The sequence below is a fragment of the Nicotiana sylvestris genome, chromosome 5 (assembly GCF_000393655.2).
Source record: "Nicotiana sylvestris chromosome 5, ASM39365v2, whole genome shotgun sequence".
NCBI lineage: Eukaryota > Viridiplantae > Streptophyta > Magnoliopsida > Solanales > Solanaceae > Nicotiana > Nicotiana sylvestris.
The window spans coordinates 168,306,252-168,378,340 of record NC_091061.1 but is presented as its reverse complement, the minus strand read 5'-3'; the positions used below and the strand labels follow the sequence as shown (position 1 = coordinate 168,378,340).

The following is a 72,089-nucleotide window of genomic DNA, read 5'->3' as shown; positions in this document are numbered from 1 at the left end:
CCCATGGCACATTTGCGGGGATTCTGTAGCAAAATGAGAGGGGCAGGCGGCAAAGATGAGCTGCTGATAGCTTATTTCGGCCAAAGTCTGAGCGGATCTGCACTAGAATGGTATACCAGGCAGGATTCCAGTAGATGGTACACTTGGGACCGGGAAGAAGCCCGAGGAAAGTTTTCGCGAGTACGGGTTCTGTTGGAGAGAGCAAGCAGCCAGAGTCGATCCTCCCATGAGAGAGGGAGAGATGGTGGACTACTTCTGCAAACATTGGATCCAACCTACTTTGGTCACTTGGTGACGACAGTTGGAAAATCCTTCAACGAGGTAGTGAAGATAGAGGTCATGATAGAAGAAGGTCTGAGGTCTGACAAAATCTTGAATTATTTGGCACTCAAGGCCACGACCCAGGCTATTCAGAGCGGCACGGGAGGTGCGCTGGGAAGAAGAAAGAAAGAAGAAATTGTTACGATCGAGGCAGGCAGTTGGTCCAGGGCTGGCAAGCCACACTACAACCAACCCTGACCTCACAGGCCAAACTACCCATACAACCCACCATAACATTGCTATCCGCCTCGAGAACCACATTGCTCCGTACACCAGGCCCAGACATACACTCAGCCTCTGGTTCGCCCGCAATGGCGCGCGCCGGCTCCCCAGAACACATATGCACCACCACAAAACACATATCCTCCACCAAGGGCGAATAGAAACCCGCCAGGGGTAGGCTTTCGGGGAAATCCAGATGCTAGGAATGACAGGCTGCGGAAACACAGAACTTTCACGGAGTTGGGAGAAACCTACACCGCTTTGTTCCACAAATTGAGGCAACTGGGTTTGGTTAGTCCTGTCCAGACTCGGGAACCAAATCCCCCACCCCAGAATTTGGATCGATCAATAAGTTGTGAATACTGCTCAGGGATGCTGGGGCATGATACCGAAAAGTGTTGGAAATTGAGGCATGCCATACAGGATCTTATTGACACCAATAAGATCGAGGTCCAGACACCGGAGGCTCCTAACATCAACCAGAACCCACTGCCAGCGCACCATGAGGCTCACATGATCGAGTTGGTGTATGAGGGAGGAGAGTTGAGAAAACCCTCACAAACAATGATGATGATGATCCAGGCCGCTCCGAAAGAAGGACCAACCAGTGGAGGAACGGGGGTACAGTCCCAGGGAGAAGGCATCAAGCCGGTAGTGATATTGGGAAAGGGCCCATCCGCCATAACAAGCAAACCCGAGCCAAACAAGTTGGTAATATCAGGGGCTCCGCCCATACCTGCAGTTGTGTTGAAAGGGGTATACAGGGAACTGGTCACCATAAAGCCTGTAGTTCAGTTGCCGATGATTGATAGCAAGGTTGTGCCTTGGAAATACGAGAAGGCAGTGGTGATGTACAAAGGAAAACAAGTGGAGGAAGTTAGTTGTGAAGTGCAAGGGCTGACTCGATCAGGACGGTGTTTCGCTCCGGTAGAGCTGAGAAGAACCAACCCAACTGCAACCAAGAAACCTGTATCCGAAGAAGAGGCTGAGGAGTTCCTGAGAAAGATGAAAGTGCAGGACTACTCCGTGGTCGAACAGCTGAGGAAAACACCGGCCCAGATCTCGCTGCTGTCATTACTAATCCATTCTGAGGAGCATCGTCGGGCCTTGATGAAGATATTGAACGAAGCTCACGTGCCCAATGAGATTTCTGTAAACCACCTGGAAACCATTGCCAATAAGATTTTTGAGGTGAACAGGGTAACATTCTCAGATGATGACCTGCCGATGGAAGGTACGGAGCATAATAAAGCTCTTTACCTAACTGTTAAATGTGAAAACTCGGTAGTTACTCGGGTATTGGTGGATAACGGTTCAAGTGCCAATATTTGTCCATTATCCACTCTGAACCAGTTAGATATCGACCACGAAAGAATCCGCAAGAATAGCATCTGTGTCCGAGGATTCGACGGAAATGGAACAGCCACTGTAGGGGATGTGGTACTTGAATTGACCATCGGTCCAGTCCTGTTCACCATGGAGTTCCAGGTGTTAGATGCCACAGTATCTTATAACCTTCTGTTAGGACGACCATGGATTCATGCAGCCAAAGCAGTGCCCTCCACCCTACATCAGATGGTGAAGTTCGAGTGGGATAGGCAGGAGGTCGTACTACACGGCGAGGACACGACGTGCACCATGGGTGGCGCCATTGTACCTTTCATAGAGACCGATGATGACAAAGGTCCTTGGGTCTACCAGATTTTCGATACAGGGTCGGCAAACAAAATTGCTGAAGGAGAAATCATCCTGCACCCTAGGGTAGCTGTCGCGACAGTCATGATGGTCTCGGAAATGCTGGGTAATGGATTTGTGCCGGGAAAGGGCCTGGGAGTCGAGCTTCAGGGGATTGTCCAACCTGTCTCCCTGCCTAAAAATCTGGAAACTTTTGGATTAGGGTTCAAACCAACCGCAGCAGATGTAAAGCAAGCGCGGAAAATGAAGAAGAAAGTCTGGTATCTTCCCAAACCCGTGCCACGTCTTTCAAGATCTTTTGTTAGAGCAAGCGCCAAAAGGGCACCAGTCCCAAAGATTCTAGGACCATTGATTGATATGGATGGGGACCTGAATCGGAGTTTCGAGAGGCTATTCGCTGATGTCAGTATGGTAGAAGCTGGAGAAGGTTCCAGCAGAGCAGAGATACAGTTTGTGGGGCCTGAGGCCAAAACCAACAATTGGACAGTTACTCCTCTTCCTGTCCGAGGGGAGTCTTGGTAGTAGGCTTTGATTTATGTTTTGTTTGTTTTGTTTTGTTCGGATTATTCCAGGGTGTAATCCAAATTTTACTTTTGTTTTGTAAAAGTGTGAACCCTTTTATCCCGCAAGTTTAATAAAGTTCTCTTCTTTTGTCCCATTTTAATTTTTGTTTTGTTCTTTTTCTTTCTGAACAATTCTCTTTTTAATGGTTCTAATGACATGGCATGTACAGCGGATCTTCGACCTAGTCTAATAAGTCAATCTGAATCCGACTCAATGATACAAGAGGTCGTTTGTGACGATGAATCTGAATATGACGAAGACAAAGCCTTCGAAGAGATAAACCGAGAACTGTGCCAATTTGAAGAAAAACCCAAACCTAACCTAAATGACACTGAGGCTGTAAATCTAGGAGACGCTGATAATGTCCGAGAAACCAAAATTAGCATCCATATTGAGTCGAATGTCAGGGAAGAATTGATCAAAACCCTCGTGGAATTCAAAGATGTTTTTGCATGGTCATATGATGATATGCCGGGATTAAGCACCAATTTAGTGGTTCACAAACTGCCCACTGACCCGGCATACCCTCTGGTCAAGCAAAAGCTAAGGAAATTTAAAACAGAAATGAGTGTAAAGATCAAAGAAGAGGTGATTAAGCAGTTGCAGGCGAAGGTCATTCGGGTCACTCGATATCCCGAGTTGGTTGGCCAATATGGTACCAGTTCCAAAGAAGGATGGGAAAATCAGGGTGTGCGTCGACTACCGCAACCTCAACAAAGCAAGTCCCAAGGACAATTTTCCATTGCCCAACATCCATATCTTGATCAATAATTGCGCTGGGCGCGAGATCGGATCCTTTGTGGATTGCTATGTGGGTTATCATCAGATCCTAATGGACGAGGAAGATGCGGAAAAGATAGCGTTTATCACACCATGGGGAACTTACTGCTATCGGGTAATGCCGTTCGGATTGAAGAACGTCGGGGCAACGTACATGCGAGCAATGACTACTGTGTTTCACGACATAATACACAAAGAAATTGAGGTGTACGTAGATGATGTAATCATAAAGTCTTGGCGTCAAGAAGACCATGTAGCAGACCTAAGGAGATTTTTTCAAAGACTCCGAAGATATGATATCAAGCTCAATCCGGCCAAATGCGCATTCGGGGTTCCATCAGGGAAGCTGTTAGGATTCATCGTCAGTCAGCGGGGGATTGTGTTAGACCCATCCAAGATCGAATCCATTCGAGATTCGCCACCGCCAAAGAACAAAACAGAGGTAATGAGTCTGTTGGGTAGACTCAATTACATCAGCAGGTTCATCGCTCAATTCACAGCCACTTGTGAGCCCATATTTCGGCTGCTGAAAAAGGATGCTGCGATAAGTTGGACGGCAGAGTGTCAAGAGGCTTTCGACCGAATCAAAGGGTATCTGTCTAATCCACCCGTGTTGGTCCCTCCTAAGCCAGGGAAGCCCTTAATTCTTTATCTGACGGTCCTAGAAAATTCATTTGGTTGTGTACTGGGGCAACACGATGACACAGGAAGGAAGGAGCAGGCCATCTACTATCTTAGCAAGAAATTCACAGTATATGAGGTCAAGTACACTCAACTCGAGAAAACATGTTGCGCCCTAACTTGGGTAGCTCAGAAGTTGAAGCACTACCTATCCTCATATACTACTTATCTCATATCCCGTCTGGACCCATTGAAATATATCTTTCAGAAACCTATGCCCACATGGAGGTTGGCAAAATGGCAAATTCTGCTCACAGAGTTCGATATCGTCTATGTGACAAGGACAGCCATGAAAGCCCAAGCGTTGGCCGACCATTTGGCAGAGAATCCCGTTGACGAAAAATACGAGCCTTGAAGAACGTATTTTCCCGACGAAGAAGTGATGCATACAAGTGAGCTGGCATTACCCGAGGAACCGGGTTGGAAGCTTTTCTTCGATGGGGCTGCAAACGCGAAAGGGGTTGGAATAGGAGCAGTACTCATTTCTGAAACAGGACGCCATTATCCTGTTACGGCTCAACTACGCTTCTACTGCACCAATAATATGGCCGAGTATGAAGCTTGCATTTTGGGTCTGCGATTGGCTGCGGACATGGATGTCCGAGACGTTTTGGTCTTGGGAGACTCGGACCTCTTGGTACATCAGATTCAGGGCGAATGGGAAACACGGGACTTGAAACTCATACCTTATCGACAATGCTTGCACGATCTGAGCAAGCAATTTCGATCGGTGAAGTTCAAACATATCCCGAGAGTTCATAACGAGGTTGCAGATGCATTGGCCACCTTAGCATCAATGTTGCACCACCCTGACAAAATGTATGTTGACCCTCTGCACATCCAGGTTCGTGATCAGCACGCTTATTGCAACGCAGCGGAAGAGGAAGTAGATGGCAAGCCCTGGTTTCATGATATCAAGGAGTACCTCAGAATGGGGATATATCCGGAACAGGTCACTGGAGACCAAAAAAGAGTCCTTCGGCGTTTGTCGAATGGTTTCTTCCTCAGCGGAGGAGTTTTGTACAAAAGAACCCCGGATTTGGGATTGTTAAGATGTATAGACGCCGGTCAAGCCACGACGGTCATGGCAGAGGTACATGCTGGAGTTTGCGGGCCGCATATGAGCGGATATGTATTGGCAAGGAAGATCCTTCGAGCAGGGTATTATTGGCTTACCATGGAGCATGACTGTATCTCTTTCGTGAGAAAATGCCATCAATGTCAGATACATGGAGATCTGATTCATTCTCCGCCAACAGAGTTATATACGATGTCAGCACCCTGGTCGTTTGTGGCATGGGGCATGGATGTCATTGGACCTATCGAGCCGGCAGCATCCAACGGTCATAGGTTCATTCTAGTAACCATTGACTACTTCACCAAATGGGTTGAGGCTAAAACCTTCAAGTCGGTAACTAAAAAGGCAGTGGTGGATTTTGTGCACTCCCATATCATCTGCAGATTTGGGATCCCAAAAGTGATCATTACGGACAACGGTGCGAACCTTAACATCAGTCTGATGAGAGAGGTATGCCAACAATTCAAGATTACACACCGCAATTCCACCCCATATCGCCCCAAGGCGAATGGAGCGGTCGAAGCAGCCAATAAAAACATCAAGAAGATACTGCGAAAGATGGTGGAAGGATCTAGACAATGGCACGAGAGATTACCCTTTGCTTTGTTGGGTTATCGCACTACCGTCCGGACTTCCATAGGTGCGACTCCCTATTTGTTGGTATACAGAACTGAGGCCGTAATACCAGCGAAGGTCGAAATTCCGTCCCTCCGGATTGTCGCTGAAGCCGAGACTGATGATAATGAATGGGTCAAAGCTCGATTGGAATAGTTGAGCTTGATAGACGAGAAAAGATTGGCAGCAGTGTGCCATGGTCAGCTGTATCAGAAGAGAATGGCAAGAACATATAATAAGAAGGTACGCCCCAGGAAGTTTGAAGTAGGGCAGCAGGAATTAAAGAGGATCCTCTCGCATCAGGTCGAAGCAAAAGGCAAGTTCGCCCCAAATTGGCAAGGGCCTTATATCGTGACCAGAGTGTTGTCCAACGGTGCTTTGTGTTTGACGGATATCGAGGGGAGATGTGTTGACATGGCTATCAATTCGGATGCAGTCAAGAGATATTATGCGTAATTTCTTTGATTATAGCAATTATTGGTTCGTTTGTTTGTACTTGGCACTTATTGGATAATGAAATGACGGAGGCAGTTCCTTCTTCTATCCAAACACTTTTTACCCGTGTTTCCCCCTTTTGAGCCTTAAGTTATTCTTTCATACCCCTCTTTTGGAATCACTAATGGGAAAGATATGAAAAAGAGAAAGAAAAGAAAAGAAATTTTTTTTAAGAGAAAATGAAAAAAAAAAGAAAAAAAAAAGAGAGATAAAAATCACAAGAAATACAAAACTGTGGGAACTACGTTTGACCTGATTCCTCAAAGAGGATATGTAGGCGCCTCACGGCTCGGTCATAGTGTGCATAATGTCCATAAGTGTGCATAATAGGCACAGTGTGCGTAATGCACATAGCTCAACATAGAGTAAAAAATAAAATCCCCCAAGCAAGAAAACTGGGGCAGAGGTTATGTTTTTTAAATTTCAACAAAGATTTTATTTCAAAAGTTGTAGCGGACCACCCATCAAAGTTAATTCATTTTTTTATTTATTTTTTTTATTTTATTTTTAGCCTTTCTTTTAGCTCCACACCAAAACCCACATCGACATCCCAAAAGACCTCCCGATCAATATCCAAGATGTGCCAAGTCAGGCAAATAAAGCTGAGAATAATACACTGATCCCCGGCAAAGAAGAGGATCATAAAACTGGAAATGAATTGATAGTGCAAAGGAATCTCCAAAATAGAGGGACATATCGACAGCACTCCAATTCTCCGTTGAAGAAATAAATTGAGAAAGTCTTGGCGGTGAAAACCTTCGCAGGCACCGCAAGGCGACGAAAGATGAGAGATATAAAACGAGAGAGTCTTATCGGTGAAAACCTTCACAGGCACCATAAGGCACCGGGAGCTGAGAGAAAAGAGAGAGTCTCATTAGTGAAAACCCCTCAAGGGCACTATGAGGCGACAAGACAAATCAGCAAAAGGACCCACGTTCGCAAAGAAATGGACATCCCTTTATCCCCAGCAAGTAAGACCATCAGGCAAGATGATTGATACAAATAGACTGGGTCGGGAATCTATGGTGCACGTCATGTCATAAGGACCAATCATGTCATCCAGATAAGTTTTTGGTTCAGAAAGATTTTTCTCCTTTTCTACCTTTTTCGTTTTCTTTCTAAAAAAATTTGTTTTGAAAAGGATCTTTCAAAGTTTATTACCCAAGACTGAAGGGGTCCAAAAGCAAAATACGAAAGGGATAGGCCAAAAACCGAGAATAAGACAAAAGGCGTCGGTCGCAAGACGAATTGCATCAAAAGAAGGGTGACGTAAAGAGAGCGGAAAATGACGAGTGAAGGACTCGTGGACCAAGTTCCGAGAAGGTCTCCCCGCAGAATGTCGATAAATCACGGACCCAAGTCCAAAGTGGTCGGACTCCACAGGAAAGGGAAATTGATCTGATGCAAGATAACCTTAACAGTCCCAAAGGTTATCCCCAGGCAATAAAGTTCTATGTCTTGCAATTCCGGGAGGAAATAAACTCTTAAGGGAGTGGTTTCGGGAGGGAAGCAGACTCCCACAGTTGGTTCTGTAAAGAGAAAAGCAAAAAGGGGGATAAATAGAAGACCATCCCCATCAGACGGGTCACCCCCAGCAAGCAACTTTGTCCACCAGCCAGTGGTGGGGGCACAAGGCCAGAAAAGAGAAAGAGAGAAAAAGTCATCTTTCAGCGGAAAGACACTGATGCCCACCATGATTAAAACTAACTAAATCCTTTTGTCTGCTGCAGGAAAATAAAGGTCGATGATGGTAGCAAGACGCGAAGCCAGGGAAATCACCAAAACCGGGGCAGAAAATTTTCTACCGTTGTCAAAAAAAAATTCTCGGAAGAACGAGGAAACAAATTCAATATTTTCTGTTCTAGGTCGCCCACCAGTAAAATGCGGGAATATTTTTTGTTCTAGGTCGCCCACCAGTAAAATGCGGGAATACTTTCTGTTCTAGGTCGCCCACCAGTAAAATGCGGGAATACTTTCTAGGTCACCCACTAGTAAAATGCGGGAATACTTTCTGTTCTAGGTCGCCCACCAGTAAAATGCGGGAATACTTTCTGTTCTAGGTCGCCCACCAGTAAAATGCGGGAATACTTTCTGTTCTAGGTCGCCCACCAGTAAAATGCGGGAATACTTTCTGTTCTAGGTCGCCCACCAGTAAAATGCGGGAATACTTTCTGTTCTAGGTCGCCCACCAGTAAAATGCGGGAATACTTTCTGTTCTAGGTCGCCCACCAGTAAAATGCGGGAATACTTTCTGTTCTAGGTCGCCCACCAGTAAAATGCGGGAATACTTTCTGTTCTAGGTCGCCCACCAGTAAAATGCGGGAATACTTTCTGTTCTAGGTCGCCCACCAGTAAAATGCGGGAATACTTTCTGTTCTAGGTCGCCCACCAGTAAAATGCGGGAATACTTTCTGTTCTAGGTCGCCCACCAGTAAAATGCGGGAATACTTTCTGTTCTAGGTCGCCCACCAGTAAAATGCGGGAATACTTTCTGTTCTAGGTCGCCCACCAGTAAAATGCGGGAATACTTTCTGTTCTAGGTCGCCCACCAGTAAAATGCGGGAATACTTTCTGTTCTAGGTCGCCCACCAGTAAAATGCGGGAATACTTTCTGTTCTAGGTCGCCCACCAGTAAAATGCGGGAATACTTTCTGTTCTAGGTCGCCCACCAGTAAAATGCGGGAATACTTTCTGTTCTAGGTCGCCCACCAGTAAAATGCGGGAATACTTTCTGTTCTAGGTCGCCCACCAGTAAAATGCGGGAATACTTTCTGTTCTAGGTCGCCCACCAGTAAAATGCGGGAATACTTTCTGTTCTAGGTCGCCCACCAGTAAAATGCGGGAATACTTTCTGTTCTAGGTCGCCCACCAGTAAAATGCGGGAATACTTTCTGTTCTAGGTCGCCCACCAGTAAAATGCGGGAATACTTTCTGTTCTAGGTCGCCCACCAGTAAAATGCGGGAATACTTTCTGTTCTAGGTCGCCCACCAGTAAAATGCGGGAATACTTTCTGTTCTAGGTCGCCCACCAGTAAAATGCGGGAATACTTTCTGTTCTAGGTCGCCCACCAGTAAAATGCGGGAATACTTTCTGTTCTAGGTCGCCCACCAGTAAAATGCGGGAATACTTTCTGTTCTAGGTCGCCCACCAGTAAAACGTGATTTTTGCTTCACGAGAATTACTCCAAAAAAGGAAAAGAAAATCAAAAATATATGTCTTGTCATTGAGTGGTTTGTATTTAATTTTAAAATTGTGTGTTAATTGTTATAAGTGCTAACCAATATGTGTGTGATTTCAGCTTTAATTTTTACAAAATTTTTATTTTAGGAATTTTAGTTTAATCTTGTTAATTGGGTTGTAAAGAAAAGGTTGTAGGAAAATCGGATTGGGCCCCAAAGTGAGGCCCAAAACCAGCACAAGGACCCAGTCCAAACCAGGCCTACCCAGGCATGGACCCAAAACGACGCCGCATAGGGCGTCTAATTGGAGTCGTCCGTTCAAACTCATCCAACGGTCCACATCTGCACCCATAACCCGACTTGTTTAACCGGTTCAACCCAACCCCTCACTTAAACCAAAACGACCCCGTCCGGTCACTCACCAGTAGATCCAAGCCGTTGAGATCACTTGATCTAACGGCCCTGATCTATCCTCCCCTTCCATATATAAACCCTCCATCACACCCCACGCCCCCTATCCGAAACCCCCCCGGCTTCATCGTCTCCAGAGCCTAACCCTAATATCCCAAACCCTAGCCGCCCCCCTTCACCTTCACTGAAAAGCCGGCGGCAAGGATGCCGGTGACTGCCAAAACAACACCCCCGATACATCCAACCACCCTGAACACGAATCCACCAACCATGTACCTCGAATCACACTCCATCGTCTCGAATCTTGATTTGAAGATTCGAGACCAAACCCCGATCTACACCAAACCAACCCAAACTCACACTGGACAACCCCCTGACCTCCTCATGACCAAACCAAGCTTGGTTTGGTCCGAATCTACCCATAAATCCTAAAATCCCAAATCTGAAGGTTCAAACTCTGGAATACAAGAACCTGGGGAATCCGGTCAGTTTCATGGGGATTTTGGGACCTAATAGGCTTTAATCAAGGTGTTCTCGGTCGAGAACACCCCGATTAAGGTTTGTTCGGCCTCAAATGGTCAAAACTGGTTCAGGTCTGGTCCGTTCTTGGTTAAGCTTCCAGTAAGTTTTCCTTTTTCTTTTCTATTTTATTTGAGTACTGATTAAGTTTGTTAGCATGTTTTGGTATTTCTGGTATTTTCATTCCAATTTCTTCCGTTTTTGTAAGGCCTTTTTATTTGGTCGATTATTTTCTGTGCATGTTTGAATATATTCTGTGATATACATGTTCGATTATTTTAGTCGTCGCATAAGTAATTCATATGGCCTCCCAGTATTGTGCAATGTTGTCTGAAGTTATTCAGGACCCCGTACGTATTGTTTATTCAATCGACTGATTATGCCTTGTTATAATTAGCGTGGTCAACCTGATAAACGTCGTCGATTAGTTTCCTATAACTGAAGTTTCAAATATTCTAATTCATACAACTTCACATGAGTGAACGAACCTATTGTTGTTAATTGATTGCTTGACATTGTTTGAAAGTAGTTTGTAACTGCATTATAAACAACTAAAAAACTCAGGCTAGGGCAGTTTTGAATTTGAACTTTCAGAAGTTCAAAATGCCCTGATGCTGCAATGGTTTAGGACAGTAATAATCAGGGTTTAACAAGGGTAGTTTGGGTGTAAAAAAGAACAGAAATGATTAGTTTAAATGAGCTGACAAATAGGGTACTGGATTAGGATTAAAATAATGTAATAGTGGGGAGCCAAACTTGTTAGCATGGGGCTGATTGAATAAAAAAGGGTTGCCCATGCTTTTGGGCAGAAAATACAGGCTAAAGGCCTGTCGAATGGATGGGCATGGGGAATATTTTGATTAGTTTAAAAAAAAGTTAGGGGCAGGAAAGAGGGGAAAGGTTCAAGGCAGCTTAGTGCTTGCTATTTCTGCCTATAAATAGGACTGTTTCAGAACATAAAAGGGGTGGACATTTTTTAGTCTTGAGAGAGGTTTTGTGAGTTAGAAAAACTGAAAAGAAAGAATAACAGAAGAAATTTCAGGATATTGAACCAACTATTGTCTGAAAACTGCATAAAAGTTTAAGTTGGTCAAGCTGTCTTTGCCAATTGTTGTTGGTTATTTGCCGAGCTGTTTGTGACTACTGTATTGTTGTGGCTATTTGCATTGAACATTCTGGGTTTTCTGCTGTTTTACTACTCTGTGTCTGGGATTGTCTGCTTGGTGCTCGACCACCTGTTGGGTTTCTTTGTTGTGGAAATTGCTGCGGTTTGTCTGTGGACTATTGGTGACATTGTTGTTGAGTGTTGTTGCTGTGTTGTTGCTGTTTATATGCTGCTGCTGTTGTTTGTTGCATACTACTCAGCTGATCATTCTCCTTCTTCTTTTGTTTTCTACACCAGGTACACGACTATACTGTCGATATAACTTAAAAGTTGAGCATGAATACAAAAGAGAAGATCTGAAGATGTTTATTTCATACATAGACTGATATATTGAACATCATGTAATGTATAATAGTTTACATTTTGCTTGGATACTGTAGTTAGCTCTCATACATAGCAAATATCGATTGTATGGCAATTTAATATCCTATTGTGTGTGTAGGTTGGTAGATAAAAGATTTGACATGTAGTAGGTTGTAGCTCAGGAATCAGCTATGTTTGTGATTAAGCATGTCCAGTAATGCATGATAACTATCCGTCATTAGTTAATTCCCTTCCCTTTTGATAGATTACCGTGTTATAACTGGTAAATCACACCTTTAGAACAAAGAACAAAAGCTCACGGTTCCAACTTCGCGAAGGTCAAGCCCAAGTCGAAAGGGACTAGGCAGGCTCTCATCGGTGAAGCAGTGGCCCAGGCCCAGCCGACATTAGGTGGGTTGGGTTAGGGCCCATAATATTCAATAAGCTGCTCGTAGGCGCGGCCATGTTTCTGATTCGGTAAAGGCATTCGAAATCCTGCTATAAATAACCTGCAAGCATGTAATTAACTAGGGTTATTTCTGTTTTCGATTAGTAGAGACAAACGCGATAAGAAACGTAGCTGCTATAGGATATACTTCTAAAAATGAAAGAGATGAGCCTCGCCAAATAAAACGCACAGATTGCGGGGCCCTCACAAAATGTATGGTTTAATTAGAATTCGGAAGGACCGTTTAGCGAATTTCACGGTCTTCCCAAAAATAATAACGCGATAGTCTCTTTAGGTGTGTTTAATATTTCACTTTCTTAAGCCTGGGTGTGCATTTCATGCGACCCGTATCCAAATCCCAAAACATCAAATAAAACGTGTTCCGGATTGTGGGTGCATTTCATGTGACGCAGTCTAAAGACATGTTTTAAGCGATGTTCACATTTCTTTTAAAAAAACAATAATAATAAAGCGGTTAAAAGATAAAATTTGCACATAAGTTCATATTTGTATAAAATCAGATAATCAAGCCGAATATAACAGTTGAGCAACCGTGCTAGAACCACGGAACTCGGGAATGCCTAACACCTTCTCCCGGGTTAACAGAATTCCTTATCCGGATTTCTGGTACGCAGACTGTAATATGGAGTCATTCTTTTCCTCGATTCGGGATTAAAATTGGTGACTTGGGACACCCTAAATCTCCCAAGTGGCGACTCTGAAATAAATAAACCAATCCCGTTTCGATTGTCCTTTAATTGGAAAAAGGACAATTAAAGGGCTCCTCCCATGGCAGCCCTTCCCCCTCACGTTACACACACATATACGCACATAACACAGCATATACGCACACACACAACACATATATGCACACATACACAACGCATACACACACAGCTCGTCGACCTCCCTCTCTTGTCCGCCATGGCTGCGTCTTCAAGATCTTCAAGACAAGCATGAGATCCCGTCGCACTCTTGCCATCCGCTGCGACCACTGCTTCCGCTTCTTCCAGCTTCTTCATCGCCGAGTTTGAGCTCGACACTCATGGTTGCTGCTGCGTCTTCTTCTTCATGCTGCTGCTGCGTCTTCTTCATCCTTCATGCTGCTGCTGCGTCTTCTCCATTCGTTGCTGCTGCTGCTTCGTTTCACGTCCAACACCGAGCTGTTGCATTGCTGTTCCTTTTTCTTCGTCCTAGCTCACCCCAAGTCGCCGGAAAACTCACCATGCCCGCGACCATCAACATGCCTGTTGTCGCTGCTGCTGCTCCTTCATCTTCTTTTCTTTCACCATGACTGTCGTCGCAGCTATTGCTTCGTCGTCTTCAAGTCCGTTTATGTCAAGGTTTCGTTGGTTTCGTTTAAGTTCGTTCGAGTTCGTCGTTGGTCATTTACGGTCAGTTGTTCTAAGTCTTATTTCTTCCGTATTTTTGTTTGATATTTTCAGATTTGAAATAAGTATAAATTTGATTCTTTTCTTGTTCGTTATTTTCACTTTGATTATTTCTTCAGTTTGTTTCATTTTTCTTATTTATTTTTAGATAGAAATTTTTAGTTTAATTATAATGTTGTTAGATTTAAGTTGAAGATTCAATTAATTATTTTTCAGTTTGTTTTTATTAATTTAAAGGGATTTAGTTTTAATATAGAGTGTTAGTTTAATCGCTTGAATCCGTTCTTTGTTGTTTAATTTAGATTTAATTCGTGTTAATTGTTTGCTTGAAGATCGTTTTAATCTAGTGATTTAATGTGAGTTTATGTTTTGGTTTGTAAATTTTTTATTTAGTTTGGATCATACATCTTTGTTGTAATATTGTTGGATTTAATTTGAAGATCAATTGATTATTTGAGTTTAGTGATTTGAATCTGTTTATTTATTTTGGTTAAGTTTAATTTGAATTTGAGCTCATGATTTGAATATACTTGTTTGTTATTGTTGTTGAATCTGAAAGTAGATTTGTTGTTTAAAGATTGTTCAATCAAAATAATTCCAGTTGTTTCTTTATTGTTCATCATATAGTTTGAGTTTGTTCATAAAATCTGATTAGGAATTGGTTGCTGCTATATTTTGGTTAGAATTGATTAGTTGAACTTGTTATAGCTGAGGGGGTAGATTGGTAAATTATAATGTTTTCATGGTCAAAATGATAATTTCAGTAAGGTCGGAGAGGTATTTTTGGAATTAAAATTCTGAACAATTATTTATTTTGAGTGTTATGTCCATTAAGATTAAGATAATATTAAAATAATCAATAATAGGGGGACAAGATATAATGGTGGGGAATAATATAATTGTTTAATCTAAGCATGGGGGACAAGATATAATGGGGTATTTGTTTAATGTAGTGGGGGACAAAACATTAGGTAGTGGGATTAAAAAGGGGATGAGTGGGAAGATAATGGGTTTTATGTTTAAAAAAATGCTGAAAGATGGTAATAAATAGAGGGGACTTGGACAGATTTAGAAGGGAGAGAGGAGAAAAAATAGATAGAGAGAAAAAGAGGACAGAAAGAAGATAGAGAGAGAGAAAAAAAAGAAGAGAGCTGGATATTAAAGAGAGAAAAAATTCCGAAAATATTAAGACTTCAGAAAATAAAAATAAAAACATTCTGGAAATCAAAAGAGAGAGTAGTATACACCTGATATACAATCTAAATATTCTGATATACGGATTTAGAAATTAAGGGTTGAACATTAATTAGTCTTTCAAATCTGAAAAGATTCTTTTGGCTTCTGTCTGTTGATTGTTGTCGGTGTTTCTGGATTTTTATCTCGATTTTAAAATTTGTCACTGGTTTCTCGTTGCTGGTTGTTACTGGTTGCTGGGGTTGTTGTTGTTGTATGCTACTGAATTTCTGCTGATCTCACTTTTCTTTTGCTTCCAATATCAGGTACACAACTGACACGTTGATTATCGTAAACTGAAACATGAAGCATGAATACGAAAATGAAGAGTTGAAGTTCTAAATTTATTTTAATTATATTCTGAATTTTATTTGTATATATAAATTATTTAGCTTACTCTAATCAGAATCATGTAGCTGTTTAATATATATAGTGGAACATCTGACGATAGCTTAATGGACGAATTATCTATATATTGCCTAAAAATAAATAAATTGTGTAGTAACTTCGTCTAGTTAATTCGTTATTGTTGGATGATTACCATGTCTCAAAAAGCACGTTAGTTCATCAAGCGAATAGATCATTTTGGAACTTGTAGGAATATTGTTTAGTTAAATACTATTGGTTAATTTCAGCATGTAAATGGTTTAGAATTAAAATTAGATTGCTAAGTTTTTTTTAATTTGACAAACTGTGAACATGCCTAGTATAATGTAACTAGGTAGTAACATGTGAATAAGATGACCCAGGTCTAGTTTATGCCATACACGTTGGGCCTGGGCCCGCATTGGCAACGGACTGTCCTGTTTGCCTCATTTTCAGATTTTATGAATCATATTCGAAACCCATCTATAACAACTCAAGCATGTAAATAAATTAAGACATTTTCTCTTTTATTTTGTAGAGACAAATTTAATAGAGAAAAATGTAGGCATTTTAGGACTGTCCTTTAAAAATAAATGAGATGAGCCTCGCCCAATAAAACGCACCAATTGCGGGGCCCTCAATAAATGTTTAATTGAATATTTAGAATTCGGGATGGACTGTTTAGTGAATTTCACTGCCTTCCCCAAAGATAATAACGCGTTAGACACTTTAGGGTCGATTTAATTAATCTTACCTTCTTAAAACTCGGATGCACATTTATGTGACCCAAATCCAAATCTCAACGGAGTCGAAATGTGTCTCCAATCACGGGTACATTGATTGTGACGTGGTCCGAGATGCATGTCCATGACGTTGCAAATTCCTTAAAAAATAAGACTGAGATGAGCCTCGCCGAATAAAAACACAAAAATTGTGGGGCCCTCGGTAAATATTTGTTTTAAAATTGCTTAGACTTCGGGATGGACCGTTTGGCAAAATTCCACGGTCTTACCCAGAAATAATAATACGCTAATCGCTTTAGGCACGATTTTAATAATAACACATCCCTAAACTCGGGTACACATTTATGCGATCCAAATCCAAATCCCAAAACATTGAATAAAAATGTGTTCCGGATCGCGGGTGCATTTCATGTGACGCAATCCAAAGACATGTTTTTAAACGATGTTCATATTCTTTTAAAAATATAATGATAAAAGCGGTAAAGAGTTAAAAATTTGCATATGAGCTCATAATTGTATAAAAATCAGATATTTAAGCCAAATATGACAGTTGAGCGACCGTGCTAGAACCACGGAACTCGGGAATGCCTAACACCTTCTCCCGGGTTAACAGAATTCCTTATCCGGATTTCTGGTGCGCAGACTGTAATACAGAGTCATTCTTTTCCTCGATTCGGGATTAAAATTGGTGACTTGGGACACCCTAAATCTCCCAAGTGGCGACTCTGAAATAAATAAATAAATCCCGTTTCGATTGTCCTTTAATTGGAAAAAATTCCCTTCTGCGCCCCTACGCTGGCGGCGCGGGCGGAAAAAGGATGTGTGACATGCATCTAACCTTGTTGATGAAGATATCCACATTGCCTACAACAACATAAAGAAGGCAGCAAAAAACAAAAACAAAAAAAATCAAAAGATGGTTACCTGCCAAGACGTGTTAGATTTGAAAATTGAGTTGAAAGTATTGCCTAGAACGATTTGGCATGATTCGGGCCATAATTTTTGGTGCTCTCTGAGTCTAGGTTCTACCAATTAAACGGTTTTCAATTCCGACATTCCTACATCGAGATACAAAAGTTTTGGTGAAGTCGGGATAATTTGAAACTGTTGGCGCATTAGAATATAGAGTCGATTTCAAAAAATTCATCTAGAACGATCCTGAAAGTGTTTAATTCTCAATTTTGGATATGTTGTAGATCTTGAACTCTAGTATCTGAGAAATGAAATGGTTTGCAATTCCGAGGTTCCTATATCAAGATATAAAAAAATTGGTGAAGTCGCACAAATCTGAAACTGATGGCGTGCCAGAATATAGAGCCGACTTCAAAAAATCATCCGGAATGATCCTGAATGTGTTTAACTCTAAGATTCGGATATGTTGTAGATCTTGAACTATAGTTTCTGAGAAATCAAACGGTTTGCAATTCCAAGGTTTCTACATCAAAATATAAAAATTTTGGTAAAGTCGCACTAATCTGAAACTATTAGCATGACAAAAATTAAGGGTAGCTTCGAAAAATCACCTAGGGTGATCCGCAAAGATTCTGATTCTAAATTTCGGATATGTTCTAAAAATAAAAGTCTAGCTTTTATAGAATTAAACGGACTGTGATTTAGACTTTTCTACATCAAGATATTAATTTTATACCACAAAATGTGTTAGCTGTAAAAAGGTGACGAAAATTGAAAAAGGAAAAATAAATTACCTTCGCGGCAGTGTTTCCGAGTCCACAATATAGCTTGTGAATACCGGAAAATTGATGCTCACCACTTACGAGCAAAAGTGTTTATATCCGCGTAGGATATATGTAGGTGTTACAATTTGCACTGTAAAAGGACTTTGTTCTCATTCTCAAGGGACGTTTGCAGTGCTACAATTCTTTCTAGTAAAATAAGGAAAGATATCCTAGCTTACTCCTTTGATGGCTACAGCTAATCTTAAATCCAAAGATCAAATTACAAAGAGGCATGTTACTTTGTCTTACTAAAAAAGTAAATGCTGCTTGGGCGTTAACAAAGGGGAAATGGAATGCACCACGTGAATTTTCACTTGAGCTGGCAAAAATTGAGTTTGGAATTAAAAATTATTCCTTTCTTGACTTGTAGTATGAAATAATAGGGATCATCTTCCTAGAGGCCCAGTTTGGTGCCACGTGTCAAATGAAGTGGCACACCAAGTCAAACGGAAGAGCTAATAGGATTATGCCACGTGTCAGAACGACAAGGCATGGCAAGTCAAACTAAAAGGCCAATGGAACCGAGCCACATGTGTAAGTGACATGTTCTAGCCAATCAAATACGACATTGTCACTCTTCAATCTGATTGGTCGGAAGGAGTTTGTTCCCATCACAACTCTTCCTTTCCACAACTATAAATAGGGGTCTTCATAACTTAAAAGACTAGAAGTTACAAGAAGCAAGAGAGGGCTCGTGGATCAAACGCCGCAAATTTCTCTACAAGTTTCAGGCTTCAAGCAACCAAGATCAAGTTCAAGAACGAAGAACAAATCAAGTTCAAGTTCAAGAACGAAGAACAAATCAAGTTCAAGCTTAAGAACGAAGAATAATTCAAGTATTCAAGATCAAGAACGAAGTCAAATCAAATACAAGGCGTTCAAGATCAATGCTACTTGTTCATGATAAAATTCGTGGCAACAATCAAAGTGTTCGCGACGGATAAATCAAATTAAAGTTCAAGATCAAGCTCAAATGCCCTTGAATTTATATTAGAAAGTAGAATCATAAGAATCATAGAGATTGTAACACTCAAATATTTGAAATAAAATACTACGATTGTTGCAATATTTTTCTATCTGTACGCAAATTTATTGTCTACTCTATCATCACTATTGCAATGAACTAGAAATATGACTTGGCTACTAGAAATACTTTCCATAGCCAAGTATTCTATTTTGAGTTTATATTTATTTAAGATTGTAGAAATATGACTTGGCTATGAATTAGTCTGTCCAAAAATATAGCAATTTACATGAGATTGATAAGGATAATTTCAATACGATATGGTATAAATGAATTGCTGAGCAGATTACTATTAGAGGTAAGAAAAAGTTACAAAATGCCTTCCGCACCTCCAAGAATGAATCAAGCAAGCTCATTCAAGATTTTACATATTTTAATTCTACAAAACTATAGGTTAAGATAAAAGAACTCTTTAATGAAATCAAGAATTGCCAAAAAAAGGAGTAAAGGAAAAGAAAGATGAAACCTTTGAATTCTTGCTTGTTCTAATAGCAAGTTTTGGAGCCATTTTCCAGTATCTTGGACTGCCTAATACATACATATCGCCACTAACATAGCTACATAAACGATGATTCATGCAGAAGTTAACTTCAACATTCTCGAAGAATGTAGACGCGTATATATTTATAACTACGACTAATAAACCGAGGGAGAGATGAGAAATCAGAAACGTGCTCTAAGAATGAGCAGAACAAATGTTTACAGCTTTTGACCTGAATAAAGGTCCATTACCCTGGAGGACCTGGAATGCGCCTTCTTGTTATCGGTGACGCCAAGCCACTTTTTGAGAAGCTGGAAGACTTTCTCATCTCTTAATAGTTCCCTGTGACCACCTTGAACTCCTACTCTTTCCACCGCTTTAAAATTATCCGCCTGCAGCACAGAGTCAACAATAAGCCATGCTATTGAGTATTTGTCTACGGTGGTATACAATTTCCCTCATATCTGGTTGGTTTCCTCAAATGAAAACACAAGGCAGATGGTAACTAAAACAATGAAGTGGTTATCTGGAAAAAAAGGTCGCATAAAGATCAACATAATGTTAGGTAGTAGTTTATATCTGTTGAAAGGTAAAATTTACGAGGTCATGAGACGAGCAAATAGAGATTTCGGAGGGACGCAAAAGCAAGAGATGAAGGTAATAGAAATGCATCATATGAAATTTGTTACATATAAGAATAATTTCACAAACACCTATCCAAAATTTCATAGCCATGAAGTCAACCATAATATATATAAGCTGACAGATTACTTCATTCTGGGTTTTCCTAGAAAAGTGATGTCACCACAGAAAATTAATGCTGATATCTTTTTTCTGTTCCTTCTTCATTAGAATCAGATGCTGTCTACTTATACGTGCCAAGATACCATTAATCTTTATAATAAATAAGAAAAGTAAGAAACAAAGAGAAGTGAAGAATAACACCTTTGCTGATTCAGCTGGAACAGTTCCATCACCGTCCACGTAGGAGTATTGCGGCTATATCACAAATGGAGTAAGTAATAGTAAGTAGAAAAGCTTCAGGAAGCATTATATAACAATAAAGAAACGTAAATCTCTAAATACAGAACGAATTTTATCCCCATGCACATTTCACACCTTAGTCGTTACCCACTCTCCTAAAGCACCCTAAATAAGATTGAAAAGGTCATTGATAAATTCTCCCGAGTGACCACAACAAAAATCAAACGCATTACTGGTGCTTCTGGAATGAAACGTACTATTCTCCTCAAGGTGTGGGATTTATATCTTTGGAGATATATGCACGGCTTTGGGAAGTATAATTTGGTGAAACCTTCGAACAAAAGATTCTGTATGGAGTCATTCATAAAAGGGAAGTACCACCTAAGACTCATCCAAGTTTTGGGAAATGGCCAATTCCGTACATGGAGAGAAGCTCATCAAAACCAGACACAAGATTAAGGATCAACGTTTACAAGAAGATTAACCAATGGTCAATTGACTAAATTCCGTACCTGGAGAAAACTCACAAAAATCAAACACGAGATTGAGATCACATTTGCCAAAAATTAACCAGGCTATTAATTAGCTCCATTTGGTGGAATAACTAGTCAAGAATACGACCTTAGTTAAGCTGACTCAAAGCAATCTCATATCTCATAATAACTTAGTTAAAGAGTTGATCATAACGGCCACCGAAAATGTCAGAAATTGCAAGTTTATGTCTTAGATAACATTACCCAAGAAATCCTAAAATCTGAGTTGAACTTTAGCCAGAAGGAGAACCAAGCTATCTGGAGCCTTAACCCCACAGGTTATATCACTACTAACTCTAAAATCCTTTTTTGGAGACATAAGGATTCTACCTACACCAATAAGAACATAAGGCAAAAGAATCTTCTTTGATAACAAACCACAAACCCAGAAAAAAATGCAGAAGAGTTGGAATGCCATAATATCACTCTTACTCGAAAGGAAAAAGAAGTGAAGTTAGTTACCATAGTATGGCAGACATTCGTTAGGTCCTCGATTGGTGAAGCCTTTGAACCATAACTACAAAAGAAACACGTACACATTAAATAGTGCAGAACCTCAGACAAAGTACTAACCCGTTATCGACTACCTTGTCTTATTGTATGATAAGATGAAGTTACATACCAAACATCAAAAGGTGTATCAAAAGATGTCCCGTAGATGCTATAAAAAGGAATTCCTTGTGGTAATTGAGCAATGTTTAAAATTTTGCGAGTACTAGCTGCCCAATCAAGAATTGATAAGTTGAAAGGTAGAGCCACTGTTTTCCCATTTAAGTTGAGCTGCAATTCAGGGAAAATTAAAAAAAAAAATCAATTACTACAAACACTGGCTTCTAGTCATAGGAAGATGCATAAGAGCATCCAAAACCAATAATAATACAAATTCTCCCTCCATCTTATATTCTTATGTATGAGACACACGTTCTATTTGTGGCCATCATTCAATAGTTGCTACACTTCCGAATATGATGACAGGTATATCACCCACAAGTTCTAAAATTTCAACTGCATAGATGATGTCATGATTCTTTAAATTGGTGCAAAAAAAATGTTTTACAGAGAACTGAATAGAACAATTTTCATCTTGCCCTCTAACATGACAAATAAGAAAAATTTAAGTCAAGTTTAATCTAACCTCTAAGACCTGCCAGCCCACAGAGCTCATTGAATATTTGATACAAGGAAGATAAGGAAAAGGTCATGGTCATTTGAAGTGTTATACAAACAGCATTGAAGTACAACAGCACAGATATGAACATCATGTTCTGGCTTGTTATAACCGCAACTAGCAATAAAGTGAGCATACAGCAGTTGCACTCTTGCTTTTGGTTGGATTAAATTTATCCACTTAAAAATACAATTGGTCCAAGTGACATTTTTCTGCATCAGTGGGGCGGCTCCTCTGGAAAAATGCTACACATATTTTACCAAAGCCTCATTACTTTAAGCTTTGACTAGTTCAGACATGCATGAGATCGAAATGCTTTCTCAGCAAGCAAACAAGCCTTCTCATTTTAATAGCTAATTGGCGAGTTGGAGAGATGCAGAAGCATGAAACTTAAGAACTTGTAATTTGAAGTTAAAAATTCTAGTGGCTAAAGATAGCTTGGAGATATACCTCATTGCTCTTCAATGCTTCTTGAAAGAGAGTCACACTTGTACTAGCGCCATAACATTCTAGTTCAACCACCGTCTCCCCCTCCTTAGATTTTTTCCTCCACACCAAAATCTCAGGTTGCTTTGCCCACTTGAAGTCGGGATTGGGCAACATCTCGTAGATTGATGGGCACTCAACCAACTTGCAAAAGATTAAAAAGGACAAGATTGACAAACAAACAATTATTTGCAGTATTGATGGAGACCGTATCAGTGAAAAACTAGTATAAACTTTTATGTACCCATTGAGTCTTACAAAAAATAAAATACAAAAACTACCAGGTGAATGAACAGTCGTCCCCCTATCAAACGACATTTCCAGTTTAACTCAATTTTGTAGATACCATGGTTTAAGAGATGTATCAGTAAGGTTCAAAGTCTTTTGGCAAAGCCTATAAATACACTTCGAACATACAGTTTTGGAAAGTCTTACTTCTGATACATCTATTAACTATCTAGGGCCACTGAAGATATGATTAAAAAATATAAAAATGAAAAATGAGCATATGAAGTTAGACATAGTCGAGCGTAATCTATACTTACTAGCTTAATTTGTTGAAACAGTCTAATCTTCAGTAAATAAGGAAGCACGTAGATTAAATTCATCAAGGCATATTTGCCAGCCAAGTAACGGATACGGAGCTATTAATAAAATTAAGCTTTATTTCCTACAAATGCTATTAACGGAGCTCTTGCAAAAGTCCTTGACCAAGAGAGCTCACCAATTGATGCATTGTCCACCTTGACACGAAAAAGTTGCTTTCAAATCCATCAACGAACTGCACCCCAGTTAAGAGAGAATCATTAATGCATCCAGGTGCACCTATTTACAAGAGATGAACAATCAGTACTCTGCACACTTGTAACTTGCAGCCTCGAGGTCCAGGGGCATTTCTTAAGGAGCATGAACTCTAGCCATGGTAAAGGCTCTTTCAAAACCAATTTCACAGGCAATATTGTGTTTTTTTTTTTTTTTTTTTTTTTGGGGGGGGGGGGGGGCACAATTAGATTCTTTTTCTTTATTCTTTTAGTGCGGCAGGGCAAGAGCGCTGGCAGGACCATGGACTCTCCCTCGCCACTCATACATTGGGACCCTACAAGAAAGTGAATCCTAATACGTTTCACTAGAAATCTGGAAGAAAAAAAGTTACAACCTTCCCTTCCCTCCATTTATAAGCATTACTATTTGCAAACAATTTTTCCTTTAACAATGATTCTTAAAGATTCAGTATTTCTACTTTAGGAAATTAATGGTTTATAATATCTTTTATATACCACTCTTCCTGTTTCCTCCTCCTCTTCCTATATTTCAGAACTTTATTCTGTTCACCTGGTCTTTCTACTCTTCGCCCCAGGACGAGTCACAAACTAAGCAGGACTATACTAGCAAATGGTCAACTCAGATTTTATACAATTCTATATAATATTCCGCTCTATGCATATTCCTCTTAGTCAGGACCTGCTACTTAAAGTATACTGATTACCATTTTTTGCAGAAGTTATCTTATTGGCATACATTTTGAGTAATCTTCAAAAGAAGTTGTGCATCTTCTTTTTTTTACTTCTTTTAATTACTGAATATATAAATAAAGATTTGGAAGCTATGGATTTAGGTTGTATTCTTTGCAATTATTTTTCAATTAGTTATTGATTCTTCCTTATACTTTTGTAATTGGTACCTCCCCCACCAAAAGCTAAGTTTCTGATGCTTCCCTGACCTTCTCTAGTTACGCACTTCTTCTTTTTTTCTTTTTTGGAAGGTGGAGGTGCTCAAATATGACAGTCAAATTTATCTCACTATCTGTATTATCTATGCATCCCCTAATTGATAAGGATATCTTAGCTCGTATCCTAGCAATTCAAAAATGACATGCAAAAAGTTGCAAAGAGAGAAAGCAAAGTTACCTTGAAAAGGAGTGGCAATGGTAATCCACTTATTCACATACTTGGAAAATACCTGAAAGGCAACTGTTTGCATTTAGTGATGCCACTCAAGGAAGAGCGACAAATCTAAATCAAGAAGCCAGGCAGGAATTAAGGAGAAGGAAAAGCAAAACAGAAAAGATACATGAGCAGAACAAATAGGAATACATTATCTTAAATGGGAGACACATAGTTGACCAACGGGAACAACAGACCAATCCCCTGTTCTTTCCACTTAGGACACAACAGACTTTATCTTCTTTTGATTAATATAGCTTGATTAAATAGTATAGGTGATTTGTAAATGAATAAGTCTCAAGCAATTGGACTTACATCACTATAAAGAGAAATGAAACATTTGATTAACAATCCACCCATGGAATGCGAAATAATATCGACTTTTCTTCCCCCAGAAGCTTTATAAGCTGTCTCTAGCTTTGCTTTCAGGTCATTCATTGTCCTGTCAATCCTGCAACCATATGCTAACCAGATCCCTAAGTGCGAAAATAGTTTCACCAGAAGAATCAAATAAGCCAAAATAGAACTGAGTTATTCCTGTTTGCTACCATCACAATCAACTGGCTTTTCGAATAATAAGCTATAATACAATGCGATATGGCATAAGGGCAATGGAAATTTCACCGGTTAAAATAATACCTATTGCTTTGGCGGAAGTCGTAACCAAAACCGAACAATGTGGTTCCTTTTTCATATCCACATTTGACGAGCATATCAATCATATCATGAAAATGGTATACACCGGTCAAGTGTACACACTTCACCATCTAGAAATCAAACACAATTAGAAGAGATCATGATCTCATTAGAGAAAAGTACTTCAGGAAAGGAAAAGAAACAAAAGACGAATCATACATTTACTTTTCGCAGGACATGTAGAGTATAATAGATGAAACTAACTGGTAATATCTTTTTGATAGATGAAACATATATTTTATGTTCCACTTATCACTTTTTTTTCCTTCGGAACAAAACATTTTACCTACCACTTAAGTGTACTTATGCTCACGTAATTACTTTTTGAAAAGATACCCTCAAGTAACTATTTAGCTTCTAAACTCAGGTAATTATTAGCTTCTATATATATAAAGGTGCTATAACTTTTCAAGATTACTGATTACAATCACCTCCCCATAAAAATTTGTACCTAGCAAAACTACAAACGAAAAAGTTATTGAAGAAACATGATACTAATTCACATAGGTATGCATACACTTGTGAGCATTTGATGATGCAAAAACATACCATAGAAGGATCCAAAATATCAATTGCATATAGCCCATAATCATCTTGAGGCACTACTATCTCTGTGCTGTCATCCAATGACTCTGTATACCCTGAATATTACAAGAAAAAGATTTACTTCGTCAATAGATTTACATGTAATTACCTAATAAGTAACCTGATTATGTTAAAAAAAAAAAAAAGTTTACTCCGTCAGTGCATATAACTTAAACTCTAGTTCCCATTTAAACTAAACGGCACTAGCAGTGTAAACATTCCTTAACACTATCAATAAACAAAACCTATGATAGCAATTATTTAACATTTTTACCATATACTAATTAATAACTAAGTTTCTGTCATATGACCAGGAGGTCACGGATTCGAGCTATGGAAATAGTCTCTTGCAGAGTAAGGCTGCGTACAATAGACTCTTGTGGTCCGGCCCTTTCCGCCGACACTGCGCATAGCGGGAGCTTACCAGGCTGCCCTTTTTAGTAATTAATAACTACTTATCAAGAGATTAACATGTAGTTACCTAATAGATGACCTCATTGCTTAAATATATTTTTTACACAGTAAAGTCATGCGTAAAATATTATCTATAAAAGCATTTTCATTGATAATTCCGCCAAATAATACTAAAGAAAAGTTATTACTACCTGTTTTAGGATTGTAAATGGACCATAACTTATTCTTAAACTCAAGTTCAGCAAGGAGAAGTCGGACCCAAACCCGGGTTTCAAAACCTCCCAGTTTCTTACTCTTTGAATGGAGAATGGACCCGGCAAGACCGGAAACCAACAATACAGGGTCTCTATCAGCCACAACATCGTTGACGGAGTCGGAGCTCCGACCCGGAAAGAGACAACAGCAGTATTGTTTGAACATTTGATGCTCCGGTCGGAGCTCCGAACAGCGACGGTTAGTTCGGTGGAGGTGGTGGTAGTTGAAGTGAATGGCTCGTGGCAGGGGGAGGGGGAGGGGGGCTTTTTATATATTAGTAGAAAAGTTTGGTGGACCTACTGGTATTTGATTGAAAGAAGTGTGTAGATTTGTGTAATAATGGAAAATCTAAGGGTGTGGGACCCTTTTAATTGTACTACAACTGTTGCAGTCAGCTGAATTTTAACACTAAATCAATGAAAGTTGATACATATTATTGTATCAAATTATATGTTGTATTTCTTTTTTATATGGTCCTTAAAATAATATTAATTAGGAGGAATTTTAAATTATTTTACGCTTATTTATGTCTTAAAATATAATTTCTCTTTATTGAGTATTTATTCTATTTATGTGTTATTTGCATCTTCAAAAACAATTACCATTAAGAGTAAAATAAAAAATTAATTTTATCTTAAATTTTTAAAATAATAAATAATTTGAGATAATTATTTTTAAAAATAAAAATAAATAATTTGAGATAGAGGAGAGCACTTTCTAATACTTAATCATTGTCAAGTGATATGTACTTTCACTTTGATTTGTTGATTCTAAGTATAATTATTTAATTAAATATATTCGGTGTGGATAAATATTTAGTATACTTAATCGTCATGCTCATTGAAGAAGTGTTTTCTATCAATTTTTTTTATATTTTATAATTTAAATCGAAATTTAGGATTTCTTGGTGATTGTACGAACTCATTTTAGCAATCGATATCATTAAATAAAAACAAACACCATTTATAATCACACGTGTACTAGATAAAAGAAAAGCTAAAAAACTGGGAAATTTGTCAAAGTTTGTTGGCAAAATTTATTGTTATATCCAGTTTTTCTTTGGCAAGAAATATATAAACAACGTGAAAAATGGAGTGTACGTAAGAAACAAGGGGGAAAACAACAGGAAAATGGGGCCATTTTCCGGATAAATAGAATGCACCTCGTATAAGGCTGTATTGTGGTCCGGGCCCGGGCCAAACGGGCCGGGATAAATGTGCATGGGCTTGAGGCGGGCCGGGCTGAGGTGGTCCCGGGCCGAACGGTCCCAATGTGTGGAACCGGCCTACGGTGGTCCTAAGCCCACATGGTCCCGGGCTAAATTGGTCGGGCCCACGGGCCTAACGGGCTTTTTCGTTTCGGGCTATTTTTAAAAAAAAATATTTAAGGCACTTTCTTGTAAACTATGTATGTATATACTAGTATAAATTGCTTATATATAGCTATATAAATATATATAAGGGTGTATTATGTGTATATATAATTATATATTGCCTTATGTAATATATATTGCCTTATATATATATAGTTTATATGTGTATATATAATTATATATTGCCTTATATAATACCTTATATATATATAGTATATATGTATTAGATATATATATAGTGCCTTATATATATGTGTATGTATGTATACATATATATATACATACACACACATATATATAGGCTTTTTTTTTATCTAAGGCACTTTCTTGTAAACTATATATGTATATACTAGTATAAATTGTTTATATATAGCTATATAAATATATATAGTATATATAGTATGTATTAGATATATATATATATATATATATAGTTTATATGTATTAGAGATATATATATAGTGCCTTATATATATATAGTTTATATGTATTAGATATATAATATATATACTATATCAAATTTAAACACAAAATAAATTGCAAAGAAATATTCAAGGGAATGTCTTATATATTTTACTATTACAACATTAACAAAGAATGGCAATATCTTTCTTAGTCCTCCTCTCCCCAATGGAATGAGCACAACAAGGTACTAATACCACCATTAAAAGGAAAAAAAACTAAGGAAGATGTGCCAAAATACAAGTTACATGTTAGTTTATGTATTATCTCTAACAAATCTCATAAATCCTTCAAGGTCCGGAGGAATTTCCGTTGGTGGTGGTGGAAAAGAAGCTTGTTCATCACCGCTTCCGGGCGAAGCAGCATCTTGCGCAAGTTTCGCTAGCATTTCTTCATAAGCTTCATCTATCTCCGGTTGTGATTCTGCAAGTCCAAAATTTCTTCTTTCCGAACAGATCCAATCTCTGAAGAGTACTGATTTTTCCAAGCTCTCCCTCATAGACGCTCTATGATCACCGATTTGAAGTCTCGCTTGACTGAATGCGCTCTCTGATGCCACTGTTGAAGCTTGAACACTTAAAATATCTCGAGTCATCCTTGAAAGAACCGGATAGTGTTTTTGTTTGTCCTTTCACCATTCCAAAACATCGAAGGAGCCGTCGGGATTCTCTGATTCAAGTCCCTGTGACAAATAAACTTGAAGCTCATTTAGTTGTGAACTATCACCAAAATTATCACCTTGAGAACCCCTGAACTCCGTCCAAGAACTAAGGGCTTTTAGGCCCGCAGTTCTTTTAGATGTTTGCGAACTAGACGAAATAGGAGTTGGAACATTTGGTCTAGCTTGATCTAAGGCAAGTTGATAAGCATTATAAATAGTTTGAGCATTTATTTTAATTGAGGCTTTTGCATCTCCAAGTGTAGCAAATTCCTCAGCTGAAAGTGATAAAGCGTTATAAATTTTTGAATACCAAAAGTGAGGACCTCCTAATTTCATTGTAGGATTTAACAATGCAGCAACACCAAAAATAGGGGGATAGGGAAAAATATTTTTTAAACTTAGCTTTCATAGAATTAATAGCTTCTTGATAAATTACTCCACCCTCTAAAAATTGAGTAAATAAATCTACAAGTGCTGCAATAAATATATAAACAACGTGAAAAATGGAGTGTACGTAAGAAACAAGGGGGAAAACAACAGGAAAATGGGGCCATTTTTCGGATAAATAGAATGCACCTCGTATAAGGCTGTATTGTGGTTCGGGCCAAACGGGCATGGGCTTGAGGCGGGCCGGGCTGAGGTGGTCCCGGGCCGAACGGTCCCAATGTGTGGAACCGGCCCACGGTGGTCCTAAGCCCACATGGTCCGGGGCTAAATGGGTCGGGCCCGCGGGCCTAACGGGCTTTTTTCGTTTCGGGCTATTTTTTTAAAAAAATTATCTAAAGCACTTTCTTGTAAACTATATATGTATATATTAGTATAAATTGCTTATATATAGCTATATATATATATATTACATAAGGCAATATATAATTATATATACACATAATACACCCTTATATATATATATATATAGTTTATATGTATTAGAGATATATATAGTGCCTTATATTCATGTGTATGTATGTATATATATATATATATACATACACACACATATATATAGGCTTTTTTTTTATCTAAGGCACTTTCTTGTAAACTATATATGTATATACTAGTATAAATTGTTTATATATAGCTATATAAATATATATAGTATATATAGTATGTATTAGATATATATATATATATATATATATATATATATATATATAGTTTATATGTATTAGATATATAATATATATACTATATCAAATTTAAACACAAAATAAATTGCAAAGAAATATTCAAGGGAATGTCTTATATATTTTACTATTACAACATTAACAAAGAATGGCAATATCTTTCTTAGTCTTCCTCTCCCCAATGGAATGAGCACAACAAGGTACTAATACCACCATTAAAAGGAAAAAAACGAAGGAAGATGTGCCAAAATACAAGTTACATGTTAGTTTATGTATTATCTCTAACAAATCTCATAAATCCTTCAAGGTCCGGAGGAATTTCCGTTGGTGGTGGTGGAAAAGAAGCTTGTTCATCACCGTTTCCGGGCGAAGCAGCATCTTGCGCAAGTTTCGCTAGCATTTCTTCATAAGCTTCATCTATCTCCGGTTGTGATTCTGCAAGTCCAAAATTTCTTCTTTCCGAACAGATCCAATCTCTGAAGAGTACTAATTTTTCCAAGCTCTCCCTCATAGACGCTCTATGATCACCGATTTGAAGTCTCGCTTGACTGAATGCGCTCTCTGATGCCACTGTTGAAGCTTGAACACTTAAAATATCTCGAGTCATCCTTGAAAGAACCGGATAGTATTTTTGTTTGTCCTTTCACCATTCCAAAACATCGAAGGAGCCGTCGGGATTCTCTGATTCAAGTCCATGTGACAAATAAACTTGAAGCTCATTTAGTTGTGAACTATCACCAAAATTATCACCTTGAGAACCCCTGAACTCCGTCCAAGAACTAAGGGCTTTTAGGCCCGCAGTTCTTTTAGATGTTTGCGAACTAGACAAAAGTAGGAGTTGGAACATTTGGTCTAGCTTGATCTAAGGCAAGTTGATAAGCATTATAAATAGTTTGAGCATTTATTTTAATTGAGGCTTTTGCATCTCCAAGTGTAGCAAATTCCTCAGCTGAAAGTGATAAAGCGTTATAAATTTTTGAATACCAAAAGTGAGGACCTCCTAATTTCATTGTAGGATTTAACAATGCAGCAACACCAAAAATAGGGGGATAGGGAAAAAATATTTTTTAAACTTAGCTTTCATAGAATTAATAGCTTCTTGATAAATTACTCCACCCTCTGAAAATTGAGTAAATAAATCTACAAGTGCTGCAATATAAACTAAACAGTTAGAAATAGTAGGATAATATTGGCCAGATAATTTATTTGTAGCAATATGAAATTGTTCTAAAAAATCTACAAGCATTTTAACACTACTCCAATCTTGATTTGTAAGGTGTTCATCATCATCATCATCATCACCATCACCTACACTAGCATTATACGTTGCGCTTATTGGGTTCCTATATTCATATTCAATAACTAAACTTTCATACATGTAATTCCATCTAGTCGGACAAGGTTTAGGAACTTTTCTTTCTCTAAGGCCAAATTCATCACATTTTTTAAAATAGTCTCTAAGTCTACTTCTACGGTTTGAATAAAAAAGCCAATTAAGAGCCATTTTAACCTTTTCAATTTCTACATCTAAAACTTTCATACCAGCACCGACGATTAAATGGTAAATATGAAAAATATTACTAAATGCAGGATTTAGTGTAGTTGTAAGCAAGCATATAGCATTAGTATTACTAGAAGCATTATCCATTGAAACCGACATAATTTTATCTCTAATGCAAAAATATCTACAAATATCTGCAACTGTGTTAGCAATAAACTTACCTGTGTGGCGTGAATTAATTATTTTATAAGCAATAATGCGCTTTTGCATTATCACTCCTCATCTATCCAATGACTTGTAACAGTTATATAATCACAGTCATTACCACTTCTACCAATATCAGTAGTAATAGCAATGCGACAATCTATATGAGTAAATAAATAGCGCAAATATTGTTCATATTCATGTTTATATTTATAAATATCGCTCTTTACGGTTGCGCGAGGCCATCCTTTATAAGTAGGATTAAAAACTCTTCTAATATAATGCACAAAATGAGGGTTAGAGGGAAAACTATAAGGTAAACACATAACAGTAACCATTTTTGTCAATTCTTCACGATCTTTATTTGGATCATAATATAAAATGCCACCGGTAACAGTGTTAATTTCCGGTTGAACTAGATTTGAAACTAGGGTTAACCGTACTATCTACACTTGTCCTCTCTTACACAGCTTTCATTTGTAAAAATCTAGCTTTATCTCTAGGGTGTTTCAATATGTGTCTAGTCAAACTACCTGTACCGCTACGGTCTCCAGTAAATTTATGAACTAGTTGAGACCCACAAGTTTTACATTTAGCCTTATTTTGTTCTCTTAGTTGAGTAAAAAAATGTCAAACAAGAGATGTTTCGGGCCGTTTAGAAGGTAGGTTGTTTATTAAAAGTAGGGGTTACTATAGGAGGGTCATGCGGGGCATCAGTTGGGTTATTAACAGGACTAGTAGGTGTATCATCTAAATCCGGTTGCGTTTCATCTAAATCATCATTTTCCTCATCATTTTCAAAGATAGTTTCATTAGGATAAAGAGCATTCATAACTTTTTCATTTAATTGTTGACCCAGTGCAACATCATGGCAAAATTGACTATCGGAAAATTGAAAACAAGGGTTATCACTATCAAGAATAATAGGTGGAGGAGGACGGGTAACAGGTCTGGGTCGGGGAGCCGGGGGAAGAGTAGTAGCTTGGCTACTAGATTCACCAATTTTAGATTTTTCCTTACCCTTACCACCAAAAATATTTTTCAAAGAAAATGCCATATTAATTATAATTATACTAAATAAAACTAACAAAACTATGATATTAAAACTTAAGAGTTGGAACAAGTTTACCGAATTGACGAACAACTTCTTGAAAATTAAATATCGTTGAAGACTTGAATACTTCAATTCACCAACTTCACAATTTTTCACGAAATTGCAATAATAAAGTAAGCAATTATAGAAGAAAATTAGAGAGAGATTAATAAATTTGTGAGTAAAAATGAAAGAAAGGGGGTATTTATAGTTGAGAATTGGGAAAAAGTGTAATTATAAAAAGTTTGGGATTAAAGCAAAGTTTGGGGGCCAAATGACTATTTTTTAAAGTGCATAACGAACCAATTTTGAAGCCCAACGGTCAGATTTTAAAATCTAGCCGTTGGGCATTTCCGTTGGGCCCCGTCTGGCCCGTTGGGCCCGGTTGAACCGGCCCAAGCCCGCTTGCCGGTCCCGGGCTTAACGATCCCGGGCTCACGGGCTATTTGTGTTTAACCGGGCCGTCACGGGCTTTTGCACCACTTAAGCTCAGGCCCACTTGAACCGGCCCATTAGGCCCGTTTGGACCGCGGTCCCGAGCCGGTCCCGAGCCCAGACCGGCCCACAATACAGCCTTAACCTCGTATCTAGGGGTGTCAATGCATATTTAAAAGCCGACTAAATTGACCAGAACGTACTGCACCAAACCAATTTTTAGGTTTCTTTTAATAAAATCGTAGGTTTTTCTATAATAATGACAAGTTTTTTGCCTTCTCTCTAGGAATTATGACTTGCATTTATGAACCTATTATTATGAAGTTCGAATTCATATATGTTTTTAACCATTAAATATCTGAAATTCATCAAAAAGTTTAATCAGAATTCACGTTGCTGAATACTTATTATTTCCTAAATATTACTGACAAAAAATTTAACATTTCTCTACATTCCTTAAGAGGTTAGCTATCTCACCTTCTATTTGGAATAGTTAATCCTACCATTTTAGTACAAAATGGTTATTGAAACCAATAACTACCCATTACCAAATGGGGGATAAAATAAACCGGCATTTTATTCAGAAGATGAAATTTCTTACATCACCAACCAAATGGCCCCTAATAATATTATTTTTTCTTTTTAAAAAGAAAAATTAATTTGAATCGTACAGATTTTGAAGAAAAAGAAAAATTAATTTGAATCGTATAGATTTTGAAGAAAAAAGAAATTTATTCATATCAGATTTATTCATTCTTTGTAAATCTTTTTGGATTTTAAAGAATTTGAATCGCATAGATTTTTGAAGAAAAAGAGACACGTCGAAAGAAGCATAACACATTTTCAAAGAAATTAAGTCCCATAAGCAACCTATAAAAGACCACAAGAAATAAATAGATAACTATCATTATCTTCTAGATGTAAAGGAATAATCACCAAATACAAGTGTCATTTACCAATTTATAGTCAAAGAATTCTACAACTTTCTCAATAAAATGAAGCAAATATTAATACGGTGTTATGGTAAGATGGATAGAATTTCTTTAATCTAAATAAGAGTCTTTAATTCGAGTCGTGAAATAAAAAAATTCTGATAAGGAGCGTTTTTTTTATAATGAAACTAATTAAGCTCCAGAATAGTATTTACACAACATGTGATATGTTATTAAGCTCATGTTATAAGTTCGTACTCTGACACAAACAAAAGTGATATATAAGTGCAGAAAGACAGAAGGGCGAGTCCATTAGCCATCATTGAGCTTCGATCCATACGTCATTAACCCTCGAAAGTTTCTCCATTGCGCAGATAAATATAATATGTGAATGTCCTTTAATACAATTATATATGAAGAAGTAATGAAAGCATCCAAAAACGGATATCCTTCGAAATTATAATATTTACATGTATAATGTATAATTTGGAAAAGGACAATCATGAAAGAGTATAATAATGCTCCCAAAAGAAAAGTCTTAACATTTTAATTGTCAAAATGATGAGTTTATATTACAGAAAAATAATACACAGGTATGCAGCAGACTCAAATACCCTAACAAACGGTTTAGCCATGAATTTAATTCAACTAGGTAACACCTTGTTTAGATGATTGTTACCTATTATATTATATCGTAGTGTTAATTTAAATTTAATATTTATTTTGATTGTTAAATTTTATTATATTGTACCGTTAAATCTACTGTTACAATACAACTAAAACTATCACGGACAAATTTAGTGTGGTCACATTGTTACATTTTTTTTCTCTCATCTTGCCCTTTCTTATTACTAAATAATCACATTTTATCCTCTGCATATTGCTGGCGCATGACATCATAAAACGACGACAAACAACATAATCTATTCTTGTATATATCAAAATAATATAGTACAATACAATACAATATTATACGATACATTATAAAACTATACATAACAACCATCCAAACAAGCAAGGATAGAGTTAAAAAGAACTTGTTTAAGGATAAAAATAGATCATCAAATAATAAGGCAACATGAGACAAAGAAATAACGTAGGTACCCCACAACACCAAATTTGTTCATAAAATGAGCATCTTTATTGACACATAACAACGAATCCAATAATACATCGCAATAAATTTTAAATGACAATCAAAACAAACATCGCACTTGAAATAAGTGCACAGTACGAAAGGAACACACAATAAGGGCAGAAACCAAAACATATGAAAATTTTGTAACCTGAAGTTGCAGAAAAGCAACTAAAGCTAAGCATCAGATGCACATTCCTTCAGCAATTTGAGTACATTTTTGCAGGCCACCTTCTCGGCCATTTTTTTGTCTCGTTCCGAGCACGTGAACTTGTGACTAACACCGTCAGCTTCAACCTCTACTGTAATATACGCCACGCCATTCACACGTGAGACAACATTCTTCTTCTTTATATAACCTTTCTGGTCACATAGTTCACTCAACTCTCTGACTGGATGGAGCTTTACTGTATCCGGTGTAATCAACGGTTCCAGAAGTGTTCGTACGCTCTGAAACACAATATCTTTGTTGAAGCCAGAATCAACAAAGATCGCCCCGGCAAGAGACTCAATAACATCTCCAAGCACCTACATCGAACCAGAAAAGCAAACAAGTTAATAAACCTAAAATAGAAAATCAAATTAGATTATTGGATACTCTATCTGTCCCAATTTATGTGATACACTTTCCTTTTTAGTATGTCCAAGAAAGGAATGTCACCTTTCTATAAGTAGAAACAATTTAACTTTTAAAATTTTCTTTTTACCGTTAATGAGATGCTTTACTGCCACACCAATGTCTAAGGTTTGTCTTAGAATTTAGACCACATATTTCAAAATTCTTCCTTTCTTAAACTTTGTGTCCACTCAAATTGTGCCACATAAATTGGGACGGAGGGAGTAGTATTAATCCACATTGATCTTAAGTTGCTTCCGTCAATTTTTTCCTTCCGTTTCTAAAATTTATGGTTTTCAGATAAAGTGTTATTTCTAACTATGAGGCAAGTATGCAATACCTTTGGAAAAGTAGTTTCGGACTCCCATCCGAAAGTGGACACCGGATCCAGTTTCTCAAAATTCAGAACAGTATTAACTATCTGTCTCTGCAGATCCTGTGAAGCATGAAGAATGTGCTTGTGTAGGCCAGCCCTAACAGCAGCTTGAGCGTAGCATTCATTATTTACGGAGGCAGACCTCAAATCAGTAATGAGTCCTGGAGACAGTCCCGGATATTTGAAATACAGATGCGCTGTAACAGCATAATCTAGCACTGCATCTCCAAGAAATTCCAATCGCTGCATAGCCAGGTAAATCATCAGCAGTTGAATCAAGAAAGGTAAAAATGTACAAATACCAATGGAAGAAAATGATTTCTTTCATTAATAACCCTTTATTTAGGAAACATCATAATTGACTTTTCATTGTTCATATAACAATAAGTAAACAAGATTGCTAATGGAAGACTAGAAGTCAACTGGAAACGACATCCGAAGTACTGCATCTGTTTAGGATACTTATTCTGAGCTAATGGGACATCACATGTGATTGTAAGAACTTTAACCTTAAAACAGAACAGGAAGAGGGAATCTGAACTTAGAATAAGATTCCCCGAAGGCAAGCCAGCATTCCAAATAAAACCATGAAAAATTAGCTTGAAAGAATGAAACAGTGCACTTTTTTCCTTTGTCACTAGAAGTTTTATGAAGAATCATTAAGTACTATCGAGCCGCTTAGGTCAATGAAATGTTCAGGTTCACAAGACATAGATCCAACTATTTAAAGATTCAATGATAGAGCAACCACGAGACGCAGAAATGCAATCAACATCAAGATGGATAATAGTTATTTACGAGACTAACCTGATAGCATCGTGGAATCTCAGGTAGCATGTAAGATCCGTGAGTTAGAGCTTCTACAAGCAGAGAAGGATCATGGAACTTGTAATGTAGCAGTGATTCCAAGTATCTGACATTAACTAGCTTCTCAGCATTCATAGGGAAGTGCCTCGGCGAAGGTGCATCTACAAAATCAATGCCGATCCCAAGCCATTTCATAAATGACAAAGCCGCTACTTCCCCGCCTGAGCTGAGGAAGGCACCTATCAGTGCCTCAACAACATCAGCTACCCTCTTACTTTTCATCTTCTGCCTTCCCCTACTATACATTTTTACTGAAGGCATCAGCACTTCTTCATCGAAATTGTGAACTTGGGAATTATCACCAGGAATGAGCCACCCTTTAAGATCGAATGGTTCATTACGAATGAATCCCTGTAAAGAAAGGTATTTATTGGGATAGCACACATCAAGCAATCCAGAAGTGTTAAATAAATAAAATGTTAAAACTCGACTATAGGAAATCTTTAAGAATACTTGGGCATATTTACTTATTCAAAGGTCCAAAAACAGTCTGTCAAAATTGACATGTCCTACGACAAACATACTCCAATTGATGCACTGACAAAGTAGACATTTTTTACAAACATAGGTAACAGCAATGGCCAAGAACTACTAATTAACATTATAACAAACACTAGACTTAGTTGTGTGGGCGAGGGACAGTAGTAAAGAATGTTCATACGTGATAGTTGGCAACCTTTAGGTCAACAAAGGTCTTTAATTAAAGTGCACGTGCATATAAGTCAGCAAAGATTCATATAGACATGGAGTTTATGCTATCCAAACTCCTAACGAAAACCCAACTAAATTATCACCAAGGAATACCTACCGGTATTTTACGAGCACATCCAAGCTTGCACAATGCAGCATTGGAAATAATTTTGTTTTTCTTCACAGTGAGTAGACCCTCGTGATGATTTTCATAAGTCTTGAACAGCTGTATACTCGCAGCATATTTGAGAAAAGAGTCTCCAAGTGTCTCAAGTGATTCCAAATGAAACTTCTCGACGCATTTCTTTGTTGTAATTGCTTCCAGAACCTAAAATAACCAAGCAAGGACCACAAATCAGCTAAAACACAAGGAAGTCGAGAAAAGGCTAGTCTACTGATGGAAACTCAATCCCTAGAGTATGTGTAAAGCTCAGAGCTTAAGAAGACTGAATAAAATGGAGCTAAATCTGTGATGAGATAAATGCAGCACATACCTTAGCAGTTGGAATAAAAATGTTTTGAGTGCACTGATCTGAGTGCATCCTTTTCAAGTTTGAAGCCATAATCAAGGACTCAACCCGATGCATGACCGAAGGAAGATATGAATAGGTATAAAGGGTAGAAATAGAGACAGGTGACATGATGATGGAACAAAGTTCAGGAGGCAATTCAACAGATGAATCAGTTGAATCTGCAAAGGCGGACAAGGAGGTCAAATAAAAAAGAATAGTGATTTTCCATTAAACAGTGAAACTAAGTTCTGAGTTCTGCATTATAACAGAAGGAGAGCCATTTGATCAACCTTTAGCCTTCTGACTTCTACATCTTTGAAGGTAATTGTGTACTTTGAAAATGCGTTTCCCCCTAAGAAGTGGTTCTCCTTCAAAGCATAAGTTGATCCCATGCCTGTAAACCGCACCTTACTTAATATTTTGAAACCAAACATTGATATAAGGAAAAGCTGCACCAAGGAATTAGTAGTTAATTGTACAAACCGCTTTTTGTAGTATTCTTTGTAGGTAACGGATTCTCCAGTTCTCTGTTCCAGCAATGAGTTGCAATCCAAATTATCCAAGAAACCGGTAACGCAGTACAAATAGCCATTATGAGGCGTACAGACCAATGAGTTCTCCAACATGCAGCTGCATACCACCCCAGTTTTGGTGTTCACACTGCGTTTGCAACCTTGCGTAGAACAACAATCAATATGCTTATCCCCAAGAACTAGAGAAGGAAATAGCACAGAATTCACACATTCCCAATTTATTTGAGGGTTTTGAGTTGAACCCAAAGATGGAAGCAAAAGATAATCAGAAACTGCAGAACCAACAGGCAGTTGAACTGCAGCCAAAGCGTCCTGCAGTTTACTCAGATCGCGGTCAAGAAGAATTCTGAATAGACTGACTTGAAACCTCTGACATCGTAAAATCTGGAGAGAGAATATAAAAAGTATTACCTACTTTTTTACAGGTGACAAGTAAAGAGAGGATAAAAGTCATAAAAATTATAGTCACCTCTTCAGAAGTAAGTCTAACAACTCCACTATAATTTACTTGAACTAGCAAGCTTCCCTTATCAACATCCAAGTCAAAAGTCAGTCTTTCATCGTCAAACTTGAGCCTTGTCCTAACAGCAAGTACTATCCCACGAAGCTGGTAACTGCTGTAAGAGTCATGTTGCAAATCAACTACGTAGCAGTAGTACACTGTTTCCGTATCATTGGCACAATGACTAACCAATTCTGGTGGAAAGTACTTTGATTCTTCATCGGTAGAGATTTGACATCCTGCAAAATATAATGGGTTAGAAGGCAAGTAACTTTAGTCCAAAAAACAACCTATAACCAAAAGTGAGAATTACCCAATTCTTTGATGATGGCTTCTTCCTCCACGATATCAGGAACAAGATTGTCGGTCAAGGCACCCTCACGATGAAGTTCTTTACAAGCTTCGAGGCAAGCAAGTTGCTTCAATATTTTGGTATTCCCTTTCACACTAATAACTTTTTGCAGTGGGCAATTTTTGGGAAGATGTAGGGTGCAGGTTTCTGTTTCCTTCTCAATAACAAACCTAGGACTGGGTTTATAGTACCTACAATCACATTGAACGGCGGTCAGTAATGCAACATTTAATGCCTGAAGTACTCAAAGATACCAAATCATTAGAACGTGGCAAGGATTATGCAGTACAAACCCATCCGAAGATAGCCTTGAGCAATAGAAGTATAACAATGACACGCTAGAACTGAGGGTGACAACTGCTCCAGTTGTTTCAACTTTATAGTGCAATTCATTTTGCAATTCATCATCAAGAGGTGAACACGGAATAGAAGCATGGCGTAATGATTCTTGCCGCATGATCTCCCCACTTTGCATATAATTTTGCATGCGAGTAAGAGTTGATGCATCCCCGCTAGGAATTAAGCCAGAAATAGAAGGATAATCAGTCCGTTGTTATAATTAAATCTTCCAAATTTTATCAATAATGATTGCACAAAATCAAGAGCTGAAGCAGATTTAATCTTTTCAATATGTGCACAATCGACAAGAGCATAAATAGAATGTTTTAAGTGAAAAATACACCAAAAACAATAATGACAGAACCCTTTAAAACATTCATATATCAATTATATCCAAGTGATAGTATTTGTATTTGTGAGGAGGGAATGGATGGAAAAGCATACCTCCCAACCATCAGAATAAAGTGTGAGTTCTGCTTTCGAGCTCGACCACGAGACTGTATAAAGCTACAAACGGTTGCTGAGGGATCAAATCGAATGACAAGGTTGCAACTTTGAACATCCAAGCCCTCTTCAAGAATAGAAGTCGCTACAATAATGTTGACCTGCAGCATTTTGCATGGAAATGAGACTTTCAATCTTCAGAAATCATCTACAAAAGTAGGGGAAAATAAAACTGGACTTACCACACCCTTGCGAAATTCTTCAACAATTTTATTTTGAACATTTCTACTCTGTGACTGCAGCATAGAACTATGTCCTGCTGTGTACTCAGTTTTCCAACCACTTAATTCCGGAAGCAACTCATTTAACAAAGACCGAAGAACAATAGCTGTAATGATTCTCTCAACAAATATGATGCATCTCAAATCCTTCAGGTCTCTATTGGATTGGTAAAAAAATGTCATCAACAAAAAAAAAGATGTCAGCCAGTGAATCACTAAATAGAAAATCCTATTTCCCCACAAGAACTACATTATTTAAGACATATCGCAAAATCAAGGAGCAAATAGAGTGATAGACTCCAGCATCACATTTAATCAAGATAAGATGAGACAAGAAGCACAGGATTACAGTTTTAACATTAAAATGTGATCATTAAAAGGAATAGCGTAAACCATTGGTAAACTACCATGTGTAATGTTATTTCAAAAGCATAGATGAAAGTACACAGTCATGTAAGGGAGTCACTTAGGCAGCATAATGCTCCCTCCATTACAGTTAGATGGCTTGCGAGTTCAATGACTCAAGAATTGAAATTTTTTAGCACTCATCTTGTGCTTCCAAAATATTTAAATCCGTCAACACAAAATTGCATGTCATTCTCTCGTTGCCACAAATCCTAAGAAATCTATCGGACAACTTTTTTTTCCATTTATTCTATGGAACATCCAATAGCTTGAATTGGCATTGATGCTTTTAACAAATAGAGTTAATAGTCAGACCTCTTACCTGTACTCAAGAAGAGACTCTATAAGACTATTAACTTTGGATGTCAAATATCCAGCATCAACATTTGCATGAATATCACCACCAAGTGACCAATGTGAACCTATGTAGAGAGAGAGAGAGAGAGAGAGAGAGAGCACGAAAAAACAAGAAAGAAGTCAAAAAAACATATTTGCAGCTCAGGATAAGAAAATGGATGTTGCTAATTATGATACCAGATGGTATGCGAGCCGAGAAAACCTTAGATGCACCCAAACTGAAATTTCTAACAATCGTTTGAGCACAAACATCTAATTCTCCCCATGAAAAGAAGTCGGTTTCTTCAGAGGACAAGAACTCGGCTGCCTGATTCAAAACGAATTCATGTTAGGAAAATGATCAAGGCCAAACTGATTAATTTTTTTATGCACAAACAAGGAACTTATTTACCTTGAAAGTCAGCCAAACACCCAGCTCACTCAAACAAAATATGAAGGACGAATATAGTTTTGACAATCTTTTTCTTGCAGAACCAGCACTTAAATCAGATAGGCTTGACTTTGAAATCAAATCTTCATACTGCAATGATAAGAAAACACAACCAGAATTGAAAGAGCAAAAGTGTAGACCCCATATGTTGAACAAGCCAACATGATTGTTTAATCATTCCAAGAATAGATTAAGGTTTAGTTCTAAGTTCCACTATTTTCTCAGTGCACTACCCATTTTCCGCTCGCACACAACTACTATATAGAGAAAGGAAGAGCCAAAATAAACTGAATGATAAATGACACTGTATATAAGTTCCAAGGGGGAAAAATATATGATATAAAGGGGAGTAAATCCAGAGAGAAAGACGAAAGGTATGTATGAACATTCTATTAATAGAAAGGCATAATCCATTGGCTGAAGAATTGATGCTTACCTTGTCTTTCAACTTTATCAGGTCAGAAACTAAACTAACAAACAATGTGCACGGAATATCCACATGTTGATATATCTTCAGCTTCGGAGTTGAGAATGGGATATACTCTGCCAAAACAGATTCACTGACACATGTGTATACCTTCATTTGCAAAGGCAGATCACAATCAGACGAACTAAATATATATCTACTTGTGTCTGTCTACTTGCATACATTAAAAAGACATGCTACCCAAAAAATAAGTGCAATGCTCAGCGATGTACTGACGACAAGCATCAGAAGCAAAAAGTTTAATGCTTGCACGGTCCGGTAATAAACACAAATTACAGAAAGATACATTTGCAAAAATCATGTTGATGCCATCACCAAAAAAACTTCTTTAAAAAAGAAAATAACTTGCTTCTATCCTTTGAACTACATTTAAGACCATATTGCATGACGTGAATGGATAAAAGGAGAAGATTTAGAGAGAACCTTGGAATGCATAAGATTCTCGAGGTCACGAATCATTTCCCAAGTAAATTCCGCGCTAGAACCTGCAATAAAAGTATGACTATGACAATCCACAGAAAGACAGTTTGCTAAGAGTGTGATGTAAAAGCATCTCAAAGGGTTAATTGATGATGATAAAATTAAATGTCAGTAACCTTTAGTCTTTATAGGGGAAGCAGTCATTCCGAATATTCTTGGAAGTTGTGCGCTTTCAAGGGTGAATTGACGATGATAAAATTCCTGAAATTAAAATCAATTCTTTGACGAAAATTGTTCAAGCACCATAATAAGTCATGCTCAAGCAGGATTATAGTGGGTCTTTTCTAAGGTGCGGTAAGATTGTTGGACTAGTTAGACTTAAATCACATACGTACAAAAGCAATGACGTGAGCATTAGAGTGCCACATCGGGTAAATGTACACACTGTATACTGTGCCTATAAAAGAATTCAGCCATAAGACATGTATTCCCATATTCTCTCAAATCTCTTTTTTATCTAATTCCTGTATTCTCTCAAATCTCTTTTTTTATCTATCTTTTTACAGGTGGTATGTGACATGCAACACACACTCAAGAGACAGGAAGTACTGAAATAAAATACTGTTGAAGAAGTGGTGGTAAGTATACAATAGTAGTCAATATCCATTGAGACAGAAATCCAATGTTGTTGATAACATTTTGCTCCATTCTTTCTTCTTTATGATGTAAGTAGGGCACTCTCCCTAAGACGAGCACAAAAATTAAGGTCCAGCATGATACCGATAGAAGATGAGTACAAAAAATATACCTTCATTATGCAGGCATAAGGGTGTTTGCCTCTTGCATTGTGACATTCATCAAATATTAGAACTTTGATCATTTCAATTTTTAAGAAACTATGCCTCAAAGCAGCAAGTAGTATTGCGGGTGTCATTACGAGGACCTGAAAGACAGAAATGATAATTACTTATCAAGCATCCAGGTATATATTTTTTGATAAGGACATCCAAGTTATATATATACAACTTAAGTCCTAGCATGTATATTCTGAAACTCAAATCTAAAATATTTGCCGAGAGCCATGCCAAAACAAAAAGGATTGTAAGGCAAAAAAACAGCAGCTTTGTTTGCGAATTCCCTCGGAGAGAAGCTATTGCTTATACTCCATAGCCATTTGTTTTGCCGGCAGGAAAAATTTTAAGGATTCCATTACCGAAGTTGACATGAAGGATTTAGGAATTGCAAAGAAAATCCTTGGTATGGAGATTTCAAGAGAAGACGGTGTTGTACATCTTTCTCAGAAGAGGTATATTGAAAGGGTTCTCGAGAGATTCAATATGCATACGTTCAAGCTTGTAAGTACACCATTAACTCCTCATTTTAAACTTTCAGAGTTACAAATGCCTCAGTCCGAGGATGAGGTGGAGCATATGTCAAAGATTCCTTATGCCAGTGCAGTTGGTAGCATTATGTATGCTATGGTATGCACACGTCCAGATATTGCTCAATCTGTAAGTGTGGTAAGTAGATACATGTCCAGCCCAGGAAAGAGGCATTGGGAAGCTGTCAAGTGGATATTGAGATATCTCAAAGGAGCTTCTGGTGTTGGTCTGACCTTTCGAAAAAGTGGTGGAGGTATTTCAATTCTCGGTTATGTAGATTCTGACTATGCAGGAGATCTTGACAGAAGAAGGATCATCCACCTGTTTTTGCCATGTAGCAGCATCCCAATAATCGACACCCATTTCTCCCCAATACTTGCCCACTTTCAAGTCGGTATGCATGATGAGAGCATCTCCTTGCTTTGTAATTATCAATCGCAAGATCAACAAAATTAGGACAAGTCAAATAGACAGTAATGCACCTAAAACCAAGGCCCTTAGAAAAAACACAAACTAAAGGGGTACTCCTCAAACAATATCACAAGTCACAAAATGTGGTAAAACCGTAAAACTAATGCTCAATAAAAGAGTTCCACAAACTATAGCCAGAAGTGAAAAATATACACAGTAAGATCATGAAGTTTAAGGACTAGATTAAGCTAGGAGTAGTACCTGAGCCACCAGAACAACCGTTGGGACCAAGAAAACAGCTATGTATGGAGAAGGCTTTCGAAGAAGATAAGCATAGCTTCTCAAAAGCATAATAGCAATAAGGGTCTTTCCAGAACCAGTCTCCAAATAAACAATAGTGTTCCGCTTTAATGCCGTCTCCAATGCCTCTAACTGATAACTACATAACAAAATCATACATAAAAAACACACATATTACAAAGGTTCCTTCCTTTTCTATTTATTTTTTCCAACTCCATGATACATTAAAAGAGAAAATAAATGTAAAATGCCAACCTTCTTGCAAAAGGCAGAGAGTCAGGGCAGAGCTGTTGGTTTTCAGAGACTGTAACTTCAGCTGGCTCCATTGATAGTTATCTACATTAACATCAGACCAAATAAACATAAGGACACCAACCAAGTAACAAAGATGAAACAGAAAAATCTACAAGAAAATGACAACCAGTTGATCATACATAATAGCAGCCTATTTATCTTACATACCCTTTTTACCATTTTAAGCAAACACTAAGAAAAACCAAGGATTTCACAAGGCACAAATAATTAAAGATTTAACACCATGGAAACACCCACTTCATAAAAAATCCAAGAAAACTCTATGAGTAACAATGATGAAACAGTAAAACTCCTAAAGGAAATGACAATCAGGTGATCATACATTAAAAAAACCACAAAACTCCTGCATACCCTTTTTACCATTTTTTAAAAAACACAAGGAAAAACCAAAAATCAAGAAAAGAATACCAATAACCACCACCACCACCACCACCACCACCACCCCTCTAAAAAAAAAAGACATCACAAGTAAATCACATATGCATAAAAGAGTAATCTGAATGAAAAACACCCAGTTGAATAAAATGCATAAAAGAGTGATTTTATGAAGAAAAACACACATAAATAGTTAAGAAAACTCACTGGCTAGAGTTGAATTGCAGGATTGTGAATAAAATATTTCAAACAGTTTTGAGTGTTTAGTGAAGAAGAAAAGGTAAGAGAGATACAAGGGAACTATATGTAGAGGTTTTTAGCTTCTATGGAAAGGAAAAATACTCTCCCCCACCCCACCACCCACCACCCCTTAATCAGAGTAACTCTGCAACACCACCACCACCCACCCACCCACCCACCCACAGGAAAAAGCAATGATAGTACAATTTATGATCAATACAAAACAACCCCAGATGAAAAGACAGAATCTTTTTGACCTATTAAATATAGGAAATCCAATTTGAAGGAATATAAATCAGAACTCCTTTAATACTGTTCTGTTTAAATTCCTCTAAAGAGAAAAGCACTCAGTATATTCATTTGTTTTTTATTTCATTATTTACCCTTAAGAATCTGTTTAATGACAATAGAATTTCTTGATCTACGGAACGAAATTTGATAATTATAAGGGTAATTTAGTCATTTTGTATTAAGAAAATGGACCACCTTAATACGGAATTCTGTTTCTCGTCACTGTTACGAGGAAATAGGAATAACGCTGATGGTTACTGTTAAGTTGTTCAAACCGAACCGGAAAATCGCACCAAATCGAAAATTCAAACGAAATCGATTAAAAAACTCAATTAAGTTTGGTTTGACTTGATTTGGTATTGAGTAAAAAAAATTGAACCAAACCGACATATAAATATATAAATTTTATTTATATTTTCAAGACTTTATAGTGAATTTTCTTAAGAAAATGTAGAAATATTTGGATCCTCTCATGTATTAACCTTGAAAGTAGTAAATTAACGAAAAATTATTGTTAGATGACTAAAAAAATAACTATCACGTGTTACTAAAAAAATTCTCTCATTAGAATATTTTAATAAATCATATGTTTGTCAATTTTTTTTCCATATTTACTAAACATATATTCACTTATCAAAGCTTTATCTATAATTTTAACAAAGTAAGATTGAAATAATATTCATGTAACAAAAAAACTCGAAAACACTAAAAACCCGAACCAATCCAAACCGATATAGTTGGTTAGGTTTGATTTTGGTAAAAACTAAACCAACCTGGTCCATGTAGGTTACTACTGTTTTGCTTCAGTGTGACGTGCACGTGACCGAGAATAATGAGGGGAAAAACTAAACATTTTAAAAGTTCAAAATAAAGTTGGTTTCTATCAAAATATAATTATATTTATTTGTTTGGCTGTTAGTGGGCGTTTGGACAATAAGAATTTGAAATTTCAGAAAAAAATAAAATATTTTTTCAAGTAAAAATAGTATTTGAAAATTAGAGTTGTGTTTGGACATGAATACACAAAGAAGCTAATTTTAATTTTTGTGAGTGATTTGAAGTGAAAAAATTTGAAAATTTTTTTTTGGATTTTTTCAAATTTCAAAAAAAAATCCAAAGTTCAGAAAATGAAATTTAAAATTTTCATGGTCAAATACTTATTCCGATAAAGAAAAAATATATTCAAAAAAATAATTTTTTTATCGCCAAACGGGCCTTAATTTAGTATGTTGTATGATTGACTACAGATAAATTGTCAAGAAAATTTGTAATTTATATCAGAGTTAAGTAAGTTATTTATCGTTTAAAAGAGGAATAAATAGAAGTGCATCTTATCAAGGATTATAAATAACAAATTACTAACAATTAATGCTAATCTCAAAAAAACCATTCAAAGAGATTAAAAGTTGTTACTATTGGACTATGGAATAGTTATACTTCCATTGGCAGAGCACTTGGTTTACACGCGTGCCAATATTTTACTTGTAAAATGGCATCGAGAAATTAATTACATACTGACTTTTCAGCAAAACATATCTTAAAATTAAATAAAGATTATCACTTGATTCAAGAAAATAATTAACAATAAAGTCGAGATCAGTTGCAACTTGCAAAGAATGTCATGAATTCTTTTTGGGCGTTCTGACATAAGAATTGTAAAATTCCAAAAAATGGTGAAAACAAATTTAAAGTGAAAATGATATTTAAAAGAGTTGTGTTTGGATATAAATATAATTTTGGGTTGTTTTTGAAGTTGTGAGTGATCTGAGTGAAAATTTTAGAAAACATCTTTTTGGAGTTTTTCAAATTTCGAAAAATACCAAAATGCATCTTCAAGTGAAAATTGAAAATTTTATGAACAAATACTGATTTCGGAAAAAAGTGAAAAAATTTAAAAAATAAGGAAAAACTTCATGTCCAACCGGGCTTACGCAGCGTATAGATAGTGTGACAATTGAAGTGCTTCGTTTTCTTCTCTTTTTGCATTTTCATGTAAAAAAATTTAGTGGTATTTCTTCTAAAACAGTTTGTTACAGTAATTGGTTCATAGAGTAAAAGGAGTAGTACATAATTTACTGTAATTGTTAGGCATTCGAATCAAAGATGTGATATTAAGTAGGAGTAATAAATATACAAATCAAACATATTATGGATGAGCATGCCTTTAAACGGTTTATAATCCTGATGCAAAATCCCGAAAAATCTTTACACTTTCGAAATTTTATATTATTATTTGATGATATGTATGATCAAAAATTTATTTTTTTATTTCCTACGTAGGTAAATATATTAATATAGTTGTTAGAAAATAATATATAAATGAGTGAGATGATTATCTTAGTTCAAATAAAGTTAGATTAAATGAAAAGAAAAGGGAAAAACTACAAAAATCCCTTGCGATGAGCTCGTGATACGAGATTACCGCATTGGATTCACCAGCGTGAGAAGAGCCTGGTTTGGTCACGAGGTCTCGCGTCAGCTCCTTTACCATTAAAAGAAAAAAGATACGCAAAAACTAAAATCCAAGAAAAGATACAAATCCAACTAGAAAATAAAGAAGATTTAACAAATAAGTCACATAGAATCAAGATTTAACTCAATGTAAATAACCAAATCAACAAAAAAAAAATACTACAAAAAAGAGTAACATTTATGAAGAAGAAACACAAAATTGGTTAGGAAAACTTACTGGCAAGAGTTGAATTGCAGGATTGTGTACAAAGTAATTCAAGCAATTTTGAGTACAATTTATAATCAATACAAAATCTTTTTTCAGAATGAAAGAGAGAGAGGGAAATGAAAAGACAAAATCTTTTGGCCTATTATATACTAGTAAATCCAATTAAAGGCAAAAACCAGAACTCCTTTTAATACTATTCTGTTTAAATTTCATAAGGAAAAAAAAACTAATTAAATAAATTTGTTTTTTATCCCTTATTAAGCCTTGATAATATGCTTAATGACATGTGAGTCTCTCGTTGTATAGCCGGAATTATGATAAAGACAAGGGTATTTGTGTCAATGTTTATAAGAATATGGACCGTTGTTAGTTGTTACAAGGGAAAACGAAAAGACTGACGCCTACTAGGGCTTGCTTCCGTGTGCAGTGCACGTGACCATGAAATAAAAGAAGAAAAATTAAATTAAACATATTAAAAGGTTCAAAAGAAATATTGGAAAATTATATTTATTTGTTTGGTTCTTGGTCATTTGCATGAATGACTTCCAAATAATATATAATGACAAGTTGTTCTAAATTTATATATGAGTTAAGTAAGTTATTATCGTTTTAATTAAAACTAAAGTAAGGGTATCCGGTTGAGGATTATAATAAATATCGGATATCGTATTACTTATAACTAATTACTAAACTAAAGAATACCAATTAAAGAGATGCATCATACCAGATCATGCATTATTTGTAATGTAATTGGCAGAGCGCCTGGTTACTCACACGATTGTTTTTCCATAAAGTGGCATTCAGAAATTAATTATTTACTTTTAGACAATAATAAACTTGATTTTCTTGAAATAAATAAAAATTGTCACAAGATTCGCTATTTTGCATCCCAAAAAAAACTTTACTAAAGATGATATCAAATGCAAGGAATGTGAAACCTTTAATTTGTCTTAGCATAGGTGGTGTGACAATTGATTTTTTTTTTTTTTACTATGTGACATAATGGATTAATTTGTCTGTTCCTAATTAGTGTTTGGATTCTAAGCTTATAATGAAGGAAATAAGCCTTACGCGGCGCTACTTCGGATTAGTTAAGCCAATAATCTCTTATAGTAGATGATTAAACAAAAACAATCAATTTTTATTTTTTAAATTTCGTGTATAGACTTTAAGTGGTACTAGTATTGTTACTCCCTCTAGTCCACAATAAGTGATCAATTTACCTTTTTATTTTGGTCCAAAATAAGTGTCCATTTATATAATCAAGAAAAAATTCAATTTGTTTTTTCAAAATTACCCTTATGTATGTATTCCTAAAAAGTCTTTTACTCCTCACATTAAATTAAGCTGCAACATTTAATTAAGGGTAGTTTAGTCACACTAACTATTTTTGTTTAGAATTTAGTATTTTCTTAATGGGTGTGCCCAAGGCAAACTGGTCACTTATTGTGGACCGGAGGGAGTAGTTACTAATGACCATTAATTGTTTCATCGCGGTATAATTTTGTACTCAAAAAATATAGGAGTTATAAATATACGAGCCAAACATAAATGAGTATGTTGTGTATAATTTTGATGACTTAAGTTTGTTTTTTCTCAATCAAAAATGCATGAAATAACATTTCATTTTGTGTGCTCTACCCATCCAAATTCGAAATAGTAGTATATTTTGAATATGATTTTTTTTTTTTAAAGTTCACTAATCTAGTATAAGTTGTGACGTACAGACAGATTCTAGCGTCCTTTAATTAAATGACCTATTCTAAAACTTCGTAAATGAGTTCAAGCTGTTTTTTATTGGGTGGATGGCCCTTTAATTAGATTAAAGAATTTTAAAAAACAAATAAAATGTTGTTCGTTTGTTTATTTTTTCTATTCCTATTTCAAATATATTCGATTAAATCAATCGAAAGTTGATTAAATAAAAAATTAATTGACATTGAGAAAATTAATTAGCCGCTTTCTAACAACATAAAATTTGAATTTCTTGAAATGAAATAAAATGGTGACAAATTCATATTGATTTTCTTTTACAATATTATTATTAATAATTTGAAGATATTACTATGATTTTACAAATTTGAAGATCTTATTATCTTGGTACTACCAGAGATGCCGATGAAAATATTATATTACATTCATTTATTAATAGAGACAACTAATTGTGAGCACGTGATTTTTGTTTACACGACAATTACTCCAAAAAAAATCGAAAAATAAAACAAATGGTTTTGTTGTACAATTTTTTTGGAATTTACGTGGCATTTTTGGTGGTTATTTGTAGTTTTGTCTGTGATTGTTTAGTTTTGTCAAATAAAAATACAAAAAATATATGTCACGTGTAAGTTTAGGATATCGTTCTACTATTAGAAATTAATCAACTCATAATTTGGTTTAAAAGGAAAAATCACAAAAAAAAAAAAAACATATGCATCTTTTATTCTAGTTGTTGTCATTGAGTGGTTTTATTTCAATTAAATGTTTAATGTGTGTGATAATTGTTGTTTAAGTATTAATTAATATTTGTATAGCTTTATTTTTTATTTTACAAATTAGTTGGGAATTTTGTTTAAATTAGAAATTTAAAAAAGGAAAAGAAAGGAGTTTAAATTGAAGAAACCCGGGTTTGGGCTCAAATTTGAGACCAAGGACCAGGCGCAATTCATTTCATGACCCAGTCTGGTTCCCTGGTCTCTATGGCCTCACCAAACGACGTCGTTTAAGGCCTATCGGATCTGGACCGTTGATCAAACATATCTAACGGTCCAATTCAACTCCCATTTTAAAACCAAACGACGCCGTATAAGAGTTTCAATCGAAGTCGTCCATCTTGTTCAATCCTACGGTCCCCAACACGCCTCATTAGCCCAACCTATTCCCGTCAAAAACCGACCCAGTCCCCTATGGGACCAAACGTCGTCGTTCCCCCTAAACGAAAGATCCTGTCCATCAACCACACTTCATCCGACGGTCAGGATCAAACCACCCACCCCATATATAAATCTAAAGCCTACCCCAGCCCCCAAACCAAGCACCCCCCTTCTCTCACTGTTCCTCCGTCTCTCTCATTCAGAGACGGACCTAGGTTTAAACCTTAGCCGCCTTAGTCCCCTTCCGTTTGAAACCCGGCGGCATCAACGCCGCCGGCCACCATCTTAACATCCTAGGACCACTCAACCACCCTGAATCCGAATCCACAAACCTTTTGGCTCGAATCAATTCCTAGATTCTCGAATCTTCATTTGGAGATTCGAACCAAACCTCAACTTACACCAACCGACCCCAAATTCACACCAGTTGCTCCCCTGACCTCCCTCATACCCTAATCAACGGTGGTTCCGTTCGAATCTAGGTAGAACCCTTCGAGCCCCAAATCGGTCTGTATGAACCCTAGAACTCAAGATCCTGGGGGTTTGTCCAATTAAAAGAGGAGTTGGGGTCTAATAGACCTCAATCGAGGTGTTTTCAGTAGAGAACATTTCGATTGAAGTCCGTTCGACCTCAAAGAAGTCAAGTCCAGTTCGAGTCTGGGTTTTCTTTGTTCTTAAGCTTCCAAGGTAATTTTTCCTTTCCTTCTGTTCTGTTAGTGATTCTATTTGTATCTCTTTACGTGTTTAGTTTAGATTATATGATTTTTTTTTAATTAATTCTGCCTGTCTTCATGAGACCTTTTATTTGATCCTTCTGTTTGTTTGTTAATTGTACCTGTTGTGAGTTATGTGTTTAACCTGTTCAGAGTCGTCAAATAGTTAGTTCATATAGTTTCCATGTTATGTCTAAAGTCACTGAAGCCTCATGGTAACCTAGTTTGTCTAGCTTGTTTATCGATTGTTTGCTATCTATTATAGCTCGTATAGTCGATTATATAAATGTCGTTAACTAAAATCATCTGAAAAATTGGAGAAGCATGAGTTTGCTCATGTCAGTGTAATTACTTGCGTGTTTCTCTTGTCTGTGCTAAGACCTGATTGATATTGCCTCATTCTTTAGTTTGCATTATCAACTCTTTGTTGATCAAGTTTGGTTTTGAGTTGGTCAGGATTGGTTCCCAATATGACCAACTCATGCCATTTGATTAACACCCCTTCTGTGTTATGATGTGTTTGAACCTAAGTTGAGAATTGGATATAGCTGTAGTAATCTGATAGTTCAACCTGAAATCAGTGTTTAGTGTAAGTTTATATAGACTATAACCTCAAACCTCTAAGCTTAAGGGTAATACAATAAATCATAGGAGTTTCAAGGGTATTCTGGGGTTTTAAAGGTTCTGAATTGCTTAAAGGCAAGTGAGCTGACAATAAGGTACTAAAATATTAATTAAACTAATGAAGTTAATTGACCAATAGTGGGATTGATGATATGTTAAGCACCTTTAGCATCTGAAAACCAGTAACAACATGGGCTTGATGATAAAAAGTTGGAAATGCACATGAGAATAGTAGTGGAACCTGCTGTACAGTAGGATATCCACTGCATTTTTAAAGTTCAGCAGATTAAAGTAGAAGAAAATCCCATGCTTAAACAATCCTAAGTGGAAAGGACAACCTTTAGGGTTTATTTTAAGCCATGGGCAGCCTGCCTATAAGAGGGGGGGTTCTTTTCTAGGAGGGGGAGGACCGAGAGGTTTAAAAAAAATAGAACCCAAGAGCTGAAGAAAAAAAAAACAGAAAGAGAGACCAAGAGTTTAGAACCTAAAAGAGAGACCAAGAGTTTAGAACCAGAAGAGAGGGAAAGGGGGTTTGAACCAAAAGAAACTTGAGAACAAAGAGGAAGCTGAAAATTCAGCTTTTCTTCGCCTTTCTTTTGTTTTGAAATCAGCATTAACTGTTTTGTTCTATCCGAAACTTGGACTTCTTTCTTCGAGTGTCAAAAAACCAGAAAGCTGTGGTTCCACTGTCATTGCGGATCCACCTATTTCTGCTTGGCCTCCGCTGAGTCTCCGGAGTTTGTTTTGGTTTGGATTTTGAGCACTATTTCCATTGGTTGTGGCTGAACTCTTTTACTGGGATTTATCCTGCTTACTTTATTGCTGAAATTGCTGTTTCTGTTGTTTGCTGTTTGCTGTTGGTCATTGCTGCTGCGCTGATCACTCCTCTTTTCCTTCTTGTGTCCAATATCCAGGTACACACTTGAATTTCACGCTGATGTAACAGTAACCATGAGTATGAAATGAAAGACGTGAAGAATTTCAATCATTTGGTGCTGCAACTATAGTCTTATAAGTTGTTAACAGATTGTATGATTCTTCAAGGTTATAACTCAATAGAAATACATTAGGTAGTTTGTACTTAATTGAAACTTAGTTTGTTTAATACTGTGATTTTAGTTGTTTAGCTGTCTGTATGATATGGAATGCACAGGTGGTTAGTATATCGATAATTAAATCTCATCTCTAGTCCTATTTTACATACATCAGGCAGATTGCTTCTAATTTGGCCAAAATGCAACAGAGTTTTAAGTCATTTGAGCTGACTCTATCAAATAGGATTTCGTTAGGCAGTTTATAGAACGATGTTCAAATCCCATTAATAACATCCTCTAGTAGTTAATTCCATTAATCTCATTAAAATGAGTTAGTTTATATTCAACTTGGAGAACGTTTAGCGTGAGTATAGCATTTTATCAATCTTGTATGCATTTTTTTTAAATTAAATTAAAAGCATGTTCGCTCATGGAATAAGGCATGAAATAATTCCCCGTCTCACAAATAATTAATCTGATAATTAATAAGAGGCCGGAGCTGGCCAAGCATGTAATTTAATTAACGTATATTTTCTTTCTTTCATTTTTAGAGACAAACATAATAGAAAATGTAGTCACTGTAGGTTTTTCCTTTCAAAAAAAAAATGAGCCTAGCCTCGCCAAAAATACAAAAAATGCAAATTGCGGGGCCCTCAATAATTGGTCGTAATAAATATTTAGATTTCTCGGGACAGACTGTTTAGTGAATTTCACTACCTTCCCCAAAAATAATAACTCGTTTGACTCTTTAGGCGCGATTTAATTAAATTATATTCTTAAATTCGGGTGCGCATTTATGCGACCCAAATCCAAATCTCGACAGAGTCGGAATGTATTAACAACCACGGGCGCATTGATTGTGACGTGGTTCGAAATGCATTTTCACGACGTTGCAATTCCATAAAAAAATAATAATAATAATAATAAAAGCGGTTTAAACTTAATAAAAGCACATAAGTCATAACATGTATTTAAATCAGATATTTAGCCATTATAACAATTTAAGCGACCGTGCTAGAACCACGGGATTCGGGGGTGCCTAACACCTTCCCTCGGGTCAACAGAATTCCTTACTTAGAATTTCTGGTTCGCAGACTTCATTTGGAAAGTCGAATATTTTCCTCGATTTGGGATTCAAGATAAACCGGTGACTTGGGACACCAAAAGCCAAACCTTTCCCAAGTGGCGACTCTGAATTAAATAAATAATCTCATTTCGAATATTGTCACTTAAATTGGAAAAACTCTCTCGCGCATTTACCCTCCGGGACGGGCGCGCAAAAAGGAGGTGTGACACTAATAAGTTAAGATATCAACCAACGAGTAACATCACTTTTTGAAAAATTGTAGTGTCATACAATTATTTGAGGAGAAACGGGAAGAAAAATGTTCTCATTTGTTCAACCGCAAAAAGGAAAAATAGCAATTGAATTGATCTCAAGGGAAACGAAGTTGATCTTAACAACTTATAAATGGATAACTAAAGTTAAGCTCGAGTGATAAGTATTTCCTCATTTTAAAATTTGGTTTAGGACTCGAGCTTTGAATATGAATTTGCCTTTATTACAGAATATTTCACCCTTTAATGTGAACTTCGAGGCACAAATTCAGATTTAGTCGAGTTTCAATACGGACAGTCAATATGTTTGAGAAACCAAAAAAATATATATATATATATAAAGGGCTTATAGCTAGTGAACAGTATACTTCCACAGTCTATTCAGAGTACGAGGATGGAAACATTTAATTTTTTGTGTGTAATTTGATCAACATAAATTTTAAAAATATTTAATAAGAAAATTTTGCGTATTTGAGAACTAAAAATTACATGAAAAAACTGTAAGCCTACATAGTTAATAACTTAAAATATTTAAAAAATCATAATAAAATATTATTTAATTCCCTAATATATAATAACATCTCCACGTAAGAGGGAGTAGGATTTTTCAGTGATGTGGAGAGGAAGAACTGTTGAAACTTTGGTTTGGTCTCCAAGGAAGAACTAGTCACTACTCACTACTCACTACTCACTAGTGGAAAAATAATAAGTACATTTTTCTTTTTGAAAGCTTAATCCCTAAGGAAGGCTCCATTATTATATTACAACTGTGATAAAGCAAATGGACAAACAACTTTTTGTTTTTGATGTGGAGAGGGACAACTGTAGAAACCTTGGTCTCCAAGGAATTAGTGGAATAATAATTCATTTTTGTTTTTGATGTGGAGAGGAATACTTTTGAAAGCTCACTGGGCGTTTGGACATAAGAATTCTAAAGTTTTAAGTGAAAATTGTATTTGGAAATTAGAGTTGTGTTTGGATATGAATATAATCTTGGGTTATTTTTGAATTTTTGTGAGTGATCTAAGTGAAAATTTTGAAAAATAACTTTTTGGAGTTTTTCAAATTTTCGAAAAATTTCAAAATTCATCTTCAAGTGAAAATTTGAAATTTTATGAACAAATGTTGATTTCGAAAAAACTAAGGAAAAATTTCTTATGTTCAAACGGACTCTTAATCTCTAAGTAAAGCAAATGGACAAACAACTTTTTATTTTTATAATAGGATAAAAACTTAGAGACCGTTTGGATTGACTTATTTTAAGTACTTTTAAGCTAAAATAGCTTTTAAGTCATTTTGTAGTGTCTGAATAGAGTAAAAAAGTGCTTTTAAGCACTTGTTTTTAAGCTAAAATGACAAAAAAAAGTCAAAAGTCAAAAACTAAAATTTCTAACTTATGACTTTTGGCTTAAAAATCACTTACAACAAGCCCGTCCAAACGGGATCTAAAGGACATTATCGACCAATAGTACTAGTATGTGTAGCTCCTTAGTTACAGATTCATTTAAACCCATAACTTTTGACATATATATATATATAAGATTTGAACCAGGTGCGGCTCAACACTATTGGAGACCTAAAACCCAACTAGCATAAGAAGCCTTTAACCTTCCCCCCTCCCAAAAAAAATTCTTATGTATATAATTTTTTTAAAATCTAAGTTTCTAGCTTTTTGAGATGCAAAATTATGAATAATTATTATAATTTTTTTCTAATAATTCTTTTTCAATCGGTAATATAACTAATCCATTTAATCTTTTTTGCGTCATGGTTGATTTTAAGTAAGAATTTATCAATTTTAATTTTAAAAAACTTCTTTCAAGTTTCTAGTTTGAGGTCGAGGGTGGCCAGAGGCAATTGTTATGGGAACTAGTATTATTATTCTATAAGCAATATAAGCATTTGAAAAAAAAAGTCTTTTTATCTGATTAAGTGTATCAACTAAAGTACTATGATCTCTTCTTTTTTGGGGATTGTATCAATGATTCATTTTTTTTCTCTTAAGTTTTGAATAATCGGATTCATACTTTCCATTTGACATATTTAAATTTTGACAAATACTAAGAGGATAATATCTGCATGCGTATTGAAATATCAAGAAAAACAAATTTTAGATGAAAATTAATACTGAAAAGTTGGAATAGAAAAACCTGAGTTATTAACTTAATGTGAAAATAAATATTTTTGCTTTGACAATATACTTCTCGTAGGCTTTAGCTTGATAGATGAAAAATGCAGAATAATAGGATCTCTGGAAGACACAAAGAAAAATATAACAGTAATAACGTTTGGTGAGAACTGAGAAACTTTAAAAAAATTGAATATTGTAAAAACCAAGAAAGAAAGTGGAAAGATTTACATAATATTTATCAAAGACATAATAACTTGATTCCTTTCATAAATTTTACATTTACATGTTAGGGGCCCAATTTTAAGGAATATAGATATTTTTCCTTTTCAGTTTTTACCAAGATATGTAATAAGAATAAAAATACTTAATTTTTAAAAAAGGTATAGGTTTAAAAGGTGGGTGGGGTGGGGGGGGGGCTAAAGCTTGGACTTCAGTGACTTTAACCAAAAGCCGGCTCTGAGTTGAACTCATTAAATTTAAATTTTGAATCTGTATCTGGTACTCAGTAGGTGTATGAGAGAGTTATAGTGCAAAGATCAATGAATTGTAGAGCCAGCGTTACATTTATTTAACCGGTGAAATAGAATAAAATCGAATAATACGACAAAACTAAATCCTTTCTCCTTTTTTTAAAGGCTACCATGTAATCTATATCTATCTATACTATATTAAAAGCACGAAGGCCCTTAGCGAAATATCGTTCGCCTTTTCTAACCTTATAAAATAGAGTTCGCATTAGACAAAATAGTAATTCAATTAATTGCTTAATACTTAGGAATATTCATTTATTATTTTTCTAATACTTAGAAATAATTATTTAATTATTTTTTAAATATTTAGGAATAGTCATTAAATTAATTTCCTCATATTTCGAATTATACAAAGTTTTGCCACTTTGTATTCCTTTGGCCATCAAACATTATCTCCCATGCCTTTCAAAACAGCTACGAGCTCGGAGGTGCTGACGTTGAAGTTGTAACCTCCAAATCTCGCTTTTAAATTTCTATCATCATCCCGTGACTCATAGTTGTTTCGCTCGTTCCTAAATCTTGATGAAGAACCTGATTCTCTATTTCTTTATCTGTGATCGTCCCTTTGATTATCCTGTTTTGACCGTGAGTCTTTCCCCGTAGGTCCCATATAAGGCTCGTACCTGTTTTTACCGGATTTTTTTTCGTTCTCTGCACGTCTTGAACGTATACTTTCTTCTTTTTGAAATTGGGGAACAATATCTTCCTCGATCCTCAACTTCGTGCTATACTTGTTATAAACATCGTTCCACGTTGTATATGGGAATTCTCGAAGGCTTTCCTTTAGTCTCCTCGTAGCTTCCGAGCTTTTTTCATTCAAATTGCTTGTGAAAGCTATAGCTGCCCAGTTATCAGGTACACGCGGCAATGTCATTCTTTCGCGTTGAAATCTGTCCACGAATTCTCTAAGCAATTCTGAATCTCTTTGCTTAATTTTGAAAATATCCTCCATTCTTTTTTCCACTTTTTGGGCTCCCGAGTGCGCTTTGATGAAAGAATCTGCAAGCTCAGCAAAAGAATTTATAGAATTTTCAGGTAAAAGGGAATACCACGTTAGTGCTCATTTGGTGAGTATTTCACCAAATTTATTGACTAATACCGACTCGATCTCCTGCTTAGTTAAATCATTACCTTTTACGCCCGTTGTGAATGCAGTCATGTGGTCCCGTGGGTCTGTCGTTCCATCATACTTTGGAATATCAGGCATTTTGAACTTTTTTGGAATTGGGAGTGGGGCAGCACTCGGCTTCCAGGGTTGTTGCGAATATTTGTCCATGTCTACCCATTTGATTATGGGCGACACCCCGAGTATCTGCTTTATGCGTTCACTTTGCCCCTTGAGCTGTTTCTGCAAGGTTAGTACTAAAATTTGTAAATCAGAATTAATTACATTACCTGGTTCTCTCTCCTGCGATTTACTGGGGGTTCCACCGCTGCCTGAGTTAACAAGCCCGGAACGAGGGTTTTCTATAGTGTTATTATTTGGAGAAGGTGTGGGTGTTGCAATAGGTAACTGGTTAACAAGCGCTTCAACAGCTTTGTTGACCTGAGCAGTAATTAACTTCTGCAGAGCTTCAACATTTTCAAATTGAGCATACTCGTTTATTTGGGATCCATCGGGAGTACCTTCACGAAATTGCCGTGGAGAGTCCTGCGAAGTAGGAACCTGAATGTTAATGTTCTGTGGGCCTCCCTGACTTTGTTGGTTCTCTTGGTTTCCTGGGGTGTTGTCATTGTTATTCGACATGATTGATGTAACAAGGAAGGTCAAGTGAAAAGAAAATAGATTATCAGATTCCCGATAACGGAACCAATTTGTTTAACCAAAAAATAAAATTTTAGTCAAAGCTAGAATTTAGAAGAACGCGGGTTACTGATAATCAAAGAATAAGTAGAAGAGAATAATTTGGAGTAACCAAAATGTAATCAGGAGAAAAATAAGTGAATGAGAGTATATTTCAATTGTGTCTGTCTTTACAAGTGACTAGATACTTCCCTTTTATAGGTGTCTTGAAGGTATGCGTTTCCTTCAAATCATAATGAGGCTATTATGAATAATTAAATACATTAAATGCTACGTTACATAATCATTGTAATCAATACAAATTCTCTAATGTATCCGGTATTTAATGCCTATCGAATTCCGTATCTGCGCTCTTTATTATGGTCAGATCCGTTCCTTTTGATAAATGATCTAAATAGATACGGGCGCTGAATCCTTCAAATGTCCTCTCGTGTCTCTTCCTTTGCCTTTGCTCGTTTCTATTGATGCCCGTGACTCTTGACTAATTATAATTCTTTGACTATTTGACCAATCCACGTGTCTCAACATATATAAATTCAATTTTTCCCAATACATATTAATTAGTTGATATTCTTTTCTACGCTAAATATAAATATTATTATTCTATTGGGTATTTGAAAATCAAGTGTATTAATTTATAAAGTAAATGTAGTTGATAGTCTAAGAAGAGTAACCTTTGCCAACGATTAATGTATTGTACTAAATTATTAAAAGAAATGTATTGTTAATGTTTGTTCTAATCCTTCTAAAATATACAGACACATACATGTGCAACATATATTAGAGTTCTAAATCTTTGATTATGGACACTACTCACTAGATAAAATAGTTATTTTTTTTTTAATATTTACGAATAGTAATTTAATTATTTTTTTAAAAATTAAGTTTCTATTTTTTTAATTTGAAAAATGTACGAATACCTAATTTTAAAAATTTAAAATTAAGTATGATTTTACTTTTTTAAATCCAAATAAACATTAAAAAATTTCTCGAGGTCGGCGGCTTATTATGTCTTCTCGAGGTTTTCCATCAATTATGGAATTATAATAAGCTGTGGGTTGAACACATATAAATTTTAACTTGAGTTACGGATGACAAATGATGCGGGTGTAGTTCAGATTCTATTTTAACCCGTATAATTTCAACCCATCCCGCCTTGCATAACATATTTACCGCGATTCTTTGGTTAGTTGTTAAGACAAGATGCTCTTCCTTTGCATAGTAACTAGTGAGAATATGCTATTTGCCCTGCTTTACTTTTTGTGATCTGTTCGTATTAATAAAATTTTGGCTGTCAAAACTTGATTGGACTAGAGTATGTTAAATCAATCAGGGCATGTTACCTATTTCGCCGTTCGACAAAAAATAATTGCATATATATATATAGGCAGATATTATCTTTTGGAACAATTATATTGTGTTGTTTTTCCAATTAAAAAATAATCAATCAATAAGTGGGTCATGATCCAACTCGCTCAAATTTTCTATGGGTCAAAATGAGTTAGGTCAATATGTGTCAAATCAACATGATCCAACTTCCGCTCCTTTTTATTTTACCTTTTGGAAATAAAATAATTGAAAGCTAACGTATTTTCCTCAAATTATTTAGTTTGTTCCAAATCTACATAATTTCGAGTCTGTAAATTTAAATTTGTATATTTGAGTTTATATTGCATTTTGGCCTGTTTGGTCTACTATTTTTGACCAAATAGTATGATGGTCATTTCGAGTTCAAACTTAATAGCCGTTTATATTCAATGTTTATTTTTTCTAGCCATATACATAATTTATACATTTATTATATATAATTTATACATATATAATACATAAATTATATATATATATATATATATATATATATATATATATATATATATTATACATCCAACGGTTATTTTTAATTTAAGCTATTGGGTGAACGGCTATTTGAGTTAATTCTTCTCGAATCAAACGAACAAATGGATCTTAACCAAGCCCGTTTTGAACTTTGGTGGGTTATAAGCAGAAAAAGACCCGCACAATCTTAAGCCCAAAGTTAACATTAATGTAGATTCATTAATCAAACTTGCTGAACAGCTTCAAAGGTAAGTCCCCGATTGAGTCGGGGTCGGCGATATGAATCCTCATTTGTTTTTTTTAACATTTACTTGGTATTATAAAAATTATTCTGTGCCATCACTTTTCATCTTGTAAATATTGTGGAAAGTAATCTTTTCATCTACAACTACACTTACCATAAAATAGCCTCAAATTATTATTTATGCTTATATCAAATTATCCTGCATTCTATTTCCCTGAAAAGGAAGATCAGTTTCGTAATATATTTCATTATTTGTAAATATTGTAGTTCAAAATCTGCAAATACTTCTATTAAGTTAATGGTTTGGACATCATTATCTGCATAGATTGAGTTTCTTTGCAATATTGGTGAAAATATTAAAAAATTTATTTGGAAAGAGTATTTACAGCGGAATAGGAGTAATGCTTTTCAGACACATAATTTTTTTTTTTTCCAAGTGAAATTTTCATGTCCGAGCTAATTTCGAATAATCTTATTCAACTTCAATTTTTTTTCCCCCAATTCCAATCACGCAAAGGCCTACTAAAAGAACTTTTTTCGCAATGCAACACTGACGTGAAAAAGTCAGAGTCGAAAAGAGGATTCCTCACTTCATTGCAAAAGAGACAATCGATCGTCTTACCAAAAGTAGGAAGATTCAATGTATTGGTGACAATTTGACCTATCAAACTGCGGACATTCAACAACTTTGCAATCAGAAACGGCATTATAACCACCACTAATATATAAATCACATATCATATGGGTTGCTCTGATGATAAGGACCCTCCACTTACAACCAAGAGGTTGTGAGTTCGAGTCACTCCAAGAGCAAGGTGATGAGTCCTTGGAAGGAAGGATGCCGAGTTTCTATTGAATCCTCCTCTTCTCCCCTTACAACATTAACCACAGCTATTGCGTAGTAATGAAAATCTGTTGGTTGAAGGTGATGTTGAATTATCCGAGGATATGCTAACACAACATCGTCAACATTCACCTCGTATTTCAAGAACCACTCAGTACCATTATTTTTCATCTCGTAAATATTTGTACAAAGCCAGTTTCTGGCGACTCACTTGTATTAAGTGCAAATGGCCATAAGATTCCCCAAAATAGACAATCTTATGCTCCTCAACATCCCGACCTTGTCCAGTCCATTCCTGCAATTAGGCAAGGGAATTTTTTCAAAATTTTCTTGGTCCACATTGAAATACAGTCAAACCTTTCTATAAAAAGCTCATTTGTTTCGATATTATTTTATTGCTATAGTGAAGTGCTGTTATAGAAGATATATAACATAACATAACATAAATATCAGTTCAAAAAAACTTAACTTTTATAGTAAATGATTGTTATATAGGCCGGATGTTGTTATAAAGAGGTTTCGACAAATATGGACCTGAGACTCTCCATTTCTTTGATTCGGATGAGTAAATCTCAATTTGAGCGATCTCAGGTTCCGATTTAGAAATCCGGAGGCAGATAATTTTGTAACAAGGCAATTTCCAAGGATCAAAGGCTAAACTCATCCCCATAACGTCCCCTGATGTTCTAGGAAGTGTGATGAATTGTTGAGTAGTCGGGTTGAATATGAAGTAGTCCTGATTAAATGTGAAAGAATATTGAATGCTGCAACAGAGCAAAAGTCCATTTGCAAAACTACAAAATCAAAACTTGAGGAGAGTCATGTAGTGCAAAAGGGAATTTATGGAATGGTGGTCGAATTGGATTTTCTAGGCCTAAAGAAGGCACAAATTTGTAAAAAAGGTTACTAGTAAACCATGAATGGTACAATATGATTCCACTTGCCGTACTGATACAAGAAGTCCAGTTTAATCCCATAAATAGGGTTTGGGGAGGGTAGTGTGTACGAATATATCTTACCCCTAACCTACCCTTGGGAGGTAAAATGGTTGTTTCTGAAAGACCCTCGACTTGAGAGGAAAGGAGTGTCAAGTGAGGACTAGAGATTAAAGAACGCCATTTTTTTGATATGCATTTGCATTGGACGAGTGATTTTACAGGCAGACGGAGGAGGATCTCTGTCAACAGTTAGAAAAAACGACATTTGCTGAAAATTTGGAAGGACAAATTATGATCTTCTTTTTGCTGTTTGGCATTCTGATACTATATGTATAGAATTTTGGAATATGAAAAAGGAATAAGGAATGGTTGTCTAGAGAAAGTTTCTTGGTTTGAACTACTTGGAATTGAAATGTCCATTTTTAAAGCTGTTTTGATGCAAAAATTAAGCTTGTCGAGAACGTTTCCTTTGACATTCTTTATTTTGTTTGGTTGTTGGATACTAATTTGATTCCTGAAATGCAGTTTAATATACAACCAAAAAGTCAATGCAATAGTATACTCCCTCCGTCTCAAATTAATATTTATCGCGTTTCTCTTTTATACGTCTCTTATAAAAATATTAATTAGAATGAATTTTTGACTATTTTTACCCTTATTTATGTCTTAAGATTTAATCTATTTTCATTGATTATTTACTCTATTTATGTGCCATCTCCATCATCAAGAACAAGTACTACTAAGGGTAAAGTAGAAAAAATAATTAATTTTGTTTTGAACTTTTAAAATGATAAATAATTTGAGACAATTAGTTTTAGAAATCATGACAAATAATTTGAGGCGGAGGGAGTATTAGTGTTATACAATATACACGACGCCTAGAAGTTGTGGAGGTTATTAGCTAGTTCATTTCAAACTTATTAATATTCCAAGATTATAAGGGAAATCATATAAGTGCAGTAACAATAGTAGATTTCTCCGATAGGGGGTCACATTGTTTTATTACTAGGATAAGGGTACATTCTTTTTATGTTAATCGTTATCATTTTATTGTTGAGATGCAAACCAGTTAAATATTACTTTAGTTAAACAAAATAAATAATACATGATCATAAAAACCAAGGGCATATATACACAAAACATTGAGATTTACTCATATGAAACTATCAAATGTAAGATTCATTATTATATTTACGAGATGAAAATTGATGTGCAAGACAAAGAAGAAATCCTCCTCTTTCTCTGCCCTTTAGGGGTCCTTTGATATGGTATATAAGAATAGTACTGAATATATGGTATATTAATAATGCTCGAATTAGCTATGCTGAGATTATTTTTTATCGACTGTTTGTTATGGTGTATTAAGGGGTTGTTTGATATAATAGTGAATATCCCATAAGATTAGCTATCACACATTCCATCTGGGATAACTAATCCCACCATTTTAGGGGTTGTTTGGTATGATAGCTAAGTAAAAATAATTTTGAGACAAAAAATTAGTACTACTTTATCCCTTGTGGGATTTTACTGGGTTGTTGTTGTTGTTGTTGTTGTTTATCCCTTGTTTAGTTAGTAATCCTGGGATAAGTTATCCCAAGATTAAAAAAGTATCAGGATAACTTATACCTGCCAGAAGGTGGAATAGTAATCTCATGATAAAGCAATAAAATATACAATCTCAGGATTAATACAGCATGCCAAACAGTCAATAAAAAATAATTCCAGGATAACTAATCCCAGTATAATTACTCCCAACATAATTTGTCTTCAAACCAAACCAAAAAATGGAATAAAGTTAATCCTAAACTTTATCCCGAAATTATTATCCTTATCCCACATACCAAACTACTCCTAAAGATTTTGAAAGGCCAGTTCTGTCTATATACATGTTTATCTATATATTAAAATCATGGTATTACTATATATAGTGCATTGGCGTATAATTAATACAAAGTAGTATTAATTATACATAGGTTGAAAAACTCTAATCCCTCCAGTCCAAATAAGTGATTTTTTGGTTATTTTCACACATATTAAGAAATTCACCTTTTAACATTAATTAACAATGAAATTGACCATATTAACCTTTATTATCTCTTCACATATGTACACACTCCTCATACATACTCCAACATTAATTACTCCAAGGGCAATGTAGGAAAAAGATAATTAATGCATTCTTGAAATTGGGAAAAATCACTTATTTTGGACCACAAGAAAAAAGCCAAAAAATTATTTTTGGACCGGAGGAAGTAACAAACAAGAGAATAATAATACCAAAATTGTTATAAATCCAATGTATGTGGATGTCACTTCCAATGCATGTAGATGTTCTTTTCGTAACTGTCTTTGAAAAATTCAATACCAAATGAATGAGTTCATTAATACATGTAAATTGAGAAGAGATTTTGTAACCTATAAATAGTATGTTATTCTCCTTTGGAAGAATACATAAAAAACACACTTGAATAAGAAAGCTTCTACATTCTCCTCCTATATATTTTGTCTTCATTACTATATTGTTCTATTTTACTCTTATTTTTAAACACGTTATCAACACGAATTTCTCTAATTCTATTTGCATTATCACCGCCTGGTCGAGCTCTAGTTTTCTCCTATATAAAAAAAAGGGTATGTATTTGTGATTGAATAGTTTGGAAAGTTGCAAATGGAAGCCAGTCTCCATATCCTGATCAAGTACATCAAAAACAGGTTGAATGCTAATGCATAGATACGTTTCTCATTCTTCTAAACTAATTCATTTATCATCTTTGTATTAATTAACTCCGTATTAAATATGTAGTTAAGACACTACAGTGCTCAAAGAGTGATACACAAAACTGAAAAGATATGTCATGAATAGCTATAGTTCTTATATACAAAGAACTTAAAACTCAAACTTACATACTAAGGAAATAAACCGAAGACCCAAACTATATGGCAGATTATATCAAAGGCTCTAACCTTACCATCTAGCTACCTCTGAGTTATGTTGTATTTTATTGTTCATCTAATACTGCAAGTGATGTGCTTAAGCAAAGATATTACATGCGTTTTCATATCCAATAATCATATTCTATTCAGGAATTTCTCTGTAAGTTACGTCAATGTTACGAGTAATGCTATTTTAGTACCGAATAAGTATTGTGCTTGTGCTTATCACAGAGATGCCTACTTATGATATTCTTGAGTTGTCAAACGATTTCAAGATATATATGACTCCAAAAAAAAAAAATTAATAACTCCCAGTTGGAAGCTAAATATAAAATCAAGACTACTGTCATGTTACATGATGCATGTTAACCAGGGGCGGATTTACATGCTAGTTTTAGGTGCTCAAGCACCCATTAATCTTGACGTAAACTAAATATAGCTATAATAAAAATATAAGAAATAAGATATAACATTTTAGTGAGCACCCAATAAACAAAATGACTGATGGGTGCCGTGGTTCTGAAATGAGAGTTAAAACCTTTCCTGAAAGCAAAGATCCAGGTTCGATTCCTGTCACAGCACTGCCTTTGTATTTTTGAATGTCAGCTTTTTGTAAACTTTTCCTATTCCCTTTAGGTTTTAGTTTAGGTTGTCAGATTACGTTTTAGTTTAACTTTTCGTATATTCCCTTTACGTTTTCGTATCTTTTTAGTTTTTAACCTTTCTCTGCTTTTGAACTAAATTTTCCTTTTTTAGTTTTTAGTTTTTCCTTTTCCTACTTCCTTTCACCTTTAGGCTTTATTATATTAATAATTAATTAGATTTAAGTATAAGAAAGACCATCTTTACAGTCTTACAGAAAAGTTTAAAACTAAACCCTTCTTGAATTTTTGCTCATTAGGAACGTAGAGAAGGGAAAAACGAAGAATAAAGTAGACGAAACAATCAGCAAACTCTTCGGTCATTCACAACAATCTCAAAATCAAATTATCAGAACATAGCACAAGGTAATAAGATTTGATATTTTTATTAAAGTAAGAAATTAAAAATATTCTTAGACAGATTTTGAATTTTTTTCATGCTTATCGCTTATTCTTTGAAAGCAGATTCAATGAAAAATATTATCTTTGTTACCAACTTGTTTGATTCCAAAACTTAATTTTGAGAATATATGCAGGTTAGTAATATTGGTGGGTTGTGCGATTGATGAAATTGTGCTCATCAACTCATTGCTTCAGAAATTTGTAAGTTTTCATCTTTTCTTTCGAAAAATTAAATAGTTATATCGTTATTGCCGTATTGTTTGTGTTGTTGATTGAGGGGCATGGTTTTCCCGATAGAAATTAATTAAATTATGTGTAGTAAATTTTGTGTCGAGATGGATAAGTTTGTCACAAGATCAAAAGTTGGGCAACCAAGTTCTAGTTCTTCTCATCCATCTGTTGCGTCATCCGTAACCCCGGAAATTCAAAGGGATATATCTCTTTCAGATCATAATTTAGGATCTCCCAATACTGACCCGGGGGATAGGAAGTCCATTGCAGAATATAGCCCTAATATACGAGATGAAATTAGAAGACATTATATTCAAATGGGACCTTGCCAGCCTACGAGTCATGATTTTCCTAAAACTAAGTTTGGGAAGACAATGCGTCAGTTTTATCCTGGTTGGTTTAAGGGTCAACATTCAAAGTGGTTGGAGTACAGTATATCAAAAGATGCTGCATATTGTTTGTGTTGTTATTTATTCAAAAATGAACATGAAATTCATGGAAATATGGGGGATGCTTTTACAAAAAATGACTTTAAAGGTTGGAACAAGGCTATAAAAAGATTTAGAGCTCATGTTGGAGAGGTAAATAACATCCACAACAAGTGTTTCAACAGGATGATTGATTTAATGAATCAATCACAATAAATTCGCACTTCTTTTGAAAAGCAATCCGAGAAAGCATAGATGATGAATTTTTAAACAGTTGTTTAGTTTGCTATGTAGAGCGTAAAATATTCTCAACTGTGAGCAACAATGCCATTAGTCATCGTTTTCAACATATGAAAAGTCGTCGATCACAGTTGTGAATTGTGACTAGAAGTCCTTTTGGTAATGATAATACTATTAGTAGTTCATTATGACTTGTGACTAAAAGTATTTGTTGGTAATGAAAATATTATTAGTAGTTTTCATATTAAGTCGTTTACTCTTGCATTCGAATAATTGTGCACTTATACTATGCGATTGATAGCACTTTTATATTAAAGGAAGTGAGCACTCATAACCTTAAAATTCTAGATCCGCCACTGATGTTAACTGAGCATGCATAAATTAAAATAGTTATCGTGATTATATAACTTAATAACGCATATTTAGTCTTGTGCTATTCTTATATACAATCTGACACATTGTGATTTATTATGATATGAATTTTAGAGTTACATGTTTATATTATAAGAATTATCTATGTTGGTTAAATATTTATAAGCCACTACTTAAATTGTGTATTTGTCTATATCTCATAAGTCTCATTAACGCATATAATCACGAAGTTATAATATTTTTAAAGACTCGAGTTTAGTCCTAATGCATTTTAGCTTATTATATTATTCGTTGATGGTAAGACAGTAAGTTCAAGTCTCAACACTCCATGAGGGTAAAACATCAGATTCAAGTCTCGATGCATCATGATAATAAGATGTTGGATTCAAATCCCAATATATTATGGCCTTACACGTCTTATATGGGTAGACATTGAGTCCGAGTCCCAATGCACCACATATATGATGTAACGATGAATGAGGAAAAATAATATGATTTTAATAAATAAAAAAAATCATGAAGCCCGTCCCATTATGTCTGCTCCATTCTCTCAAGAGAATGTGAAAGCAATAGATCAAAAGTCTAAAAGAAGACTTAACTAATTATCGGGGCCATATGAATGCACGTGTACATGGCAAGAGCTAAAATAATAATAATCATTATTATGGTAATTATAAAAAGGAGAACAATAAGGGTTCTTAAAGTAATCCTTCAAAAGTGAAGGCAATATTTGTAACGACCCGACCGGTCGTTTTAAGCTCTAGCGCGTTGTTCAACAGTTTGAGGCCATGAGCAGCTTCACTTCAAGTATTATGACTTGTACACATGGTTGAAATTGAATTCCAGGAAGTTCGGAGTCGAATTGGAAAGAGAATTTTCACTTCGCAAGCCTTAAGTTGAAAGAATTTGACTAAGATTGGATTATTAAGTAAACGATCTCGAAATCAGGTTTCGAAGGTCCCAGCAGGTTCGTATGATGATTTCGGACTTGGGCGTATATCCGGATCGGATTTTGAAAGACCCGGGAACGTTTCGACACCTATTGTGAAAGTTAGTATTTTTGGAAGAATTTCATAAGTTTGGATTGAAGTGAACCTCAGTGTTATCAATGTCCGTTTGGGATTTCGAGTCTGGGAATAGCTCCGTATGGTGATTCTGGTGTTAGGAGCGCGATCGGAAGTGAATTCAGAGGTCCGTGGGTCATTTGGCTAAAGTTAGAAATTTGAAGGTTTTTGAGGAATTTGACCGGAAGTGGACTTTTTGATATCGGGGTGGAATCCAATTCCAAAAGTTGGAGTAGGTCCGTAATGTCAAATATTACTTGTGCGCAAAATTTGAGGTCAATCGGGCGGGATTTGAAAGATTTCGGCATCGAATGAAGAAGTTTGAAGTTCTAAAGTTCATCAAGTTTGAATCGAGGTGTGATTTAGGATTTTGATGTTGTTGATGTGATTTAACACCTCAAGCAGGTCCGTGTTATGTTATGGGACTGAGTTGTGTGATTGGACGGAGTCCTGGGGGCCTCGAGTGAGTTTTGGATGTGCGGGAGGAGTTGAAAGCACACCAGATTTTCTGGTGTTCTTGGCAGCAGTTGCAGGTCTCGCAAATGCATAAAATTGTTTGCATTTGCGAACCTCACATTTGTGAACCTCGCATTTGCGATGGAGCCTGACCTGAGGCAGAGTCCGTATTTGCGATATTTTGGTCACATTTACAACCTCAGCAGAGTCCGCATTTGCGACCTTGGCAGAGGAGGCCCATGTTCGCATTTGTGATAGTTTTGTCGCATTTATGACCGTCGCCTTTACGAACTAGGTGTCACAAATGCGACATCTGAGGCCTGTGCCCAACTATTAATTTCGAGACTTAGACCATTTAACTCATTTCCTTTCATCTCTTAAGTGATTTTGGAGATTTTGGAAGAGGGTTTTCACCTAGCACTTTGAGGTAAGTAATTTCTACACAACATGAGTTTAAATACATAGATTATGGGTAGATTGACATGTAAAATTATGGAAAATTAGGTGAGAACCTAGGCTTTTGACAAAAATGAGATTTAACCACACAATTTGTTATAAAATTTAGTAGAAATCATATATTCTTGATCCTTAGGTTATGGATAATGACTATCTTCAAATATTTTCGGAATCCGGGCACGTGGGCCCGGGTATGAATTTTAGGAACCTTGCATTTAGAGTTGAGAAATTAGTTTAATAATTAGAATATAAACTCTTGAGCATGTATTGACTAGTTTTTACCCCATTTGAATAGTTTTGGATCGTTCGGCTCCGATTTGGAGGTTTGAACGTGTTCTTAATTTGGGATATAGGCTTCAGAGCAAGGTGAGTCTCCTTTCTAACATTGTAAGAGGGAATTGTCCCCATAGGTGAATTAATTAGATTTGTGCTTCTATTTGCGGGGGCTACGTACGTACGAGGTGACGAAAGTCCGTGCATAGCTACTATTATGCTTAAGTCTGGGTAGTCTAGGACCCAAAAACATGCTTTACTTGCAATATTTGAAATCTTGTTGTCAATTTAAAAATGCTTAAAACATGTAGAACGTGTAGATGAATTTCTAAAAAACTAGTCATCGTTTCTTGATTTTGAAAAGAGAAATCGCCTTTTCTTGGATAATTGCTCTTTGATGAATTCTTGTTTGACTGTTTGGATGTGTTTATATATTGTGGAAGCCTCGGTAGATCAATAGATACATCTATAGTTCGCGCCATTCGACTATCTGGCAGTGCACAGTTTAAATACTGTTGGATCGGGTCGTACGACCTCGGCATAATTTGCGCATGCTTATATTGCTTGCCTTGAGATTTATAGATATTGATATTTGTTTCTCCTTGGTATGAGATAAACGTATAAATGATGAAAAAAATGAATTTGGA

At 36.0% G+C, this 72,089-nt stretch overlaps 2 protein-coding genes and 1 long non-coding RNA gene across 3 annotated transcripts in view; 1 reads left to right on the top strand and 2 right to left on the bottom strand.

Moving 5' to 3' along the window:
* Positions 1 to 19,414: 19,414 nt before the first annotated feature.
* LOC104214410 (phospholipase A(1) LCAT3) lies at positions 19,415 to 26,769 on the bottom strand. The gene is made up of 11 exons (XM_009764071.2): positions 26,452 to 26,769; positions 25,811 to 25,902; positions 25,205 to 25,332; positions 24,881 to 25,016; positions 24,530 to 24,581; positions 23,347 to 23,447; positions 22,587 to 22,766; positions 21,591 to 21,748; positions 21,431 to 21,485; positions 20,397 to 20,450; positions 19,415 to 19,843 (listed from the first exon to the last, which is right to left on the bottom strand). The coding sequence occupies exons 1-11, from the start codon at positions 26,678 to 26,680 to the stop codon at positions 19,670 to 19,672; spliced, it is 1,359 nt and encodes a 452-aa protein (XP_009762373.1). The 5' UTR covers positions 26,681 to 26,769; the 3' UTR covers positions 19,415 to 19,669.
* An 8,629-nt stretch (positions 26,770 to 35,398) lies between these two features.
* On the bottom strand, positions 35,399 to 46,189 carry LOC104232418 (endoribonuclease Dicer homolog 2). Its single transcript, XM_070145640.1, has 23 exons — positions 46,036 to 46,189; positions 45,394 to 45,474; positions 45,100 to 45,277; positions 44,731 to 44,847; positions 43,854 to 43,988; positions 43,222 to 43,306; positions 43,049 to 43,110; positions 42,575 to 42,715; positions 42,100 to 42,228; positions 41,886 to 42,015; positions 41,674 to 41,773; positions 40,908 to 41,103; positions 40,666 to 40,826; positions 40,176 to 40,394; positions 39,844 to 40,073; positions 39,498 to 39,769; positions 38,979 to 39,412; positions 38,786 to 38,889; positions 38,478 to 38,674; positions 38,102 to 38,311; positions 37,234 to 37,644; positions 36,391 to 36,669; positions 35,399 to 35,962 (listed from the first exon to the last, which is right to left on the bottom strand). The coding sequence occupies exons 2-23, from the start codon at positions 45,462 to 45,464 to the stop codon at positions 35,612 to 35,614; spliced, it is 4,212 nt and encodes a 1,403-aa protein (XP_070001741.1). The 5' UTR covers positions 45,465 to 45,474; positions 46,036 to 46,189; the 3' UTR covers positions 35,399 to 35,611.
* Positions 46,190 to 66,431: 20,242 nt separating this feature from the next.
* LOC138891139 (uncharacterized) overlaps positions 66,432 to 72,089 on the top strand; it is a 6,058-nt gene continuing 400 nt past the window's right edge. The window contains exons 1-3 of the long non-coding RNA XR_011407463.1: positions 66,432 to 66,657; positions 67,781 to 67,886; positions 68,057 to 68,123. This is a non-coding gene — a long non-coding RNA (uncharacterized lncRNA). The remainder of the gene's footprint in view (positions 66,658 to 67,780; positions 67,887 to 68,056; positions 68,124 to 72,089) is intronic.

What these genes read in the sequence shown, in the direction of transcription:
- LOC104214410 (XM_009764071.2), bottom strand. Translation starts at nt 26,680, where the DNA reads ATGTTCAAACAATACTGCTGTTGTCTCTTTCCGGGTCGGAGCTCCGAC. An exon ending in ATATTTTGGATCCTTCTATG is followed by an intron (nt 25,333 to 25,810) that starts GTATGTTTTTGC and finishes TTTGATTTCTAG; the next exon opens with ATGGTGAAGTGTGTACACTT. An exon ending in GATACACCTTTTGATGTTTG is followed by an intron (nt 21,486 to 21,590) that starts GTATGTAACTTC and finishes TTTCTTTTGTAG; the next exon opens with TTATGGTTCAAAGGCTTCAC.
- LOC104232418 (XM_070145640.1), bottom strand. Translation starts at nt 45,464, where the DNA reads ATGGAGCCAGCTGAAGTTACAGTCTCTGAAAACCAACAGCTCTGCCCT. An exon ending in CTTATGCCTGCATAATGAAG is followed by an intron (nt 43,307 to 43,853) that starts GTATATTTTTTG and finishes TTTTAATTTCAG; the next exon opens with GAATTTTATCATCGTCAATT. An exon ending in CCGAAACTACTTTTCCAAAG is followed by an intron (nt 35,963 to 36,390) that starts GTATTGCATACT and finishes GGTTCGATGTAG; the next exon opens with GTGCTTGGAGATGTTATTGA.